The 72089-nt window shown below is 44.5% G+C and overlaps 1 long non-coding RNA gene across 1 annotated transcript; it reads right to left on the minus strand.

Annotated features, from left to right (window-relative positions):
- Window positions 1-12206: 12206 nt before the first annotated feature.
- On the minus strand, window positions 12207-60537 carry LOC141089242 (uncharacterized). Its single transcript, XR_012232221.1, has 5 exons — window positions 58759-60537; window positions 29454-29513; window positions 26300-26435; window positions 13619-13744; window positions 12207-13542 (listed from the first exon to the last, which is right to left on the minus strand). It is a non-coding gene; the product is annotated as an uncharacterized lncRNA (long non-coding RNA).
- Between the last annotated feature and the right edge of the window lie 11552 nt (window positions 60538-72089).

A 72089-nucleotide genomic window follows, 5' to 3' on the forward strand; every position in this document is an offset into this window, starting at 1 on the left:
TCCAAGTCTGATAAGGAAAGGGTGTTCTGGGAACGAGGAAGGTTGTAACGGGAGACAGTACCCGAAGATCCTAAAAAGGAGTGGTTGAGGGAAAGACAGTTGGTCGTCCCCTATCAGTTCAGAACTGAGTTGTTGCGGATTGCCCATGAGATTCCACTTGCTGGACACTTGGGGATCAGCAAAACAAAGGCCCGGCTGTCTCAACACTTCTATTGGCCCAAGATGGGGACAGATGTAACACACTACTGCCGCTCCTGTGCCACCTGTCAAAAAGTGGGTAAGGCGGGGCCTGCCCTTAAGGCTCCCCTTATTCCTTTGCCGGTGATAGAGGAGCCTTTCCAGAGAATCGCGGTGGACATTGTAGGCCCGCTGTCCGTCCCCAGCAGCTCCGCAAAGCGATACATTCTCACCGTGGTAGACTACGCTACCCGGTACCCAGAGGCAGTAGCTCTGTCTTCAACCAGGGCAGATAAGGTGGCTGACGCACTGGTGACCATCTTTTCAAGGGTAGGATTTCCCAGGGAGATGCTTACCGATCAAGGGCCCCAATTCATGTCTCGCCTAATGGAGGCTCTCTGTGAGAAAATGCAGGTGACGCACCTGGTATTGAGTCCGTATCACCCACAGACTAATGGTTTGTGTGAACGCTTCAACGGTACCCTCAAACAGATGCTCCGCATACTGGTTGAGACCCAAGGGCGCGACTGGGAGCGGTACCTCCCACACCTGCTGTTCGCTTACAGAGAAGTTCCGCAGGCCTCGACCGGGTTCTCCCCCTTTGAGCTCCTGTATGGCAGGCGAGTCCGGGGACCCCTTGGGTTGATAAGAGAATCCTGGGAAGATGAGCCAAACCCCACAGAAGTGTCCATCATGGATTATGTCATGCGCTTCCGTGACAAGATGCAGACCTTGACGCAGTTGGTGCATGACAACATGACGCAGGCTCAGGCTGACCAGAAGCGCTGGTACGACCAGAACGCCCGGGAGCGGACCTTCCAGGTGGGTCAAAAGGTGTGGGTGCTGGTCCCCGTACCAACGGATAAGCTTCAGGCAGCCTGGAAAGGCCTGTACGTCGTCCACCAACAGCTCAACCCGGTCACCTACGTGGTCACGCTTGACCATGCTCGGGGTGGGCGCAAGGCCTTTCACGTCAACATGCTGAAGGCGCACTACGAACGTGAAGCTTGCGTCCTACCGGTCTGCAATCTGCCAGAGGATGGGGAGGAAGATCCCCTCCTGGACATGCTGGCCCAGGCCAAGGCCTATGGGTCCATTGAGGACATGGAGATAAGTGGTTCGCTAACCGTATCCCAGCGGTTGCAGTTGATGGCCACCCTGGAACCCTTCCGGGACGTGTTCACCAACAAACCGGGGAGGACGGAGTTAGCGGTTCATGAGGTGGACACCGGGAATCACGCCCCATTACGGCGAACACCTTATCGGATCTCTGAAACAGTGCAACAAGTCATGCGCCAAGAGATCGATGAGATGTTAAGGCTGGGGGTGATTCGACGGTCAAAAAGCGCGTGGGCTTCACCTGTAGTCCTCGTGCCTAAAAAGGATCGAACCACCCGGTTCTGCGTGGACTACAGGGGGCTCAACGCCATCACAACCTCTGATGCCCACCCGATGCCGCGCATTGAGGAGCTGCTCGAGCGGTTGGCAGATGCCAACTACATATCCATCATGGATTTGAGTCGGGGATACTGGCAGATTCCCCTGAGCCCTGAGGCGCAGGAGAAATCTGCCTTTATCACCCCCTTTGGACTGTATGATTCCACGGTCATGCCCTTCGGCATGAAAAATGCCCCTGCCACTTTCCAGCGGATGGTCAACCACCTGCTTCGGGGACTGGAGGAGTACGCGGTAGCGTACTTAGACGATATTGCTGTCTTCAGTTCCACCTGGGAGGAACACCTTCAGCACCTCCAGGAGGTGCTCAAGCGTCTTCACCAGGCAGGCCTGACCATCAAGCCGGGGAAGTGCCAGATGGGCATGAGCGTGGTCCACTACCTGGGGCACCGGGTAGGCGGGGGTTTCATGAGTCCGGAGCCAGAAAAGGTGGACGCAATCGTGTCCTGGCCCACCCCCAGGACCAAGAAGCAGGTGAAGTCCTTCTTGGGCACTGCAGGGTACTATAGGTGGTTCGTACAGGACTATAGCGCCCTTGCGAAACCCTTGACTGACCTCACCAAGCAGAGGCTACCCCAAACAGTCAACTGGACAGATGACTGTGAAGCGGCTTTCCAAGCTTTGAAAGCAGCCCTGTGCAACTCTCCAGTGTTGAGAGCAGTCGACAGCAGTCGCCCGTTTCTGGTACAGACCAACGCCAGCGAGTTTGGCCTCGGTGCTGTGCTTAGTCAGGTCGACTCGGGGGACCAAGAGCACCCCGTGTTGTACCTGAGCCAGAAACTTTTGCCGAGGGAAGTGGCATACTCGACCATCGAGAAGGAGTGTCTGGCCATGGTGTGGGCACTGCAACGTTTGCAGCCCTACCTGTACGGGCGTGCCTTCACGGTGGTAACCGACCACAACCCTCTGAGCTGGTTGCACACAGTGTCCGGAACCAATGGAAGGTTGCTCTGCTGGAGCCTTGCCCTTCAACAGTACGACTTTACTGTAAAACACAGGAAGGGCAGTGAAAACGGCAATGCCGATGGGTTGTCCCGCCGGGGCGAACCCGCTGAGGTGCGCATGGCCGATTACCGAGAGGTAATGCCTCCTTAGCGCCCTCTTAAGGGGGGAGGTGTGATATACAATGTCTGTGAGGTACGGGGTTTTGCCTACAAAAATATGATGTTTTCTGTTGTAACTTTCCAGAAAGATCCAGCACTATAGGACAATCCAAGCTGCTGGCTCTGCAGCTTCACCCCTCCTCCCTTCACACACACAGAGCAGTGTCACCCCCCTCCTTTGCAGCCTGTGTTCACACTAGGAATAGGAGGCCCCTGCTGTTACACCATTTGGCTTCTCTCAGCCTCAACTGAAAGGAAAAAAGTGCGGGAAAAAACTCTTTGTTTGAAATCAGGAGTTAGAAGTAAACCTTTAAGAGCCTGCCCTGCGAAAGCCCTATAACATAGAGATATAATAACCATATCTCTGTGATCCGAGCGGTCCCAGCTCCGCTACAGTGTCACTTCCGAAGTCCTAACATGTCGAGAACCTGAGATATGATTTGCGCCCAAATGGACGGTCATATCGCATAGATGTTTGATGTTTTCTTGATGGGCTCATTACGCTGGGAAACATGATACCACTGATGAGTCCATACCAGCTTCTCCCATAAAGTTATAGCTAATGTAAGTTTTGTAGCCAAAACATAACTTGGATGAGAGAGGTGGGATCAACCCAGAATGCATCTCTCCGTGATGTCACAAAGCAAAGCCTATAAGGCATTCCCTTGGCAAAACCAGCTCAGAAGAGCTCCAATCCTCGTGCTGACCAGAACTCCAGATGAGTGGAGATGTGTGGCTCCGCCTTCTTTCTCCGCCGCATGGTTTTGCCTAACGAGTCATGAACAACCGTGAGTGTACCTCTGTTTTTAATCCCTTTATTTTATATCTGTACTGTACATAATTAATGTCTCCATTTTATAGCAACTTTCATCTGTAATCACTGTCCTCTTTCGGAAAATAAATGATTTAAATATTTAGCCTGTCTCCATGCTCTAAGAATCGAACTATACGCCTTTGATAGATAATCGCTACTAATTCAAGGGGTTTGCCACGGACCCTCTTAATTTAACACTGTGAATTAAGTAACCGTGACTGGTGGCAGCACGTTGTGTACGGCTATTGCGGCTTGCTGGCAGTACAGAAGGGTCTTATATTGCTGAATGAGGGGCTGCGGCCACAGCATTGATAATTCCCTTACTGCAGAAGCCTAATTGCCGGTTCACAACAGGCAGCCCGTCCGGTGACTAATTATCCTAGGTGCAGTTCCCTGACTGACCTGAGGGTAAGGGGGGCGCCGGAGAGCTGCGAGTTCCAAAGTGGAACTGAGAAAGTAGGATATACATAAATCCCCGCAGTACTTGGAAGATTGATAGCAGTGGTGGGGCATCCAAATTAAACTCCCCCTGTGGCAAATTGTAGAGCGAGATTAGCTTGCTGGATATTTTTGGTCACATGGTGCCAGTGGTGGGATAACTAAGATAAGCCCCACTGCGCCTGTGATAGCCGTGTGCCGGCATTGTGTCACGTCCCTCCGTCCGCTGATAGACCGGTGTCAGTGGTGGGATTGTGACATAGTGGTGACACAGGGTCCGCTGTCCGTCGCGTTTTGGTGGCAGCGGGACCCCCGTCAGTCGCCTCCGTATTTGGACGAATGGCGGTGGGCCGTTCCTCACAGCATGCTCCTAATGGGTGCCGAAGTGGAGGCTACAGGCATCCAAGTCTGCCCCCTCCCTCTCCCTCCTTTTTTGGCCGTTTGGGGAATCTCTTCCTCAGAGCTGCTCCCACCAGATTCCTGTACCTCACGCCATGATGGGTCAAGGACCTCATCATCTACACTACCCTCTTCAAATGACTGCTTCTCCTGGGTTGTCTCGACAGGACAGTACGCACCAGAAAGTGGCACCTGAGTCTCATCATCAGATGAGTACTGAGGTGTGCTGACCATAGGCACTGGCCCACCCGCCTCTTCAGATTCAGAGAGACAAAGCTGTTGCGCATCACTGCATACTACATTTTCTTCAAATTCTCGAATGCTGCTTGGCTGGCCCCCTCTTTCCAAGCCTACAGATTCAGAGAATAGAAGTAGAGATGGCTTCTGTCCAGGGCTCTCTTACTGCCTGGGCAATTTGGCAGGTGGTGAATAGACGGATGGGTGCTCTTCAGTGCTCTGGACCTGAGAGGATCTGGAACTAATTGAAGTCGATGCGATAGCTGCCATCCATCCGACAACGGCTTCAATTTATTCCTCCCGCAGTAGTGGGGTACGGCGAGCTCCTACAAAGCTGCGCATAAAGGACTGTTCCCTGGTAAAACTGGGGGATGCTGAGTCACTGGTGCCCGCAGCAGGCATAGAATCCCCATGTCCTCTCCCTGCTGAAACTCCATGCCCACGTGCCTTACTCCCTGCCTTGTTCATCTTGGTAGACTGATAAAGATAGGCAGAAAAGTACTAAGGGCTTAGTGTGCTTATTCCTGAACAGCTGCTAACAGGTATAAGAACCACTAATTTTATAAAGTGTGTGGACTAGACTTTAATATGAGCTAATGTGGCCTATACAACTGTAAAGTGGAGTGTTTGCTGAACTTTATTAACTTTTTTTTTTCTCACAAAAAGACACTGGATGTGCCCAAAGCTGTAAAACCGATAGTATCACAAACTTTTTGTAGCTATTACAATGCAGGAAGGTAACCTACAATGCAATAGATGAGGCTTCAAAAAATAGGCTAATGCTAATCTGGCTGAGGCTGCAGGGCACAAGCCAGCAGAAAGGCTCCTCTATCTACTCCTATATAGTGTTTGCAAATATTCTAGCTGGATACGGATGGAACCACACTAATAGGAGAAATCTGGAAAAATGAGCAGCACTAATGCAAAAAAGGACAATGTATGAGGCAGTGACGTAGCTGAGCGGACTGCAACCGGAGGTGGCTGCAGAACACACTACAGCGTGAGCTGCACTCACACACAGAGACCTCGCAGACAGCCATGAACAGCGCTGCAAAGCAAAAGAATGCTTCTCACACAGCGGTTGCTAAAGTACCCTGGGTAAAGCACAATAAAGCAAATCGCTAGCTCAAACTGTCCCTCAGAGTCAGAACAGCAGCGTCCTGTCCCTAAGTAAATTCACAGCAGAGTGAACCCAAAATGGCGGCGGCGGCTTTTATAGTGCATCATGACATCATTTCAGCAGCCAATCATAGCCATGCCATTAGTTAACATGCCTAACATGCATAACAGGATATGCCCAGTGCCCACACTTCTTAGGATTCCTCATTGCCTGAATAAAATCAAACTGGCTCATTGCATTATGGGAACTTCCGATTCCGGTATTCGATATTCTAAAAGTATCGGAACTCCGATACAAAGAATATCGGCCGATACCCGATATTGCAGTATCGGAATGCTCAACACTACACATGACATTCTGGACTCTATTGTCACATACACAAACCAATATATAGACATTATAAAGGACAAGTTCATCTGCAACAGAATCATCAAGGCCACAGATTAAATAGAACTGCATGCTTTTTTTGGATTGTTATACCTTGCAAGAGCTTATAGGGCAAATCGACAAAGTTTGGAGGAACTTTGGGGTAAAGATGGTGATGGAATTGAAAAATTTGGCCTTGTTATGTCTCTAAAAAGATTCAAGGTTCTAATTAGTTTCCTTCGGTTTTTAACGACAGAACTACCCGAACCAAACGTAAAACATATGACCGACTTGCTCCAATTCGCGATTTATTCCAAAAATTTGTGGAAAACTGTAAGAAAAGCTATTGCCCTGGGGTGAATCTCACTATTGATAAAATGCTGCCTGGTTTTCGTGGTAGATGTGCATTTCGTCAATACATTCCATCAAAGCCTTGCAAATATGGAATAAAAATTTATGCCCTTGTTGATGCCAGTAAGACCTACACATACAACCTTGAAATCTATGCAGGAAAACAACCAGAAGGTCCATACTGTGTCAGCAACAAACCCAGTGATGTTGTAAAAAGAATAGCTGAGCCCTTATTTGGATCGGGTCGCAATATAACAGCTGACAATTGGTTTTCAAATTGTGATCTGATTGATTATCTGAAAATGCAGAAGCTTTCATGTGTCAGAACTGTAAGAAAAAATAAAAAGAATTGCCTACATAGTTTGTAAGTGTGAAAGGGAGAAAACAGTACAGCAGTTTGTTTGCATTCCATGATGAAAAGGTTTTGGTTTCCTATGTACCACGCGAAAAAAAAATGTACTTCTTCTCTCAACACTTCATAATGATGGTGCCGTCGATCCTGGGTCTGAGGCACAAAAAAAGGAGATAATTACATTTTATAATGCAACCAAAGGGGGTGTTGATACAGCTGATTAGATGTGCTCAACTTTCAGCGTCAGCAGAAACACCAAGCGCTGGCCAATGGTCAGATTTTTCACAATGTTGAATTTGGGTGGTATGAATTCACAAGTCATTTACCTTGAAAACCAGCTTGAACCACTCCGTAGACGAGTCTATCTGAAAAAATTGGCCCATGAACTAGTGCTTGGAGAGCTACGCTGGAGAAGTATGAAAACTATCTGTATCCCCTCTCGCCTTCAAGTTCAGCTCAAAAGATTCCGCCCAGAAGATGATAGTGAAAATCCACCACCTGCATCACCTCCCAAAAGAAGGAGATGCACCACCTGCACCACGGAAAGCGGAAACAGAAGGCTTTCTAATTATGAATGTCACAATGTCATAATGCAATCTGCCTGACACATGCAAAAATGATGTGTAATTCTTGCTGTTTGCTCTGCAAATGTGTTTTTTCTGGGGAAATTTCAGGATCTAATTCTGAATGAATACGTGTGCAATATTACTTTATGTACCTAAAAATTAAATTTGTTTCCCTAAATTTTCTTTATAGAGTTATTTGTCAGCGTCAAACTGGGGCTATTTGGTGGGAGTTTTGAAATGTTTGTATTTCAGAGTTATTACTTTTATGTTAAGTAAATGGTCTTTTTTGCACCTGATTATGTGTGGTCTCTTTTATTACATCTCTATGAAGGTCACTGATCACTTTTAGAGCACTGAAATTGCAAAAATTAGATGATATAGGTATTTTTCTAGCCTGCGCCTGACAGGCACATTATTCCCTAACTCAGTAGTAAAGATATTGTTCCAGATGGAGGGTTCACTAGAAATCCTGCAATGAGGATCCCATCATGGGGAATGTGAAAAGTAAACCATAATAAAGGTGGTAGCCACAGTCTGAATACCTGTAAAATGACATCTATCATGCCTCAAAAACTATTATGCTGCATGTATCGTAGCTAGCTCTAATAATTCACCAATTCACCGTTTTTTTGGTTCTAGAAACCACCACTATATACAGTAGCTGTGCTGTGCAGGAATCATTTCTTAAACCCACTCTCTACTACTACTGGAAAAAGTGATGAGTTTATATAAAGAGAAAGATACTATAAATAAGGAGAAATTAAAAGCTATACACAATATAACATCAAAACCGACCCTTAAATAACTTTAATAATATTTGGACATAGTAATTGAAATAAACCTATAGCAGAAAAAATGTACGAATGCATTATGAATAACCCTGCCATGCCATTGTTGATTGTTTTAATGCACTTGATGACATTTTCTGTTAACCGCTCTAACTGGGTCAAAATCATCAAGGAAAACATCTTGCTTGATTACTTCACTCTTAAGGTACCATCACACATAGCGACTCACCAGCGATTCCGACAATGATATCAACATGTCAGGATCGCTGGTGAGTCGCTATGTGATCGCTGGTGAGCTGTCAAACAGACAGCTTCATCAGCGATCAGCACCAGTGACGCCGAGCGCCCGGCGCCGCCATGTACTTTAGTTACCAGCGCGCTGATGCAGGGAGCTGGTAACTAAGGTACACAGAGGGTTTCTAAGGGACGTGTGTCACTTAGAAACCCAATGTGTACCTTAGTTACCAGCTCCCTGCATCAGCACGCTGGTAACTAAGGTACACAGAGGGTTTCTAGGCACTGCACGGTGCTTAGAAACCCTGCGTTTACCTTAGTTACCAGCTGATCGCTGGTCTCCCGCCTGTCACACGCAGTGGGAGACCAGCGATCAAAGAAATATCCAGGGCTTTCCAAGAGCGATCAGCGATACCAGCAGGGGGGCCGGTCGCTGACCGCTGTCACACACAGCGATCTTGCTGGTGAGATCGCTGTTGCGTCACAGAACTTGTGACTCAGCAGTGATCTCGCTAGCGAGATCTCTATGTGTGACGGGGCCCCCACTGACTCAAGGGCACACAGCTTAGGTATACTGTTCTTCAGTTTAATGCACTACTTTATCCAAAAAAATATTCAGGATTGAGAGTGCTCAGTAGTTGATACCTTTTAATGGCTAACTGAAAAGATGGTAACAAATTGCAAGCTTTCGAGACTACTCAGGTCTCTTCATCAGGCTAGACTAATACAAAATCTGAAGTAACATATTTATGCACAATACAGCCTAGAAAAAATGCAATAGATAAGACAAGTGACGTGAAGCAGAACTATCAATATGGGAGAGGGAGAAACATAAATATAAACATTGGACCAGTTCATAGATAAGGAGTCTGGATGTTTTATGGTCCTCCGATTGGGGTCTAGTTCTGTGTTGTGATGCCCCGCAAGGTTTTAAAAGGAAATTCCTTAATTGATGTAAAAAGACATAAATCCATGCGACACATTCATTCCAGCACTGAGAGTGTCAAAGTTCGTCATAAATTTGTACTTTATCCAGAAGACGACCTTAAAACAAACAAGAGTTGGTCAATATAAACAGTAAAATTTCGTGCCTCAGCCTTCTCAAGTCACATGAACAAAAGAGAGGGTCCTTGAAGTGACAGATTGTGTTGAATGGCAGGTTATTTTTTTTTCTCTTTTCTCTTTCCTCCCCTCCAGACGCTGTTCCTAGCTCGGAGCAGCCAATTGCAATTTATTTATTTTTTGTCAGGACTCCCGGGTATTACTGCTGCAAGGAGAGCTGCACACAGCAGCAAGGGAGCTGAGTAAAGCGCTGGGTAACTAACCAGGTACCAACCAGGACCTGTACCATGTGACAGAGTAGGAGAAGGTCAGGGGAGGAGCAAGACGCCGTGGTGCAAAGGAGATGATAAACACAGGAGAGTAGTCAAACAAGTTAAGATCAGAACCTGGAGATCACAAGGTACCAATGGGTTGAGACAGGGGATTGCCAGAAGGGAAGCCAGAGGTCAAAAAGCCAGAATAAGTGGTGCGGTACAATAAGGACAAACTGTAATGGAGTAACAATAGCCAAGCCAGGTCAGAACTGAAGAAGACAATAGTACCAAAATGTGAGACAGAGAGCAGAGTGAGCGGACAGACCAGGTCATACATGGGAGGCAATCAAGCAATGCAGTAAACACGCACACCAGGGGGTCAGACACACAGTCAGAACAACAGTAAAGCTGACAGGGAATCCTAGTCTGGAGTGAGTATAAATACCCCTCCCAAAAGGGAGGCCAGTAAATTTAACCCTGAGAGAACAGGACATTAGCCATGTCCTAACCATGACAGTACCACTCTCTTAACGGGGGGCCACTGGACCCCCAGGCATCTCAGGGTATCTGGAAGAAAAAGCCCACACCTGTCGATCAGCGTCCACACAACTGGCTGGAACCCATGACCGATCCTCAATGGAATATCCCTTCAGTGGATGGAGCAGCACGGTGGCTCAGTGGTGAGTCCTGGGTTCGAATCCCACCAAGGACAACATCTGCAAGGAGTTTGTATGTTCTCCCCGTGTTTGCGTGGGTTTCCTCCGGGCACTCTGGTTTCCTCCCACACTCTAAAGACATACTGATAGGGAATCTAGATTGTGAGCCCCATCAGTGACAGTGATGAAAAATGTGTGCAAACTGTAAAGCGCTGCGGAATATGTTAGCGCTATATAAAAATAAAGATTATAAAAAAAAATAAAGATTATATTATTAGGGTACCGTTACACTTAGCAATGCACCAGCGATCTCGACAGGTGGTGGTCGCTACTTACCTGTCGCTAATTGGTCACACAGGCAGATCTCACCAGCGACATCGCAGGGGTCGGGGGTCGCTACTTACCTGTCAGACGCGGCGATCCTGACGTCCACGCATCGCTCGTCGGCGCCACAGGAAGCCCAGCAGGAAGCTGACGATGAGAAACAGCCCAGGCCGTTCTCACGCGACCAGCGATGAGCAGCGGTGATATTGCTAGCGATATTGCTATGTGTAACGGGGGCTTTAGGTACTGATTTCGGCACACCAACTGTGAATCAATGATGCACCCTACCTCTTCCTCTATTAGATGAGGAATCCTGTATACACAGTATCTTTATACACAGCATGATCCGTATATAGCAGAGTGAGAAGTGATATCATGTAACATGTAAGTATAGAGCACATTTGGATGGAGCCTTTACACAGATACCACATATATAGTGAAAGCAACCTGGTTGCATTGAATCTGTAACACACAAAATGATCAGCATATCGCAAAGATGAGGTCACATACAGGTCACAAGACTCCATAAATGGGAAGGGGAGAAAAAATAATGAGCACAGCAAGGCCAGTATCCTCATCAAACAAACACCATCCCCCAACTCTTCCCTCTCACCCTTATCTCCAGCACACAGAACTAATGGCAGACAATGTATGTGTCCATGCTCTGTCCTCTCATACATATATCATCCCCCAACTGCTCTCCTCTCAGCAGTGTCCAGTAAACCCAGCTCCACCATGTTAATGGCAGACCCTGTAGACCTGTAGCAGCCACACTAGTGAACATGGTGGCCACATGAATCTCAGAGGTATCACTAATCCCATATATGATGTAGGAGCTGATACTACACGGATGAATGTGCTCCTAAAATCATATTTAATGTGAGGTGATGACCCCAGTACTACACTTCCTTACCCTGCAGACATGGCAGATACATGAATTCTGAGGTAATATTGATCCCATACATGATGTAAGAGCAGAACCTTCATGATGTCTAAAGTGAATGTGCTCCTAACATCTGTAATGTGAAGTGATGACCCCATGAGTGGCTACATGAATTTCTGAGGTAATATTAATCCCATACATAATGTAGGAGCTAGCTATAATGTGGCGTGATAAACCCCCAGTATTATACTTCCCTGTCTGATGTCTTCTCCATTTCATATGGTGAAAGAAAGAGGTAGAAAGACAATTTACCTCCTCTATATAAACCCCCCTCACAGAGAGAGACCAGCCCCCACCATCCTCACAAAAGAGACAGAGTTACCTCACCTAAATAAGCCCCACCCTCCTCACAGTGGCACACCAGGCACAAACTCTTGCTTAAAATCTACTCCGCTATACACACAAAACTGCAGGAGTTAAAAGATCCGCCCATCCCAAAAGTCATGCCCTCCTGCACCTATTGCTCCGGTGGTTTCTCTTCTGGCACATTGGTTCCACAGAGTGTAAATGCAGAGTAGAGCAGGCTGACAATCGAAGTACTGGTTAGTGAACATAGCACGCTCAGTATATACAATAAAAGAAACTTTTATTTTCTCTCTGCAGCCACAGATCCACTAAGCACAGGATTTAAACACTATAGACCTGCTAACTACTCCTATATCTGCAGGTAAATAGCACTTATGAATGTTGGAGGTTTCCTTTAAGTGAAGGCTCATACATATGTTCAGAAAATCTTAGCACCTGATTCATCAAAGTGTTTACATCAGAAAACTGGCATTAAAAACTTTGAAAAATTTCAATATTTTTATGCATCGAGTGGGTGGGGTTGGGGAGGAGCCAGGTTGAAACAGGGCGTGGTTACTTTTACTGTCAATTTCTTCAAAAATGGTGGCTCTTCATAGGCCAAAAATGTTTCTCCAGTCCAAGAATTAAGTAGCATGTCTAGCAAGGAGAACAGAGGCAAACGCCACTACTAAGATGTGCCAAAATCATTAAAAGGCATGGGCTTTTTAATTAATTTGGTGCTTCTTATTCTTGCACATCCCTTATTAAGATTGGAGAATGAGAAGCCAGTATTAATGAATTGGGGTTTTAATGCCTAGAGGCCATACAGCTTTTTAGAGAGAAATGGCTCAGTACAGAATAATAACTCTAGGAGAGAATAACTCCACGAAAAAATGATCCGAATGCGTCACACTGTTCAGGAATATAGATTCAAGCATAAAACATTTGTTGGGAATTTGATAGAAAAAGCTTGTACACGTCCATATGCAATGGAAACTCTCAGGACGTGGCCATGTAGTCTTATAAATACAAGTTTATGCATCATGTATGGGCCAAATCAATATGACGTGTGGAGAAAAAGGTAGAATGTTTAAGCCAAAAAGAGCAAGGTAGAGCTGCCATGTGCAATACGTTAGCAGTGCCATTCCCCACAGTTAGGAAAGTACCCCACATTCTGCCCTTGGCATGACCAAAGCATTCACAAGATTTCAAAGGCAATACACAAAACATCCAGACAGAAATTATGTCTTGTCTTCTTCTTAGTTTCTGTACATGTCCTCAGCCCATCTGTTACACTGTGACTGTCTAGCACAATGATATGTCCCAGATTCTTCAGGTCTCACCCCAGTGAGTTTACAATAAACTTCTCCCTTATTTGTGTCTCTTGATAGAGTCATATGTCCCTGGACAGACTGGCCATAATATTTGCTATTCTCATGACATAATGCCCCCAACCACTCCAGTCCTTTCCCTTCAGGTTGTCTGATCCAGTGAACACAATACATGTTAGTGCTGTCAGTGAGGGCAGCACCGGTCACTTTACATGTCAAGTCCAGAGTCTCTGATGGTCTCACAACCCCAGGACCTGTCTCCACCATTGTGATTTGTGATGTGACACCTGCAAAATAATAAAAAGTTAATGAGATTTTTTAGTACTGACAAACAAATATATTTTTTTCTGCAATGAGACCCACTTTGTAGAGACAGCACAGCACTGAGAATCCACAGGAAAGTCTTCATGTCTGGTCTGAGGACTTGCAGAGATACTTGCTCAGGATGTGTGCTGATGCTCTTCGTGGACATATCCTGGATTTTGCTCTCTATTTAGATTCAAAGTCATTTGCATACATTTACATATTTATTATTATTATGGTATATTTAAGTAACTGTAAGAATTTCCCTTATTGTGACATGTTATTATTTGTGTGTCATATACATAGAGGGGAATGGGGTGTTGAATACCTCTTTCACATTTTAATCTTTGCAATCAACAGCAAAAGGAGCTGAGCTGGTTTTGTTGGCATTTAATCTACTGGGAAATATAGAAAGAATATGAAATAGAAAAGAAAAATTGACAGCCCAAATTTCATTGAAATACATTATTTAGCAAATTGCTATTGTGGTGTTGCTTTTATGCAATCGATAATCATGATTCTATTTTTAAAAAAAGTCTGAAAACACGGGTGCATGAACAACAGACATAAGTTGTCTTTCAAATACAGTGGCTTGCGAAAGTATTCACCCCAACGGCATTTTTTTATTTTGCTACCTCATGATTTGGAGTTTCACTGTTTATTTTTTTTAGGGTTGCCTACAGCAGTGAACATGTCTATAACTATTCACCTTCCTCAAGTCAGTACTTTGTAGAGCTCCCTTTTACTGCAATTAAAGCTGCAAGTCGCTATGTTTAAGTCTCTATGAGCTTTCTACATCTTGCCACTGGGATTTTTGCCCATTCCTCAAGGCAAAACGGCTCCAGCTCCTTCAAGTTAGATAGTTTCTTTTGTTGAACAATAATCTTCAAGTCTGACCACATATTCTCAATTGAATTAAGGTCTGTTGTTTGACTAGGCCACTTTAAAACATTTACACGTTTCCCCATAAAGCACTCCAATGTTGCTTTAGCAGTATGCTTTGTGTCATTGTCTTATTGGAAGGTGAGCTTCCATCCCAGTCTCAAAGCACTGACTGACAAACAGGTTTTGCTCAAAAATATCCCTGTATTTTGCATCATCCATCTTCTCTTAACTTGGACCATTTTCCCTGCCTGGTTGACAAAAAACATCCCCAGAGCATAATGCTGCCACCACCATGTTTCACTGTTGGGATAGTGTTCTTCGGGTGATGAGCTGTATTGGTTTGGCGCCAGACATAGTGTTTACCTTGATGGTCAATAAGTTCAGTTTTGGTCTCATCTGACAACAGCACCATCCTCCATACATTTGTGGAGTCTTCCACATGTATTTTGGCAAGCACAAAATAAGCCTTACAATTTGTGTGTGTAAGTAAAGAGTTTTTTTCTGCCAATTTTTCCATAAAGGCAATCTATATTGAGTGTTTTTTGTGGTCGTTTGGACAAATGCATCATTTGCTGCTTGGGAACGCTGTAGCTCCTACAAGGTTACCATTGGTCTCTTTGCTACCTCTTTGATTAATGCCCACTTTGCCCAGGCTAAGAGTTTTGGTGGGTGTCCCTCTCTTGGCACGTTTGTTATTGTTCCATGTTCTTTCCATTTGATGATGAATGATTTGATGGTGATTCGGGTGATCATCAGAGACAGGGATTTTTTTTTTACAACCCAAACCCTGATTTGTACTTCTAAATCACTTTGTCCCTGACATGTTTGGAGATCACCTTGGTATTTACGGCACTTTTTGGTTAGTAATGGCTCTTATTTAATAATGTTGCAGCCTCTGGGACCTCTCAGTAAAGTTGTATATATACTGATGGACCATGTGACACTTACAGTGCACACAGTTGGACTTCCTTTCACTAAGCATGTGACTTATGAAGGTAATTGCTTGTGTAAGCAGGTAGCTAAATGCAACGCCGGAGGTACAAGGAAGAAAGAACAATTTACTTATTTTATTAACAATATGAAATTGAAACAGATGCTGAAAATGGCAAATCACAAAAGGACAATATTTACAAAATATTTGACAAGCAATAATATAACAGAGGTATATGGATTGGTATGCAACAAGAAACACAGGGATCAGCTCCGTCTTCACAATCCAACCTAGTTCTAGTGGGTAGTGATGAGTGAGCATGCTCGTCACTACTCGGTGCTCACCCGAGTATTTCCGTGGCTCCTCAGTGGGAGCTCAGGTCCCTGCCCTGCATGTTTGGTGCTCTTTACAGAGCCAATGAACATGCAGGGATTGTCTGCCACACACTGTAATGCTCAAAGAATCCGATGGCTAGCACTCAACTTAAATTGGTATAATGGTGTTAGTGAAAGGAGCCTATGGCCCCGTAAACAGTAGTTCATGAAATCACTGCACACGAACAAGTTGAAAAATATGCTTCAAGTGATGGTTTATTTATAGTGATTGGTGAAGCGACAGGCAAATGGCGTTTTGGCCAGTTAATAGCCTTGATCACATAGTCGCTAGAAAAACAGAAATATATAGTGATGTATTTTTTAAAAAAAAGTAAATTGTAGTTATGTACAAATAATATTTATAATATATACATATGTAGAGAGCGGCTTGAGAGCATGTCCAAGATGTTATTTGAATAACAGTACATAGATGCCTAAGGATAATAATCAAATTCATATAGAGGCATTTCAGAAGAAGGAAAAGTCAAAAGAGGAGGACATTAGAATGGTATACTGAGATGTTAGTTCAAAGTAACTATGAGCTAGCCCACCCCTTTTAATGTAACATCATAGGTCAGAAACAGTTATGTCCCTGTACTGTGGTATTTGAGGTAGATCATACAATACGATATATCCTGTTGGGGATAATAGAAAAATGTTAACCAAGGTCAGACTGTATGACAATATCTATATATAGTTGATTACGGTTTATCAAGGTTACTAGTGCCGGATGGAAAGAAAATCTTTCATATTGCCTGTGTGTATCGATAGAGGTACAAAACCAGGTAACATTGTTCCAAGTGCAGGAAGGATAGAGAGGTAGAATAGAGGTAATTAGGAAAAAGTATATCACATATATCATTCTGATTGGTATATTTCAATCTGAATGTTTATGGACATACCCCAATGATATAGGTTGGTCTTGTGTGGAGTGAAGCAATCTGAGTTTTGGGTCCTATATTGGAACTGGAATATAATTAAAATAGATAAAGAAGCAGCCTTTGATGGTAATCAGTGTGCATAAAATGATATATGGTAATTACCACACATGAAGGGATACACGCAGGGATCTGTTCCCAGATGCCAACTGGAATTGGTCCCACATGGTCAGTTTTGGTGTGGAGCAGTTGCGCTGTGGAGACCAAGAATGTAGCACAAATAAGTGGTATTATAGTGCCTTTCGAAAGTATTCGGCCCCCTGGAACTTTTCAACCTTTTCCCACAAATTATGCTTCAAACAAAAAGATACCAAATGTAAATTTTTGGTGAAGAATCAACAACAAGTGGGACACAATTGTGAAGTTGAATGAAATTTATTGGTTATTTTACATTTTTTTGGGAAATTCAAAGACTGAAAAGTGGGGCGTGCAATATTATTCGTCCCTTTAACTTAATACTTTGTTGCACCACCTTTTGCTGCGATTAGAGCTGCAAGACGCTTGGGGTATTTCTCTATCAGTTTTATACATTGAGAGACTGAAATTCTTGCCCATTCTTCCTTGGCAAACAGCTTGAGCTCAGTGAGGTTTGATGGAGATCATTTGTGAACAGCAGTTTTCAGCTCTTTCCACAGATTCTTGATTGGATTCAGGTCTGGACTTTGACTTGGCCATTCTAACACCTGGATTCGTTTATTTGTGAACCATTCCATTGTAGATTTTGCTTTATGTTTGGGATCATTGTCCTGTTGGAAGACAAATCTCTGTCCTAGTCTCAGGTCTTTTGCAGACTCCAACAGGTTTTCTTCAAGAATGGTCCTGTATTTGACTCCATCCATCTTCCAATCAATTTTAACCATCTTCCCTGTCCCTGCTGAAGAAAAGCAGGCCCAAACCATGATGCAGCCACCACCATATTTGACAGTGGGATGGTGTGTTCAGGGTGATGAGCTGTCTTGCCTTTACGCCAAACATATCGTTTGGCATTGTTGCCAAAAAGTTTGATTTTGATTTCATCTGACCAGAGCACCTTCTTCCACATGTTTGGTGTGTCTCCAAGGTGGCTTGTTACAAACTTTAAACAACACTTTTTATGGATATTTTTGAGAAATAGCTTTCTTCTTGCCACTCTTCCATAAAGGCCAGATTTGTGCAGTGTACGACTGATTGTTGTCCTATGGACAGACTGTCCCACCTCAGCTGTAGATCTCTGCAGTTCATCCAGAGTGATCATGGGTCTCTTGGCTGCATCTCTGATCAGTCTTCTCCTTGTTTGAGGCAAAGTTTAGAGGGACGGCTGGGTCTTGGTAGATTTGCAGTGGTATGATACTTCTTCCACTCCAGTATGATCTCTTGCACAGTGCTCCTTGGGATGTTTAAAGTTTTGGAAATCATTTTATATCCAAATACGGCTTAAGGCTATATGCCCACGTAGCATTTTAAAACGCTCACTAAAAAGCCGGACTCCTTCCCAGAAATCGCGCGTTTTTTTCCGCGCGATTTCACCGCAATTTTACCGAGATTATGATCGCGATTTTGCCGCGATTTTCACGTGCGATATTCAAGCACTTTCCAAGCGATTTGAAGCATCGCTTGGAAAGTGATTGACAGGTTGGTCACACTCATCAAACATAGTGTTTGACAAGTGTGACCAGGTTTTTACTATTGAGGCCGCCTATGCGGCATCAATAGTAAAAGATAGAATGTTAAAATGCTAAAAAAATAAAAAAATCAGGGTATATTTACCTTCCGGCATCCCACGCTGCCATCCCGGGCCTCAGCGTTCCCAGTAATGCCTTGCGAGACCTGTGATGACGTAGTCTCGCGTTGCTATAGCGATCTCGTGAGACCACTAGAGTCACGCAAGACTGCATCATTACAGGACCTTGACGCAAGGCATTACTGGGAACGCTAGGCCGGGAATGCAGCGCGGGACATCGGAAGGTAAATATACCCCGATTTTTTATTTTGTTATTCTTTTTTTTACAAGGGTATGGTACCCAGGGCCTGGAGGACAGTCTCCTCTCCTCCACACCGTGGGTACCAACCGCACATGAGACGCTTAACTTCCCGCATGGTGGGCATAGCCACATGCGGGAAGTAAGCGATTCTCATGCATTCCTATGGGTGCGGAATCGCGGCAATTCTTTGCGATTCTGCACAAAAGTATGAGCATGCTGCAATTTTTTCCGCGATGCGATTCCACCGCGGAAAAAAGCGCAGCATTAGCACAGCATGTGCAGAATGCCATAGGAATGCATGGGGGCGTTCTGTACACGATTTTTAAACGTTTTCGCAGCGTTTTCGTGCCGAAAATTGCGGCAAAAACGCTTAAAAATCGCTACGTGGGCACACAGCCTTAAACTTCTCCAGAACAGCATCACAGACCTGCCTGTTGTGTTCCTTGGTCTTCATGATGCTCTCTGTGCTTCAGACAGAACCCTGAGTCTATGACAGAGCAGGTGCATTTATACGGAGACTTGATTACACACAGGTGGATTATATTTATCATCATTAGTCATTTAGGACAACATTGGATCATTCAGAGATCCACAATGAAATTCTGGAGTGAGTTTGCTGCACTGAAGGTAAAGGGGCCGAATAATATTACATGCCCCACTTTTCAGTTTTTGAATTTCCAGAAAAATTTAAAATAACCAATAAATTTCGTTCAACTTCACAATTGTGTTCCACTTGTTATTGATTCTTCACCAAAAATTTACATTTGGTATCTTTGTGTTTGAAGTATGATATGTGGGAAAAGGTTGAAAAGTCCCAGGGGGACGAATACTTTCGCAAGGCACTGTAAATATATAGAGACACTGTGTGTACTTATCTTGTGTGAGGAAATTCACATCCGTTGGTGGAACAGTGGTAGATGCTGACACTACAGTGTCTTAGCGTGGAGTAGCGCTGAGTCACGATCAGCGCTCCTAACATAGAGTGCTGGTGGATCACGTGAGTGGGGGTGACTTTTCTTTCTTCTGAAATGCCTCTATATCAGGGGTGAGAAATTACCGTATATACTCGCGTATAGGCCGAGATTTTCAGCCCATTTTTTGGTCTGAAAGTCCCCCTCTCGGCTTATATGCAAGTGATATAGCCAGGGGGTAGGTGGGGGAGGGGGAGCGGGGGTGTGACATCATACTAACCCACTCCTGGCGCGGTCTCTGCAGCACCCCTACTTGTCCCATGGTCTCCTTTCCTTCCTACAGTGGTCACATGGTACCGCTCATTAAAGTCATGAATATGCGCATATTTATGACTTAATGAGTGGTACCATGTGACCGCTGAAGGAAGGAAGGGAGACCTTGGGAGAAAGGGCTGCAGAGACACGCCAGGGGAAGGTAAGTATATGCTATATTCACCTGTCCTTGTCCAATGCTGCTCGCCGGGTCCCTCTGTCAGTGACATTCAGACAGCATAGGGCATGATGATGTAGTCAGTGCGCGCCCTCTGCCTGAACAGTCACTGACAGAGGGACCCGGCGGGCAGACAGCAGCGAGCAGTGTTGGAACCGGGACAGGTGAATATCTCAGGTGCCGGGTCCTGAGCCAGCGGCGACACCTGTCCCTCATAGCGCGCCGGGGTCTCCGCTTGCTCAGCACACCAGCACCTGGCCCCCAGAAACAAGAGGTGAGTATGTCTTTTTTTTAATACCTGCAGTAGTGATAGCAGCAATATATGGGGGCATAATCTATTGGGCATCTTATGGGGGCAGCATATGGGGGCATATTCAATGGAGCATCTTATGGGGGCAGCATATGAGGGCATATTCAATAGAGCAACTTATGGGGGAACCATATGGGGCATATTCAGTGGAGCATCTTATGGGGGCAGCATATGGGGGCATATTCAGTGGAGCATCTTATGGGGGCAGCATATGGGGGAATATTCAGTGGAGCATCTTATGGGAGCAGCATATGGGGGCATATTCAATGGAGCATCTTATGGGGGCATATTCAGTGGAGCATCTTTTGGGAGCAGCATATGGAAGCATATTCAATAGAGCATCTTATGGGGGCATATTTAATGGAGCATCTTATGGGGGCAGCATATGGGGGCATATTCAATGGAGCATCTTATGGAGCAGCTTATGGGGCATAATCTATGGAACGTCTTATGGAGCCATAACCTTTATGGAGCAGCATATGGGGAATATTATTCTATGGACCATCATATGGGGCCATTATTAATCTTTATGGAGCATTATATGTGGCAAATTTTGTATGGAGCATCTTATAGGGCCATCATGAACTGTATGGAGCATTATATGGGGCTACTGATTCAATATGGATTTTCAAAAACATTTAACCTACTGATGTCTCAAATAATTTTACTTTTATTGGTATCTATTTTTATTTTTGAAATTTACCAGTAGCTGCTGCATTTTCCACCCTAGGCTTATACGCAAGTCAATAAGTTTTCCCCATTTTTTGTGGCAAAATTAAGGGGGTCAGCTTATACACGGGTCGGCTTATACACGAGTATATACAGTAGTTTTCCCAAGGGGTCACATGAGAAACTGGCACTGCTGTGAAGGGCCAAACCAATCAGCTGAACTTAAAGAGGCAGTCCAAAACTAAAGGTGAATTTCATATTAAATGTATATCTATTCAGTGTAATAATATAATCTTGTTTTCTAATATACTTCAGTGAAAAATTCCCTAATGAACCCTCTACATTCTGACTTCCTGTCTTTTTTTTTAACGTCCCATGACATTTTGTTTGAGATTCACCAGTGCAAGCTGTGATACTCAAATGAGCTGTCATCAGGGGCAGACGCTGTGTACACTTCCACAGCCTCTGCGCCCTCTCTGAAATTAGGCGCCAAAGGTGATGTCTGTTTTGGAGGCTCAGCTAGTCCTGCTCACCTGATAATGTGTCGGTTGTAAAATGTGATGTATAATCAGTATGAGGTTCTTATGCTATATTCCTTTGAATGCACAGTGACAGTGTGCTCCCTTGCTGGCTCTAAGGAGAAGAGATGACCCGGCAGGGACCAGTCCAGTCTCTGAAACAGATGACGCTTCATTTTAAGGTGGGGAAAGCAGCTGTGGCAGTGACAGCATCCTCTGCCCCTGATGATGGCCTCTGTGAGTACCCCAAAATGCACTGGGATTCTCTAGCAAAATGTCATTGGAAGTTTAAAAAAAAAAACACACAAGCAGACAGGAAGTTAGAGTAGAGAGGGAAAGGTAGAAATTTCTTAACTGAAATATATTAGAAAAGTGATTAGATTATGAATTAAATTTAGTATGAAAGTCACCTTTGGTTTCGGATCAACCTTAATTCTGTGTAATATTAATTTTGTCACTTTATAAAAAGCAGTTGCTTATGTGATGAAGTTTACATGAGCGTATAAAAAAAATCATTATTTTCATCTAAAAAAAAGACGATTTTCCACCTGTATTGTCATCCATATGGCATCCATTTTTAGACATCAGAAGTGAATAAAATTTTAAAGTAGAAATAGTGTCCTGTGTTAGTAATGGAAATGTATCGTAAAAATCGGATGCTATACGGATGATTCATATGGCATCCAATTTTTTTATTTTTCACGCCCATAGACTTCAACAGGCGAGTCTGATCCGAAATACAGAAGAGACCCGTGGGTGTTGTGACATTTCTCACACAGACAGTTTCAAGCTGTAATGTAAATAGCTCAATTCCATAACATTGCTCCTAGTGCTCTGTGTGAGGTCGGGTTTATTTATTTTTTCATAGACAGCACTTGGACAAATATTACAGTTGTGTGAACATAGCCTGATAATACTTGTTGCAATAAAGCTTATCGGAACACGTAATAGCAGTTGATCAAGCAATAAATTGGGAACATTGGAAAAAAGTTATTCGCCCACCTCTATTCCACATGCAGAGATTCAAATCACATATGGGCAGGAGCTGACAGAAGGGGTTGGGAATCCTTATTGCAGTCTATGGAGTGAATGTGATAAGCCATAGATCACAGGGGGAAGTACTATGGGGGACTTAACCCTTACCTGTCCTGCACAGGAAATACAACAGTACAAGCTGGGAGCGAAGAGGGAGGTAAGGGTTAACGCTCACATACAAAGGTGAGGTCTCCAGCCCTCTGGCTGTGATTGTCAGCAGGCCACACAGGAACACTCAGGGGCTGGATGTGGCCCACGGGCCACAGTTTACCCAGGCCTGCTCTATATGAATGTGATTATTATCCTTAGACATCTATGTACAGTTATTCAAATAACATCTTGGACATTCTCTCAAGCCACACTATACATATACACAGTATATATTGTAAATATTGAATGTACATATCTACAGTTAGTTTTCTTGAAAAAATACCTCACTGTATATATTTCTATTTTTTCTAGCGACTATGTGATCAAGGCTATTAACTGGCCGAAACATCATTTGCCTGTCGCTTCACCAATTGCTATGAATAAACCCTCACTTGAAGCATATTTTTCAACTTGTACATGTGCAGTGATTTCATGAACCATACACTGGAATGCCGCAGCCATGTTGGTTGTGGCATTACAGTGATTGTCATCAGGGCTTGGACTGGCCCACAGGAGAATCCTCTGGTAGGCCCTTGCGAAGGACTATGCTTAAACTTGATTCACAATTTGCACAAAAAGGAATAATCTAATCATTTATTAAAAAAGCTAGCTAAGTCAAAATTACATAGAAAGAAAAGTAAAATTTATGGTTATTTTTGCATGTAACTGAACAGTGGGCCCCAAGAAAAAATGTTACTGGTGGGCCTTTGCCAACCAGTCCGACACTGGGTCTATATCAGGCCTGGCGCCTCCCTCCTCGTCACAGTCAGCTGTGTAGGGAGAGTAGCTGCTGAGCTAGGGAGAGATTTGTTTGCTTCGTAGTTAGTGTGGGTATACCATATATTATACACATATCCATCTCAACTAACAGTCCTTCTGAGGACTAATAGCTGCATAGATATCAGTGCTAGGCAGGCAGGCAGTGTATGTGGAGACTACAGTGCATACAGCAATAGGGTCCATTCCAGTTCTGTCTGCTGCTGCTGCTTATCACAGGTATTTATAGACATAGCCCCAGGTATCAGGGGCCAGGAATAATTTTTATTTGGATCTTAATCCTGATGATTATATGCTTTAAAATCAATCCAGAGAACACAGTTTTTCTGCTCCATTTGCTTGTTGGCACTGCAGAATACAGCCAGATCCTTTCCATATTACATCTGTAAAATAACAGCTACAGTGCCTTGCGAAAGTATTCGACCCCCTGGAATTTTCAACCTTTTCCCACATATCATGCTTCAAACATAAAGATAACAAATGTAAATTTTTGGTGAATAATCAACAACAAGTGAAACACAATTGTGAGGTTGAATGAAATTTATTGTTTTTTTTTTAATTTTTGTGAAAATTCAAAAACTGAAAAGTGGGGCGTGCAATATTATTTGGCCCCTTTACTTTCAGTGCAGCAAACTCACTCCAGAAGTTCATTGTGGATCTCTGAAGGATCCAAAGTTGTCCTAAATGACTAATGATGATAAATATAATCCACCTGTGTGTAATCAAGTCTCCGTATAAATGCACCTGCTCTGTCATAGTCTCAGGGTTCTTTTTGATGCACATCATGAAGACCAAGGAACACAACAGGCAGGTCTGTGATACTGTTGTGGAGAAGTTTAAAGCCGGATTTGGAAACAAAATGATTTCCAAAACTTTCAACATCCCAAGGAGCACTGTGCAAGCCAACATATTGAGATGGAAGGAGTATCATACCACTGCAAATCTACCAAAACCCGGCCATCCCTCTAAACTGTCATCTCAAACAAGGAGAAGACTGATCAGAGACGCAGCCAAGAGGCCCATGATCACTCTGGATGAACTGCAGAGATCTACAGCTGAGGTGGGACAGTCTGTCCATAGGACAACAATCAGTCGTACACTGCACAAATCTGGCCTTTATGGAAGAGTGGCAAGAAGAAAGCCATTTCTCAAAGATATCCATAAAAAGTGTCATTTAAAGTTTGCAACAAGCCACCTGGGAGACACACCAAACATATGGAAGAAGGTGCTCTGGTCAGATGAAACCAAAATCAAACTTTTTGGCAACAATGCCAAACGATATGTTTGGTGTAAAGGCAACACAGCTCATCACCCTGAACATACCATCCCCACTGTCAAACATGGTAGTGGCAGAATCATGGTTTGGGCCTGCTTTATTTCAGCAGAGACAGGGAAGATGGTTAAAATTGATGGGAAGATGGATGGAGCCAAATACAGGACCTTTCTTGAAGAAAACCTGTTGGAGTCTGCAAAAGACCAGAGACTGGGACGGAGATTTCTCTTCCAACAAGACATTGATCCCAAACATAAAGCAAAATCTATATTGGAATGGTTCACAAATAAACGTATCTAGGTGTTAGAATGGCCAAGTCAAAGTCCAGACCTGAATCCAATCGAGAATCTGTGGAAAGAGCTGAAAACTGCTGTTCACAAACGATCTCATCAAACCTCACTGAGTTCGAGCTGTTTGCCAAGGAATAATGGGCAAGAATTTCAGTCTCTCGATGTACAAAACTGATAGAGACATACCCCAGGTGACTTGCAGCTGTAATCGCAGCAAAAGGTGGTGCAACAAAGTATTAAGTTAAAGGCGCCGAATAATATTGCACACCCCACTTTCAGTTTTTGAATTTCCACCAACATTTAAAATAACTAATAAACTTCACAATTGTGCCCCACTTGCTGTTGGTTCTTCATCAAAAATTTACATTTGGTATCTTTATGTTTGAAGCATGATATGTGGGAAAAGGTTGAAAAGTTCCAGGGGGCTGAATACTTTCGCAAAGCACTGTATTTTAAACTGGGGTTTGTCCACCACATGGATCACATATCAGTGCGGTCAAAATTGTGCCATTTCAGGCCTCAATTTAAATTTTGTTGCAATGTCTTAGGCAACTTATTAACACCAGTTTGGTGAAAAAAAATAGTTACCTACAGGCCAGATATTTTAGACTGGGGTTTGTCCGCCACACGGATTGCATATCAGTGCGGTCAAAATGTTACTATTTCAGGTCTCAATTTAAATTTTGTTGCAATGTCTTCGGCAACTTATTGACACCAGTTTGATGAAATAAAAATACAGGCCAGATATTTTAAACTGGGGTTTCTTCATCACACGAATCACATATCAGTGCACTCAAAATTGTGCCATTTCAGGCCTCCATTTAAATTTTGTTGCAGTGTCTTAGCTAAGTTATTGACACGAGTTTGCTGGAAAAGAAATGTAGGCCAGATATTATAAACTGGGGTTTCCCCGTCACATTAATCACATATCAGTGCAATCAAAATTGTGCCATTTCAGGCCTCCATTTAAATTTTGTTGCAATGTCTTAGGCAAGTTATTGACACCAGTTTGTTGAAAAAAGTTACCTATAGGCCAGATATATTACACTGGGGTTTGTCCGCCACACATATCGCATATCAGTGGGGTCAAAATGGTGCCATTTCAGCCCTCAATTTAAATTTTACTGCAGTGTCTTAGGCAAGTTCATACGAATACTGCTGATGATATCAGCACAAATATAGCGTCTTATCCGAGGCAAATGGGATAAAAATAATTAGATTGTACTCACCAGATGGAGCTATTATTATAGCATATAGGCTAATCCGCTGCAGCAGATCCATGGGTCAGCAAGTGACCATGCTGTAGATGAATGAACAATTTCAATTTTGTTACAGTGTCTTAGGTAAGTTCTTGACACCAGTTTGCTGAAAAAAAAAATAGTTACCTACAGGTCAGATATTTTACACTGGGGTATTCCCTCACATGGATTATTATTTTTATTATTTATTATTATTGTAGCGCCATTTATTCCATGGCGCTTTACATCTGAGGAGGGGTATACATAATAAATAATCTTAGACAACACAAGTCAAAACTGGTACAGGATGAGAGGACCCTGCCCGCGAGCACTCACAATCTACAAGGGATGGGTGAGGATACAGTAAGCGAGGGTAGAGCTGGTAGTGCAGCTTTTTGGTGAATCGGTGATTACTGCAGGTTGTAGGCTTGTCAGAAGAGGTAGGTCTTCAGGTTCTTTTTGAAGGTTTCCATGGTAGGCAAGAGTCTGATATGTTGTGTTAGAGAGTTCCATAGTAGGGGGGATGCACTGGAGAAATCTTGTATGCGATTGTTTGAAGAAGAGATAAGAGGGGAGTAGAGGGGAGTAGAGAAGGAGATCATGTGAGGATCGGAGGTTGAGTGCAGGTAAGTACCGGGAGATGAGGTCACAGATGTATGAAGGACCTAGGTTGTGGATGGCTTTGTTTGTCATGGTTAGGGTTTTGAAATGGAGTCTTTGGGTAATGGGGAGCCAGTGCAGGGACTGACAGAGGGGAGAGGCTGGTGAATAGTGGGGGGACAGGTGGACTAGTCGGACAGAAGAGTTTAGAATAGATTGGAGGGGTGCGATAGTGTTAGAGGGGAGGCCACAGAGCAGGAGTTTGCAGTAGTCAAGGCGGGAAATGATGCAGGTATGAACTAGGGTTTTTGCAGATCCTTGGTTGAGGAATGTACAAATCCGTGAAATATTTTTGAGTTGAAGTCGGCAGGAAGTGGAAAGGGCTTGTATATGTGTCAAGGATAACCCCGAGGCAGCGAGCTTGTGGGACTGAAGAGAGTGGGCAGCCATTTACTTTAATGGATAAGTCCATTGAGGGGAGGGTCGCGTGAGATGGAGAAAGATGATGAATTCTGTTTTGTCCATATTAAGTTTTAGAAATCTAGCGGAGAAGAAAGATGAAGAGCAGGGGTCTTAGGACTGAACCTTGCGGGACTCGGACAGATAGGGGGCGAGGTGATGAGATGGTGTGCGAGTGGGAGACACTGAATGTCTGGTTTGTTAGGTATGACGCAATCCAAGATAGGGCCAAGTCTGTGATACTAAGAGATGAGAGGATCTGTAGTAATAGGAAATGGTCCACTTTGTCAGAGGCAGAGGACAGGTCCAGTAGGAGGAGGACAGAGTAGTGTCTCTTGGCCTTGGCAGTTAATAGGTCATTGGTGACCTTAGTTAGGGCAGTTTTAGTGGAGTGGTGTGGCCGGAAGCCAGATTGTAAGTGGTCAAGGAGGGAGCAAGAAGAGAGGTGGGAGGAAAGTTCAAGATGGACGTGTTGTTCCAGTAGTTTTGAGGCATAGGGGAGAAGTGATATAGGGCGATCGCTAGATACAGAGGAAGGGTCAAGAGAGGGCTTTTTGAGGAAAGGTGTGACTGAGGCATGTTTACAGCTTAAGGGGAAAACACCAGTTGTTAGTGATAGGTTGAAGAGATGGGTTAGGGTTAGGATGAAGACTGTGGTGAGGTTTGGGATGAAGTGCGATGGGATCGGGTCAAGTGTACAGATGGTGAGATGTGATCTCGAGACTAGAGTGTAGAGTCAATCTTTTGAAATGGTGGAGAAGTTGGTTTTGGAGGAGGAGGGCAGGGCAGTTAGGAGGAAGGGCTCTGGGGATTGTCGACCAGAACTGTGTCTGATGTTATCAATCTTCTGCTAGAAAAATGAGGCAAAGTCTTCAGCTGAGATGAGTGAGAAAGAAGGAAGTGCTGGGGGGGAGGAGAGAATTGAAGGAGTTTAATAACTGTTTAGGATTGTGAGACAGGTAGGATATGAAAGATGAGAAGTAGGTTTGTTTTGCTGCAGCGAGTCTGGCCTTGAAAGTAGTGTGGGACTGTTTGACTGCAATGAAGTTCTCGTTGGAGTGGGATCTTTTCCATCTCCGCTCAGCAGCCCTGGAAGCTCGCCTCAATACTTTGGTTAGGCTGGTGTGCCAGGGCTGTCTGTTGATTTTGTGAGCTTTGGTATGTGTGATCTGATTCCAAAGCTACAGCTATTTTGGTGTTATATAGATTGGCAGGGAACTTATATCTGTAAGAGGGAGGAGGGATTCAGACAGTGAGTGTAGATCGAGGTGTTTAAGATTTCTGCGAAGGTGTGCAAGTTTTTGGGGTGGGAATTGTGGACCTGGAGAGGAGAGGGAAGAGAATGTAAGTAGGTTGTTGTCAGAAAAAGGAAGAAGTGAGTTAGAGAGGCTAGATACTGAGCAGAGGCGGGTGAAGATGAGGTCCAATGTGTGGCTATCTTTGTGAGTGGCTGCAGAAGACCATTGAGCGAGGCCGAAGGAGGAAGTGAGGGATAGACGTTTAGTGGCAGCTGAGCTGGAAGTGTCAATGGGGATGTGCGAATTACAAAGTAGTGCTCGTGGCCGCCATCTTTGTTAAGGTCTAATACCAATATCATCCTGCGGCTGCGCACTGATCCTTCTCAATTTGCGGTCACTTCATATAATGTTGGCAGACATATTTCTTATAGATCACAGAAAAATCTATACATCTTCACCATATCATATCAGTACAAAGACCATTTTATATTGTTTCTTATTGGATATTAGTAAACGCCATGAAAATGTATCACCTTTACGATGGCTCTCCGAATAAGTCCCCAATCCAGGAGATCCATCAGATGCCACTGGTACTCATGATGAACATAAGAACCCTTCCAGGTCAATACGTCAGTCATTGTAACCATTGAAGAGAAACTGGGTTTATTAAACATTTTATAGATATGTATTTATATATTATCCCACCATATTACTGCATATGAAAAGAATTATATATAGTAACCTTAATGTTAAGTGTACTATTGGCTAGCTGATATTAACTAAGAATTGTTTTATTTAATTTGTGACATAAAAAAATTATAAAGACAAATAATAAAAGATTGTCCTACAACAATAGGTTAATTGGATGAGTCCATTTCATCTGTGTTTCTCTTGAAAAAATTAGTGATCTGTGAAAACACAATAAGAAAAATTATGTTCTTAAATTGCATTTTAAACAGAATAAAAATCTCAGAGATTAATAATCCCCATTAGAGTTGAGCGACTTTTGGTTTTTTAGGGTCGCGTTTCGTTTCGTGAAACCCGACTTTTCCAAAAGTCGGGTCGAGCAAGATCGTCCGATTATAGGGAAAAGTCGGGGTCGTCCCGAAACACGAAACCCAATGTAAGTCAATGGGGAATAAAAGTCGGCAGTGAGAGGAGGACAGGAAACACACCTACAGTGCCCATTTGAATGCCAAAAGCATCAATTCTTCTTTCTTAAGCTTGTCAACCTTAATTAACTTCATAATACAAGTTACGCACTGAAAAATGGGGGTTATTTGGCTAAAGTTGTGGGGGGGAGGGCTGGCTGCAGGTTTTCATGTGCCCTGGGCGAAAGAGCGCCCCTTTAACACATACCACAACTCATCATGCTCCGATACGGCAGAGAAATAGCGGTATAGTACAATGAAAAATACCTCACTTTTTACATCTCATGACGAGGCCCATCTATTTCTCCATACAGAATCATTGGTCCCATATAATGTTTGAAACAGTATATGATGAGCTCCACATAATGCTACAGTATATGTTGGTCCCCATGGATGAAGCTCCACTGTCTTATGGGCCCAAATAATGCTCCAAACATAATGGGCCAAATTTCTAATGCTCTAGTGTATAATGGGCCCTGTAAATGATGCTCCAGTGTCTGATGTCCACCTTTGGAATGTTCCAGTGTATGGTGGGCCCCATCTATCATTCTCCAGAGTATAGTGCTCCCCAAAAATTGCTGTCCCAACATTGAAAACAATCAAATAAGTCTCCTCGCTAGGGAATCCCTGTACTTGTCTGGACAGGTGCATTAGCTGGCTTAACAGCTCGCCAGCCATTCTCACGCCCAGTATGGATTACACTTGATTGCACAAAGGTTAGAAAGGGTACCGTATCCCTGGATAACATGTATGGATAGCGTACACATTCAAAATATATGTCTATACAGCATGAGGCAGGCTCAGACGGTGTTAGGCCCAGTATGGATTGCACGTGATTGCACAAAGGTTAGAAAGGGTACCGTATCCCCGGATAACATGTATGGATAGCATACACATTCAAAATATATGTCTCAGGAGGCAGGCTCAGACGGTGTTCGGCCCAGTATGGATTGCACGTGATTGCACAAAGGTTAGAAAGGGTACCGTATCCCCGGATAACATGTATGGATAGCGTACACATTCAAAATATATGTCTCAGGAGGCAGGCTCAGACGGTGTTAGGCCCAGTATGGATTGCACGTGATTGCACAAAGGTTAGAAAGGGTACCGTATCCCTGGATAACATGTATGGATAGCGTACACATTCAAAATATATGTCTATACAGCATGAGGCAGGCTCAGACGGTGTTAGGCCCAGTATGGATTGCACGTGATTGCACAAAGGTTAGAAAGGGTACCGTATCCCTGGATAACATGTATGGATAGCGTACACATTCAAAATATATGTCTATACAGCATGAGGCAGGCTCAGACGATGTTAGGCCCAGTATGGATTGCACGTGATTGCACAAAGGTTAGAAAGGGTACTGTATCCCTGGATAACATGTATGGATAGCGTACACATTCAAAATATATGTCTATACAGCATGAGGCAGGCTCAGACGGTGTTAGGCCCAGTATGGATTGCACGTGATTGCACAAAGGTTAGAAAGGGTACCATATCCCTGGATAACATGTATGGATAGCGTACACATTCAAAATATATGTCTATACAGCATGAGGCAGGCTCAGACGGTGTTAGGCCCAGTATGGATTGCACGTGATTGCACAAAGGTTAGAAAGGGTACCGTATCCCCGGATAACATGTATGGATAGCGTACACATTCAAAATATATGTCTATACAGCATGAGGCAGGCTCAGACGGTGTTAGAATCATAGAATCATAGAATCGTAGAGTTGGAAGGGACCTCCTGGGCCATCTGGTCCAACCCCCTGCTCAAAGCAGGATTCGCTAAATCATCCCAGTCAGATGTCTGTCCAGCCTCTGTTTGAAGACTTCCATTGAAGGAGAACTCACCACTTCTCATGGCAGCCTGTTCCACTCATTGATCACTCTAACTGTCAAAAAGTTTTTTCTAATATCTAATCTGTGTCTCCTCCCATTCAGTTTCATCCCATTGCTTCTAGTCTTTCCTTGTGCAAATGAGAATAAAGTTGATCCTTCTACAATGTGACAGCCCTTTAGATATTTGTAGACAGCAATTAAGTCTCCTCTCAGTCTTCTCTTTTGCAAACTAAACATTCCCAAATCCTGCAACCTTTCCTCATAAGACAGGGTTTGCAGACCGGTCACCATTCTGGTCGCTCTTTTCTGAACTTGCTCCAGTTTGTTGATGTCTTTTTTAAAATGTGGTGCCCAAAACTGGACACAATATTCCAGATGAGGTCTGACCAAAGAGGAGTAGAGGGAAATAATGACTTCACGTGATCTAGACTGTATGCTTCTGTTAATACATCCTAGAACTGCATTTGCCTTTTTTGCTGCTGCATCACACTGTTGACTCATATTCAGTCTGTGATCTATTAGTATACCCAAGTCTTTTTCACATGTGCTGTCACTTAGCCCTATTCCTCCCATTCTATATATGCTTTTTTCATTTTTATTGCCCAGATGTAGTACTTTGCATTTCTCCCTGTTAAAAACCATTCTGTTAGTTACTGCCCACTTCTCCAGTTTATTTAAATCTTTTTGAATCCTCTCTCTCTCTTCTCTAGTATTAGCTATCCCTCCTAGCTTTGTGTCATCAGCAAATTTAATCAGTTTACCCTCAATTCCTTCATCTAAATCGTTGATAAAGATGTTGAACAATACAGGGCCCAGGACAGAGCCCTGTGGTACCCCACTTGAGACATTCTTCCAACTGGATGTGCAGCCATTAACGACCACTCTTTGGGTCCGATCACTAAGCCAGCTATGAATCCACCTAACAGTTGCCTTGTCCATTCCATACTTAGTCATTTTTTCAATAAGGATTGTATGAGAGACTTTGTCAAATGCTTTGCTGAAGTCAAGATATACTATATCTACAGCATTTCCTTGATCCACCCAATCAGTGATACCGTCATAGAAGGAAATTAAGTTAGTCTGACATGACTTATTAGTTACAAACCCATGCTGACTCTGTTTGATCACTTCATTCTTATCCAGGTATTGACTTACATGTTGTTTAATAATTTGTTCAAAGATCTTTCCTGGTATAGAAGTCAGACTCACCGGCCTATAGTTACCTGGGTCCACCTTCTTCCCCTTTTTGAAGATAGGAACAACATTTGCTCTTCTCCAGTCTTCTGGCACTTCTCCTGTTCTCCAAGAATTTTCAAAGATTATGGAGAGTGGTTCAGAAATTTCTTCTGCTATCTCCTTCAGTACTCTGGGGTGTAATTCATCTGGACCTGGAGACTTGAATTCATTTAGGTTAGCTAAGTGTTTCCTCACTATCTTTCTGTTTATAGATATCCTGGATTCTTCTATTCCCTTAATAGGACAGTGAATAACAGTTGGTGTTACATTTCCTTTCTGAGAGAAAACCGATGCAAAATAGGAATTTAAAAGTTCAGCCTTCTCAACATCCTGTCTTACCATTTCATCATTTTCATCCTGTAAAAATCCTATAGCATCTTTGACTTTTCTTTTACTTTTGACATATCCCCAAAATCCTTTATTATTGCTTTTGACATCTCTTGCAAGCCTCAATTCATTTTCAGCTTTAGCTAATCTGATTTGTGCCCTGCAGATTCTGCAGACAGCATTATATTCTTCTTTAGATATGCCTCCCTCTTTCCATTTTATAAACATTTTTTTCTTCCTTTTTAGCATGTGCTTAAGTTCTGTGTTCACCCATCCTGGTTTCCTTAAATGCTTCCTATTCTTCCCTCTTTTCGGAATTGTTAACAACTGTGCTTTGAGAATTTCATTTTTCAAGATTTCCCATCCTTCCTGGACATTTTTGTCTTTAAGGATATCCAGCCATTGGATCCCTCCAATTATCTTTCTGAATCCCTTAAAATCTGCCTTTCTGAAATCTAACCTTGACGTCTGAGTCTTCACAGGTCTTCCGCCTCTAGTTATCCAAAATTCTAAAATAGCATGGTCGCTACCTCCTAGAGTTCCAGCCACTTTTACCTCCTCAACCATTTCCTCCCTGTTTATAAGGATTAGATCCAAGGTAGCAGTTCCCCTTGTTTTCTCCCCTACCTTTTGGAAGATAAAGTTGTCAGCAAGAGAGGATAAGAATTTCCTTGACCTGTTAGTTTTGCCTGAGAGAGATTCCCAACAAATGTCTGGATAGTTGAAATCTCCCATGACAACTATGTCATATTTTTTGGAGAACTTGGCCATTTGATGCATAAAGAGTTCATCCATATCTTCAGCTTGCACAGGCGGCCTGTAGTAAATGCCTACAATGGTGTCCTTTCCATTGTTCTGTCCTTGTATTCTTACCCAAACAGTTTCCACAGAACTCCCAGTCTCTGAAGCTTCAATCTCTGTGCAGATATATGCGTTTCTAACATACAATGCAACACCCCCTCCTCGTTTATCAAGTCTGTTTCTTGCAAATAAGTTGTATCCTTCTAGTCTTGTATTCCAATCATGTGTATCGTCCCACCAAGTTTCAGTGATTCCAATGACATCATATTTCTATGATGTAGGCCCAGTATGGATTGCACGTGATTGCACAAAGGTTAGAAAGGGTACCGTATCACCGGATAACATGTATGGATAGCGTACACATTCAAAATATATGTCTCAGGAGGCAGGCTCAGACGGTGTTAGGCCCAGTATGGATTGCACGTGATTGCACAAAGGTTAGAAAGGGTACCGTATCCCTGGATAACATGTATGGATAGCGTACACATTCAAAATATATGTCTCAGGAGGCAGGCTCAGACGGTGTTAGGCCCAGTATGGATTGCACGTGATTGCACAAAGGTTAGAAAGGGTACCGTATCCCTGGATAACATGTATGGATAGCGTACACATTCAAAATATATGTCTATACAGCAGGAGGCAGGCTCAGACGGTGTCAGGCACAGTATGGATTTGACGGCCCAGATTACACAGCGGAGGAGCAGGGAGAGGTAAAGATTGCAAATGCTGGGGCCCTGCCCAAGCAAGGGGGGCCCACTCGTGGGCATCGGTACTGGCACTGGGCCCCTCATAGTACAGCGGTGTGTCTGACGGCGGGTGTGCACCACCACCGTCAGAGACACTTGATTGCACTATGAGGGACCCTGTGCCAGTGCCCGCACCCAAGAGTCGGCTTACCCACCTGTCCAGGACAACGGCACTCACACGGTGTCGTGCGGTAGGTGGTGACCCCGGCCATGGGGGGGAGGCAGCACAGTTAGGGAGTTTTAGAAAGTGGCATATGTTGATGTTGGACATTCAGCTGATGCAAAAGGCGAAATAGGTGAAGTACCAGGAAGAGGTGGACCAAAGCAAGCCATTTTTCTGTCACCCTATGTTTCATCAGGGGAAGGTGGGACAAAATCCTTGGAAACCCATGCGTGGTTCATTTTAATGAAGGTTAGATCATCCACATTTTGGGTTGACAGACGGGTCCTTTTTTCTGTCAGGATTGATCCAGCTGCTCTTTCCGATAGCACACTTGCAGCTGCGCAAGCGAGCTCCTGTAAGGCATATTGGGCCAATTCAGGCCAGGTGTCCAGTTTAGCGGCCCAACAGTCAAAGGGGAATGACCTGTGTGGGAGAACATCAATATGGGAGGAAAAGTAGTTTGTAACCATAGTTGACAACTGCTGTCTCCTGTCACTTTCCATCGATGCAGTATTACCAGTTGTGTGAGCGGTATTTGAAAAATCAGTCCACAACATTGTCATGAAACCCCTGTCTCCAACACCACTTCTGCTGTGTGCACCACGAACACCTCTGCCAAGCTGCCCCCGGCCCGTACGGCTCGTGTGAGAACCATGACCGCTGCTGTGTGCTGGGAATGCCTCAAGCAACCGATTTACCAGAGTTGCTTGTTTATTAGCCAATATTAGGTCAAGGTTCTCCTGTGGCATGATGTTTTGTAATTTGCCTTTATAGCGTGGATCCAGGATGCTGGCCAACCAGTAGTCGTCATCGTTCATCATTTTGGCAATGCGGGGGTCCCTTTTTAGGATCCGCAAGGCATAATCTGACATGTGGGCCAATGTTCCCGGTGTCAATGATGCACTGCGAGTGCTGGGTGGAGGAGCACTTTCTGGCAAATCCACATCCCTCCAGTCACGCACAAACCATGTACCAGACCTTGCCACGCCAACACTTTCACTTGCCCCACGAGATGCATCCTCCTCCACTAAGTAATCATCCCCATCATCATCCTCCTCCTCCTCTTCTTCCTCCACCTCGTCCAGGAGAGGTCCCTGAGCAGACAATGGCTGAATGTCATCAAGGATTCCCTCCTCCTCTTCCTCCTCATCAACATTGGCTGCAGACGCCTGCTCCTTAAGGTGCGTCAAAGTTTGCCTGAGCAGATGCATAAGTGGGATGCTCATGCTTAGGATGGCGTCGTCTGCGCTTACCAGCCGTGTGCATTCCTCAAAACACTGAAGGACTTTACAAAGGTCTTTCAGCTTCGACCACTGCACACCTGTCAACTCCATGTCTGCTCTCAAAGTGCCTGGCCGTGTATCCTCCCACAAATGCATTATGGCCTGCCTCTGCTCGCACAGCCGCTCCACCATGTGCAGGGTGGAGTTCCACCTTGTTGCCATGTCGATAATGAGGCGGTGGTTGGGAAGGTGGAGCAATCGCTGCAGCTTCTGCATACGAACGGAGTGTACAGGCGACCGGCGGATGTGCGCGCACAGTCTTCGCACCTTATGGAGCAGGGCTGTTAACTCCGGATAATTTTTGAGGAAGCACTGCACCACCAGGTTCAAGGTGTGAGCCAAGCAAGGTATGTGGCTGAGTTTTGAAAGGGCTATGGCTGCCACAAAATTACAGCCGTTATCACTAACTACCTTGCCTGCCTCAAGATGTACACTGCCCAGCCATGACTCAGTTTGTCGCTTCAAGTACTCGGCCAGCACCTCGGCGGTGTGTCTGTCGCCCAAACACATCATCTGCAACACAGCCTGCTGACGCTTTCCACTAGCTGCTCGATAGGGGGACACATCGTGTGCAACAGTGGCAGCTGCAGATGGAGTGCTCGTACGACTGCGCGCTGTGGACGAGCTTTCGCTTCTGGAGGAGGAGGAGGGTCGAACGCCTACAGCCAACTGTTTCCTATACCGTGGGCTAGGCAGCACTGTCCCACCACCGCTGTCCCCTGTGGACCCTGCATCCACCACATTAACCCAGTGCGCAGTGATGGACACGTAACGGCCCTGGCCATGCCGACTGGACCATGCATCAGTTGTGAGGTGCACCTTTCCGCTCACTGACTGCTTGAGTGCATGGACAATGCGGTCTTTCACATGATGGTGGAGGGCTGGGATGGCTTTGCGAGAGAAGAAGTGGCGACTGGGTAGGTCATAGCGTGGTACTGCATAGGCCATGAGTTCGCGGAAAGCTGTGCTTTCCACCAACCGAAAGGGCATCATCTCAAACGAGATTAGTTTGGCAATGTGGGCGTTCAAACCCAGTGTACGCGGATGAGAGACTGAGTACTTTCTTGACCTACTCGTAGTGTCTGGGAGGGTGAGCTGGACTTGAGAGCTGCATATGGTGGAAGTAGCGGTGGACAGGGCGGACTGAGAGAGGGTTGATGATGGTGATGGAGTTGGTGTTCTTTCTGATGGCCTAGAATCAGTCTTTCGTTGATATAACAGTGGGATTCCCTGACTGCTGTGGTCTTGCAACGACACCTCAACATTTGCTGCTGTGCTAACCGGTGGGCTTACAGTGGGGGAAACAATGTAGCGTTGCTGACTACCTTCGTTGTGATCAGTTGCACATGTGGCACTTGAGGTTTGGTGTTGTGTCCACGCTTGCAAGTGCATGCTGGTTAAATGTCTAAGCATGCAACTGGTATTCAAATTTTTCAGATTTTTCCCTCGGCTAAAGGTCTTTGCGCACTTCTTACAGATAACCTTGGCCTGATCATGAGGATTTTGGTCAAAAAAGTGCCACACTGCACTCTTACTACTTTGGCAGACATTTTGCGGCCTAGCACGCTGTGATCTTTTGACCCTCTGGACAAGCTGTCCAGCAACTCTTTTGATGTTTGGAACCTGTCTTTGGAGTGCTCCGGGCCAGATAACAGCTGTTGCGATGTCGATGTCTGCTGTGGATGCTCCTCATCTGAGCTATTGGAAGCAGCACCCTCTTCCCCCAATGGATGCCAATCTGGGTCAACAACTGGGTCATCCATCACCTCCTCTTCTATGTCATGTGCACCTTCCTCTGTGTCACCGTGTATGGTGGTATAGTGTGTGGGAAGGGGCACCTGAGTCTCATCAGGGTCAGAATCTGGCTCTGTACACTGCGAGGACAATGTAGTGCTCTGAGTGAATGTACCAGCAGAATCATCCATCAGCGGCTGTGCATCAGTGCACTCCATGTCAGATTCATCTTGGCCTGGGTAATTCACCATTTCACTTGATAATCCAGGCATGGTATGTGAAAACAGCTCCATGGAGTAATCAGTAGTATGGCCTGCGTCATCCTTCAATCTTGGTTGGGGTGAAGGACACAAGGAAAGGTGTGGTTCATGAACATGAGCCTCCAATGACGACTCAGTGCTTTTACTAAATACAACTGAAGAAGAGGAGGCGATAGAGCTGGAGGCTGAGTCAGCAATGTAAGACAAAACTTTTTCCTGATGCTCTGGCTTTAAAAGCGGTTTGCCAACTCCTAGAAAACTAAGCGTTCGAGGCCTTATGTAGCCAGACGATGACGCAGGGTCAGCACCTCCTGCATTCGGTCCTATTTTGCTCTTGCCACTACCATCAGATCCACCACCAACACCATCATTACCAGCTGCCAACCCCCGCCCAATTCCACGGCCTCTTCCACCAGCCTTCCTCATTTTTGGTAGAAATGTAGACAAATTCCAACAAACTATATAGTAATGTAAAACAAGGTACAAGGTGTCTATAGGACAGGGGAGATTTTGAATTTCCGCAGACACTTGTGGACACTGGACACTTTTGGATTGTGTGAGGCCCATTGATATCTGAGCGCTATGTGACAGGCTCGATGGCACAGCTGTGACAAAAGTGACTAGAGGATAAGGGAGATTTTGAATCTCTGCACACACTTTTGGACACTGGACACTTTTGGATTGTGTGAGGCCCACTGATATCTGAGCGCTATGTGACAGGCTCGATGGCACAGCTGTAACAAAAGTGACTAGAGGATAAGGGAGATTTTGAATCTCTGCACACACTTTTGGACACTGGACACTTTTGGATTGTGTGAGGCCCACTGATATCTGAGTGCTATGTGACAGGCTCGATGGCACAGCTGTGACAAAAGTGACTAGAGGATAAGGGAGATTTTGAATCTCTGCACACACTTTTGGACACTGGACACTTTTGGATTGTGTGAGGCCCACTGATATCTGAGCGCTATGTGACAGGCTCGATGGCACAGCTGTGACAAAAGTGACTAGAGGATAAGGGAGATTTTGAATCTCTGCACACACTTTTGGACACTGGACACTTTTGGATTGTGTGAGGCCCACTGATATCTGAGCGCTATGTGACAGGCTCAATGGCACAGCTGTGACAAAAGTGACTAGAGGATAAGGGAGATTTTGAATCTCTGCACACACTTTTGGACACTGGACACTTTTGGATTGTGTGAGGCCCACTGATATCTGAGCGCTATGTGACAGGCTCGATGGCACAGCTGTGAGAAAAGTGACTAGAGGATAAGGGAGATTTTGAATCTCTGCACACACTTTTGGACACTGGACACTTTTGGATTGTGTGAGGCCCACTGATATCTGAGCGCTATGTGACAGGCTCGATGGCACAGCTGTGACAAAAGTGACTAGAGGATAAGGGAGATTTTGAATTTCTGCACACACTTGTGGACAGTGGACACTTTTGGATTGTGTGAGGCCCAATGAATATCTGAGCGCTATGTGACAGGCTCGATGGCACAGCTGTGACAAAAGTGACTAGAGGATAAGGGAGATTTTGAATCTCTGCACACACTTTTGGACACTGGACACTTTTGGATTGTGTGAGGGCCACTGATATCTGAGCGCTATGTGACAGGCTCGATGGCACAGCTGTGACAAAAGTGACTAGAGAATAAGGGAGATTTTGAATCTCTGCACACACTTTTGGACACTGGACACTTTTGGATTGTGTGAGGCCCACTGATATCTGAGCGCTATGTGACAGGCTCGATGGCACAGCTGTGACAAAAGTGACTAGAGGATAAGGGAGATTTTGAATCTCTGCACACACTTTTGGACACTGGACACTTTTGGATTGTGTGAGGCCCAATGAATATCTGAGCGCTATGTGACAGGCTCGATGGCACAGCTGTGACAAAAGTGACTAGAGGATAAGGGAGATTTTGAATCTCTGCACACACTTTTGGACACTGGACACTTTTGGATTGTGTGAGGCCCAATGAATATCTGAGCGCTATGTGACAGGCTCGATGGCACAGCTGTGACAAAAGTGACTAGAGGATAAGGGAGATTGGATTGCTTTTAAAAAAGCAGTTTGCGGAGCAGTGGGTAAACAGCAATGCAGGAATGTCAGGAAGCCTTAGAAGGCAGTCCAACAACCAACACCACTGATACACCACTATATAGCCTCCCCTTGCACTGCACACACAGTGACTGGTGTGTTGTGCAGGCCAAATTGCTAGCAGCAGAAGCAGTTTTTTTTTCTTCTCAGCAGGACAAAAAAAAAAATTGGGATTGCTTTTAAAAAAGCAGTTTGCGGAGCAGTGGGTAAACAGCAATGCAGGAATGTCAGGAAGCCTTAGAAGGCAGCCCAACAACCAACACCACTGATACACCACTATATAGCCTCCCCTTGCACTGCACACACAGTGACTGGTGTGTTGTGCAGGCCAAATCGCTAGCAGCAGAAGCAGTTTTTTTGTCTTCTTCCCTGCCTAACGCTCTCCCTACAGAATCAGCAGCAACCTCTCCCTATACTAAGATCGGCAGAAGTAAGATGGCGGTCGGCGTGCACGCCCTTTTATACCCCCTATGACGCCCACCAAAGCAAGCCAATCACTTGCATGCCCTTCTGAAAGATGGTGGTGACCCGTGCCTATGTCATCACGTTGCCCACAGTGTCCGTGGATCCTGATTGGCTGAAAAAGAGCGCAAAACAAACTTTTGAAACGCGACTTTGGCGCGTAAGTCTCCGACCTCGTGGCCGACCTCATCCTAGGGTCGGGTTTCGTTTCATGAAACCCGACTTTGCCAAAAGTCGGCGACTTTTGAATTTTTTTCGACCCGTTTCGCTCAACTCTAATCCCCATTAATACTATTATACAATAGAATTAATTTTAAACTCTACAATCAGACCCGCTGGCTTTTATGCATTGAGTCTATAAATCCACTCTAGTTCTTTTCTTTTTAAATGCTGAATTCTATCCCCTCCTCTCCTTTGCAGTAGAACAGCATCTGTTATTCTAAATCTGACTTGTTTTTTTATACGGCCAATCTCTGCTAAATGCTTAGAGACCGGGAGGGCTAGTCTCTTTTTCCTTATGATATGTCGATGATGGTTAACTCGTGTTTTAAAGTCCCAAGTTGTTTCACCGATTTACCATAAGGAACAAGGGCGCTGCAAACTATATGTTACATACTCAGAATTGCATGTGAGATAACGCTCTATATTATAATTTATGTTTGTTGTAGGATGAACAAATATGGATCCTTTTAACTTCGATGGGAAATTCTCACATGATAACACCGGATAACACCCTTTTCTCTGTGTTTCCATTAGCTATGTTTGAGTGTTCTTTTTAAAGAACCAAAATCTGAATGCACAAGTCAGTCCTGTATAATTTTCTTTCTTTCTGTAAGAGAATAGAGGGTTTTGTTTTATAAATTCAAAAACATTAGGCACACAGTTATGTCGCGTACTCCAATTTTTTTTATTATATTGTCTATACTTCTGCTTTCATCTGTTTTCCTCTGTATATGCCGTCACCATCGGCACGCTATCCATGTAATTTGTTATGCTTTTTTTCTTAGTGAAGACATCATTGTTGATTTTGATGCCTTGCTTTTTGTGACTATTAATTCTTTAGGATAGCCTCTCTCCTCAAATTTTTTAACCAACGCATTTAGAATATGGTCAGGATTCTCATCCTCAGTCGATATTCTTTGCACTCTGATAAATTGACTAAATGGAATAGATTTAATAGCTTTTATTGGATGATGACTGTTGCACATCAATATGTCATTACTATCTGTTGGATTAACAAACAAACAGTGTAGTGATTAGTGTTGAGCGATACCTTCCAATATCGTGAAATATCGGATTGGATCGGACCGATACCCAAAAAGTATCTGATATCGCCGTTTCCGATACAGGAAACCAAAGCAAGTCAATGGGACAGAAATATCGGAATTAAAATAAACCCTTTCTTTCCTTGTAGGTTAATTCTACATGAAGAGAAACAACTAAGAATAATGTAGAATGTATTGGGGGAGGTGGAGGAGACATTAAAGGCATAGAGGTTTAGCCCAATCAAATGGAATAGCAGGAATACATTTTTTTCTTTAAGACGTTTGGAGTTACAAAGATATTGACTATGTTAACCTTTGTTATATTTTGTCAGATATGTATGTTTCACTACTTCCATGCTCTTCACCTTCTTTTTTTACTCTCCCACACTTTCTCCTTCATGATCCTCAGCAGCAGCAGCGTTTTCATCAACTTCTTCTTTACCTTATTCATCTTCTTCTTCTTCACCTTCTTCCAATTATTCTTTTTTTTACATTCTTCATATTCTTCTTATTCAGCTATTATTCTTCTTCATATTCTACTTCATCTTCCTATTCTTCTTCTTCATCATATTCTTATTTGTGACAGGCATTCCTGTAGTTGTTATCTATAAAAGTTTGAAGATTACACCTTCCGTTCTGCCTGTCACAAAAGATTTACAACAGGATTTGTCCGCATTCAGTTTGGCCTGCAGCAGCAGGCATTTTCCAGGGGCACCACGAGGAGGAACAGACTCACCCCCATACACTGCTTAGTCTTCTTCTGCTTATAATTTAGATAATATCTTTTGCTCTGATTTTTAGTCTTATGCTTAATGTTCTTCTGCTTTTTGTTCTGCTTCTTGGTCTTCTGTCTCTTGTTGTTCTGTATCTTGGTGGTTGTCTTCATGTTCTTTGTCCTCATCTTCTTCAGGGTCATCTTTTTAGTCTTCTTTGGGGTGGTCTTCAGGGTCGTCGTCAGGGAGATCCAGAGTGATTACAAAAACCATTTCAAAAAGCTTGAACTTGGAAATGTAGCAGAAGGTACAAGAAGGCTGAGGAACTGTTGAGAACCAGCTGACGGTACTGGAATCCAGATGGGTAGCAGAAAGAACAAGAGCCAATGGCACTACCGAGGACCAGCTGACGGTACTGGAACCTGGTTACTAAGCAGGAGGTACCTGTGCTAGAAAGCACTACCAAGGACCAGAAGACGTTGCTGGAACTCGGATACCGAGATGGAGGCACCTAAGCCAAAGGCACTGCCGAGGACCAGCTGATGGTGCTGCAACCCGGAGGAGCAGCAGAAGGAACAAGAGCCAAAGGCACTACCGAGGACCAGCTGACGGTACTGGAACCTGGTTACTAAGCAGGAGGTACCTGTGCTAGAAAGCACTACCAAGGACCATCAGACGTTGCTGGAACTCGGATACGGAGATGGAGGCACCTAAGCCAAAGGCACTGCCGAGAACCAGCTGATGGTGCTGGAACCCGGAGGGGCAGCAGAAGGAACAAGAGCCAATGGCACTACCGAGGACCAGCTGACGGTACTGGAACATGTTTACTAAGCAGGAAGTATCTGTGCTAGGAAGCACTACCAAGGACCAGCAGGCGTTGCTGGACCTCGGATACCGAGATGGAGGTACCTAAGCCAAAGGCACTGCCGAGAACCAGCTGATGGTGCTGGAACCCGGAGGGGCAGCAGAAGGAACAAGAGCCAATGGCATTGCCGAGAACCAGCTGACTGTGCTGGAACCCGGAAGGGCAGCAGAAGGAACAAGAGCCAATGGCACTACCAAGGACCAGCTGATGGTACTGGAACCCGGTTACTAAGCAGGAGGTACCTGTGCTAGAAAGCACTATTAAGGACCAGCAGATGCTGCTGGAACTCGGATACCGAGATGGAGGCACCTAAGCCAAACACACTGCCGAGAACCAGCTGGCGGTGCTGGAACCCGGAGGGGCAGCAGAAGGAACAAGAGCCAATGGCACTACTGAGGACCAGCTGATGGTACTGGAACACGGTTACTAAGCAGGAGGTACCTGTGCTAGAAAGCACTACCAAGGACCTGCAGACGTTGCTGGACCTCGGATACCGAGATGGAGGTACCTAAGCCAAAGGCACTGCCGAGAACAAGCTGACGGTGCTGTAACCCGGGGGGCAGCAGAAGGAACAAAAGCCAATGGCACTGCCGAGAATCAGCTGACGGTGCTGGAACCCGGAACCCGGAGGGGCAGCAGAAGGTTCTCCTGAAAAACAACGTTGCAAGGCCGCCAGCCGGCCGCAGTTACCAAAACCCACTGTCCTACAGGGGGGTTCTTGTCCTATTGGTACTACGGAGCCTTTATTGCCAGATCCCGCAGCCCACATAGGAAGCATCTAAACTGCAGGCACCATAGAGTCGGCTAACCCGACCGCAACACGACAGGACAACGTATTGGTGCCAAAGTGATTTTGACACTACCCGGAAACAGCTGGTGTGCTGGAACCAGGCTGGGCAGGAGGGAGTACCTGTGCCAAAGACACTTCTGAGCAGCAACTGGAGGTGTTGGAGCCCAGGGATTACAGTAGAAACAGAGTGTAGCCAGAGGCCTAATTTGAGCAAGTTTAAAATATGGTGTAGTGTGAATGTGGGCAGAGCAGGCGAAATTGCCGGACATGCAGCAGGGGATCAGCTGACGTTACTGAACCCCAATAACACTGGAGCATATGTTGACTGTGTAGACAGCACTTCTGAGCAGCAACTGGCGGTGTTGGTGCACATGGTTAATCATGGTGTAGGCTGAGGCCTATTTGGAGCAAGTTTAATATCTGATGTTGTGATAAATGTGGAGGGAGCAGGAGATATTGCCGTACACACAGCAGGGGAGCAGCTAATGTTACTGAACCCTACTAACACAGGAGATAGTGTTTTTCTCTCTGCAGACGGCACTTCTGAGCAGCAACTGGCGGTGTTGGAGCCCAGGGTCAATCATGGTGTAGGCTGAGGCCTATTAGGAGCAAGTTTTAAATCAGTTCTGTGAATGTGGAGGGAGCAGTAGATATTGCCGGACACACAGCAGGGGAGCAGCTGGCGTTACTGAACCCCACTAACACAGGAGCTAGTGTTTTTCTCTGTGCAGACGGCACTTCTGAGCAACAACTGGCGGTGTTGGAGCCCAGGGTCAATCATGGTGTAGGCTGAGGCCTATAAGGAGCAAGTTTTAAATCAGTTGTTGTGTGAATGTGGAGGGAGCAGGAGATATTGCCGGACACACAGCAGGGGAGCAGCTGGCGTTACTGAACCCCACTAACACAGGAGCTAGTGTTTTTCTCTGTGCAGACGGCACTTCTAAGCAGCAACTGGCGATGTTGGAGCCCAGGGTCAATTATAGAGTAGGCTGAGGCCTAATTGGAGCAAGTTTAATATCTGATGTTGGGATGAATGTGGAGGGAGCAGGAGATATTGCCGGAAACACAGCAGGGGAGCAGCTGGCGTTACTGAACCCCACTAACACAGGAGCTAGTGTTTTTCTCTGTGCAGACGGCACTTCTGAGCAGCAACTGGCGGTGTTGGAGCCCAGGGTCAATCATGGTGTAGGCTGAGGCCTATATGGAGCAAGTTTTAAATCAGTTGTTGTGTGAATGTGGAGGGAGCAGGAGATATTACCGGACACACAGCAGGGGAGCAGCTGGCGTTACTGAACCCCACTAACAGGAGCTAGTATTTTTCTCTGTGCAGATGGCACTTCTAAGCAGCAACTGACGATGTTGGAGCCCAGGGTCAATCATGGAGTAGACTGAGGCCTAATTGGAGCATGTTTAATATCTGATGTTGGGATGAATGTGGAGGGAGCAGGAGATATTGCCGGACACACAGCAGGGGAGCAGCTGAGGTTACTGAACCCCACTAACACAGGAGCTAGTGTTTTTCTCTGTGCAGACGGCACTTCTGAGCAGCAACTGGCGATGTTGGAGCCCAGGGTCAATCAAGGTGTAGGCTGAGGCCTATTTGGAGCAAGTTTTAAATCAGTTGTTGTGTGAATGTGGAGGAAGCAGGATATATTGCCGGACACACAGCAGGGGAGCAGCTGGCGTTACTGAACCCCACTAACACAGGAGCTAGTGTTTTTCTCTGTGCAGACAGCACTTCTGAGCAGCAACTGGCGGTATTGGAGCCCAGGGATTACAGTTCAGGTCATAGAAACATGAACACAGCAGGAGACCTGGATACTTTTGCCAACCAATTATTTAATCTGGAAGAGGACTGGCAAATTCCAGCGAGATTCAGGCCTTGTTTATTTTCAGAAAAGTAAGCCGGTCAACGTTATTGGAGGATAGTCGCGTGCGACGGTCTGTTAGTACACCACCTGCGGCACTAAAGACGCGTTCCGATAATACACTAGCAGCAGGGCAAGCCAGCACCTCCAATGCATACTGGCTAAGCCCTGGCCATGTATCCAGCTTAGAGACCCAAAACTTGAAGGGGGAAGAGCCATCTGGGAGTACACTGAGAGGGCAAGGCATGTAGTCTGTCACCATTTGATGAAAGCGTTGCCTATGGCTGACTGGAGTCATCTGTGATGGTGTAGACATTTGTGGCGGGCACACAAAATTTTGCCACATTTGGGCCATACTGGTCTTGCATTGTGCTGAGGCGCTGCCTCTGCTCCCTTTTTGTGCAGAGCTTCCGCCACTGCCTCGACGCACAGAGCTGCTTTGTAAAGCACTAGCAGCACTGCTCTCGGGTGTAATGGAGAACATGATGGAATGCACCAATGTGTCTTGATACTCACGCATTTTACGCTCCCGGTTCAACGGTGTTATGAGGCTTTGTAAGTTGTCTCGGTAGCGAGGATCTAGGAAGGTGTACACCCATTAATCAGCCGTGTTGAGAATGTGGGCTATGCGGTGGTCGCTTCTCAGGCACTGCAGCATGAAATCAACCATGTGCTGCAGACTCCCAACTGCCCAAGAAATGCGGTCCCCTGCTTGAGGTGTCATCTCTGCCTACTCTGCATCACCCCACCCTCGCTGTACATACTGACTACTAGAGCATTGTGTACCTCCCTCCTCTGGAGAGATGTCTTCCTCCTCCATTGACTCCTCCTCATCCTCCTCACAAAGTGTCCCCTGCCTAGGCCTTTGTGAGGAACCACGTTGCGCAGACTGTCCAGAAGCAGATGGCATTTGTGACTCCTCATCCTCCACCTCTTCCAAAACCTCCTCCCTTAGTGCTTGCAGTGTTTTTTGAAGCAGGCAGATAAGGGGGACAGTCATGCTGACTAGTGCATCATCTGCACTCGCCATCTGCATGGAATCATCGAAGGCACGCAAAACTAGGCAGATGTCCTTCATAGAGGCCCACTCAGTGGTGCTGAAGTGTGACCGACGCACAGTGCGACTTGTTTGCGCCTGATGCAGCTGGTACTCCATTACTGCTGCCTGCTGCTCACACAACCGCTCCAACATATGTAACGTTGAATTCCACCTGGTGGGTAGGTGACATATGATGCGATGTTCCGGAAGGCGGAATTGGCGGTGCAGAGCTGCAATGCGCGATCTTGCCATAATGGAATGCCGCAAGAGAGCGCACTCTATGCGGACCTTGTGGAGCAGTGCATCAAGATCTGGATAGTCCCTCAAAAAACTCTGCACGACCAAGTTGAGCACATGTGCCAGACATAGGATGTGAGTGAGGTTGCCTAGGCCCAGAGCTGCCACCAGATTTCAGCCATTGTCACGCACTACCAAGCCTGGCTGGAGATACGCTGGCACAAACCACACATCGCTCTCCTGCTTGATGGCATTCCAGAGCTCCTGCGCTGTGTGGCTTCGATTCCCCAAAGAAATTAATTTCAATACGGCCTGTTGACGTTTGGCCACGGCTGTGCTTATATCGGTCGTAACAGTTAAGCGTTCACAGGTCCATGTGGAGGTAGACCGTGACGACTCCTGCAGCGCTGATTCTGAGGAACTGGAGTATGAGGAGGAGTCAATGTGTACTGACTGGATTCCTGCAATCCTTGGAATTGGAAGAACATGTACAGCGCCACTCTCAAGATCTGTACCCGGCTCCATAACATTTACCCAATGGGCAGTGAGGGAAAGGTATCGTCCCTGTCCATGGTTACTGGTCCACGCATCGGTGGTCAGGTGGACCTTACTACTGACGGCGTTTAGTAGCGCATGTTTAATTTTTCCCTCCACATGCTTTTGCAGGGCAGGGACGGCTTGCCTGCTGAAATAAAAGAGGCTGGGCACATTGCATTGTGGGACTGCCAAAGCCATGAAGCTACAGAAGGTGTCGGTCTCCACCAGCCTGAATGAGAGCATTTCAAGGGCCAGTAGTTTTGCAATGCCAGCATTCAGAGCCTGTGCTCGGGGATGGTTTGCTGAGTATGGCCGCCTTTTCTTCCATGCCTGTGCTACCGATGGCTGTAGAGTGGCCTGGGAGTATGAGGATGACAGGGAACATGGTGCTGTGGGTGGAATTACACTGGGTCTCTGTACAACAGTGCCAGAGGTTCTTCCTTGGCGATCCTGTGAGGAAGCCGAACCAGCTGTGTGTGAGCTGGAGGAAGAGGCTACAACACGAGCTGAAGAAGTGGTAGGTGGTGCTGTAGGTTGGCCTGCGTCTTCAGTGTGTCTTTGTTACTCCACCACGTGCTTGGTCGCACATGCTTCCACATATTTGTGGTATTGAGGTTGCTGAAACTTTTCCCTCTTTTGACTTTCTGATTACACAGCTTGCATTAGACAAAGCAAATGTCATCTGCAACTGTGTCAAAAAAGGACCACGCACTGCAAGTTCTGGGAGCGCCCGTTTTGGCTTTTGGAAGAGGAATGCTCCTAATGGGTGCCGAAGTGGAGGCTACAGGCAACCAAGTCTGCCCCTTCCCTCTCCCTCCTGTCTTGGCCGTTTGGGGAATCTCTTCCTCAGAGCTGCTCCCACCACCTTCCTGTTCCTCACGCCATGATGGGTCAAGGACCTCATCATCTACACTACCCTCTTCAAACACCTGCTTCTCCTGGGTAGTCTCGCCAGCACAGTACGCACCAGAAAGTGGCACCTGAGTCTCATCATCAGATGCGTACTGAGGTGTGCTGACAATAGGCACTGGCCCACCCGCCTCTTCAGATTCAGAGAGACAAAGCTGTTGTGCATCACTGCATACTCCCTCTTCTTCACATTCTAAAATGCTGCTTGGCTGGCCCCCTCTTTCCAAGCCAAGAGATTCAGAGAACAGAAGCAGAGAATGAGATGGCTCCTGTCCAGGTCTCTCTGACTGCCTGGGCAATTTGGCAGGTGGTGAAGAGACAGATAGTTGCTCTTCAGTGCTCTGGACCTGAGAGGATGTGGAAGTAATTGAAGTCGATGCATTAGCTGCCATCCATCCGACAACGGCTTCAATTTGTTCCTCCCACAGCAGTGGGGTACGGCGAGCTCCTACAAAGCTGCGCATAAAGGACAGTTCCCTGTTAAAACTGGGGGATGCTGAGTCACTGGTGCCCGCAGCAGGCACAGAATCCCCATGTCCTCTTCCTGCTGAAACTCCACGCCCACGACCACGTGCCTTACTCCCTGCCTTCTTCATCTTGGTAGACTGATAAAAATAGGTAGAAAAGTACTAAGGGCTTATTGTGCTTATTCCTGAACAGCTGCTAACAGGTATAAGAAACACTAATTTTATAAAGTGTGTGGACTACACTTTAATATGAGCTAATGTGGCCTACACAACTGTAAAGTGGAGTGTTTGGTCAACTTTATTTACGTGTTTTTTTTAAAAAAAAACAAAAAGGATGTGACCAAAGATGTAAAAGCGACAGTATCACAAACTTTTTGGAGCTATTACAATGCAGGAAGATAACCTACAATGCAATAGATGAGGCTCCAAAAAATAGGCTAATACTAATCTGGCTGGGGCTGCAGGGCACAAGCCAGCAAAAAGGCTCCTCTATCTACTCCTATATAGTGTTTGCAACCAATCTAGCTGGATACGGATGGAAGCACACTAATAGGAGAAATTCAGGAAAAATAAGCAGCACTACACCAAAAAAGGACAATGTATGAGGCAGTGACGCACGCTGAGCGGACTACAACCAGAGGTGGTGCAGAACACACTACAGTGTGAGCTGCACTCACACACAGAGACCTCACAGACAGCCGTGAACACTACAGTGCAGAGAACTGTGCACTAACACTCAAAGGCTGCAGAAAGGCTCCGCTATCTACTCCTATATAGTGTTTGCAACCAATGTAGATGGATACGGATGGATACACACTAATAGGAGAAATCAGTAAAAATGAGCAGCTATAAAAAAAAATATATATGTATGAGGTAGTGACGCACGCTGAGCGGCCTACAACCAGAGGTGGCTGCAGAACACACTACACCGTGAGCTGCACTCACACACACAGACCTTGCAGACAGCTGTGAACAGCGTTGCAAGGCAAAAGAAAGCTTCACACAGGGGTTGCTACAGTAGCCTGGGTAAAGCACTATATAGCAAATCGCTATCTCTAACTGTCCCTCAGAGTCAGAAGAGCAGCGTACTGTCCCTAACTGAATTCACAGCAGAGTGAACCCAAAACGGCGGCGGCTTTTATAGTGCATCATGACATCATTTCAGCAGCCAATCACAGCCATGCTATTAGTTAACATGCCTACATGCCTAACAGGATGTGCCCACACTTCTTATGATTCCTCATTGGCTGAATCAAATCAAACTGGCTCATTGCATTATGGGAACTTCCGATTCCGGTATTCGATATGCTAAAAGTATCGGAACTCAGTATCGGAATTCCGATACCGCGAATATCGGCCGATACCAGATATTTGCAGCATCGGAATGCTCAACACTAGTAGTGATCAATGTACCATCACTCTGTTTCACCATTACATCCAGGAATTGTACATTCATAGTAGAGGAAACTAAAGTAAATTTGTTGGTAGGATCCACCTCATTCATAAATTTATGAAAATCTTCAAGTTGGTTCTGTGTTTCTGTCCACAGGAGGAAGACGTTATCTATGTAACTCCCACCAAATAAAAACATGCTGAAAGAGGTGAAACACAAAGATAAAGTCCTTCTCCAGGGTACCCATGGCAATATTTACATATGTAGGTGCCAAATTAGCACTCTTGGCAGTTCCGCATTGTTATAGACAATGATCCCCGGATAGAAAATAATTTTGCATCAAGGTGATGTTCAAATGATCAATAATTAACTGTTTACCTCCCATAGAGATATTCTATGCTAATAACGTTTTTGCTAATGCTCTCATTCCTCTATTTTGATCTATCGATGTATATAATGCAGTTGCATCAAAGGAAGCCAGTATCACTTCCTCTTCCAACTATATATCCTGGATCCAAAATGTATTGTTCCTCCTTGCTGAAAGTGACATGTTAAGCATGCCTCTCACACAGCCAAACCAGATCTCATACTTTGCACTGCTGAGAGGCAGTAACCCAAAACACAGTGTCTGCAAATTGAGATTGTGGTTTGGCTTTTATCCTGTCAAGTAACAAGGCTCGTTAAAGGGTCGACATTGACTTTTAGGATTACTACTTCCAATAGGTGGCATTAGAGTTCTTGTCCTCTTCTTCGCTGAAGAAACAATTTGCAACTGTATATCCTGTAATTTATTTAAGAAGTCTATGGAATCCTGTACAAAGGAAATTGCTTGTTTCGCAATAGGGTTCAAGATTTTATCTAAAAACCCATGAACCCATCCTATTGAAAACAGAATCCACCTCTGATACTACAGGCCTCCCTGGGGGATTTATTAATGACTTGTGAATTTTTGGCATAATATATAGAACTGGAGTAGTGATGGGCGAGCACTGAAATGCCCGGGTGCTCGTTGCTCGGGTCAAGCAAACTGGAATGCTCGGGTGCTCGACCCGAGCAACGAGCCCAATGAAAGTCTATAGGAACCCGAGCATTTTTGCCAGGGGGGTCTTTTTAGGGTCTAAAAAGGTCTGAAATCGATGGAAACTGTGCTGAAATGACAAGGGAACATCATGGGGAAGACCCCTGGTAGCAGTCTGACTCCCAGGTCACTGCTGTGAACAATGCTGCCAGAGTCTTACGCCCCTTTTTCGGGCACACAATAAAACATGCAAAAACAAAATTGATTTTCCTGGAAACTATGTTACGGAACATCCTTTCCAGGGTAATGATTTGTATGTAAGTCAAAACAAATAACCCAAAACAAAAATGTTCCACCACTACTTGGGCTATGTTTAAACGTAGCATTTTTGATGCATTTCTCAAATATAGCATTGCGTTCAATGAAGACAAATGCATTCTCTGGGAAATGTCTTTTTAACATTTTACAATCTTAGCTGGCCATGTGGTGTGTGACACATCATCAGACAAATCGTGTTTAATTTATGGAGGGAGTATTAAAGGAGGAGGGACATCAGTTGGACTTTAATGTTCTTAAAGGGACAGCAGTTGATCCTCACTATTCTTAGAGAGCCCTCAGCAGTGGGTCCCCTTTTTTACTGCCTATGCATTGAATGCAAGGATTGCCCCTAATTTGCACGCACCCCAATAACTCAATGAGCAGACGTCCTGGATGGCCACATGAAACCAAAGTTCCAATTTTTATTAATTTGCTACTCCCATACTGTTAGCCTATGCACTAAATGCAAGGCCTGCCCTGCCCCAAAGTTTCATGCACCCCAATAACCCTTTGAACAAATGTATTGGAGTTCCACATGAAACCAAGGTTCCCATTTTTATTAATTTGCTACTTCCATAATGTTAGCCTATGCACTGAATGCAAGGCCTACACTGCACCCAAAGTTACACGTACCACAATAACCCTTTGAAGCAACGTACTGGATGGCCACATGAAACCAAAGTTCCAATTTTTCTTAATTAGCTACTCCCATAATATTAGTCTACGCATTGAACTCAAGGCCTGCCCTGCCCCAAAGTTACACACACCCCAATAACCCTTTGGTTTCATATGACCATTCAGTATGTTGGTTCAAAGTTCCCATTTTTCTTAATTAGCAACTCACATAATGTTAGCCTCTGCATTGAATGCATATCTCTGTCAAACACTTCATCTATCTGTGGGCTAAAATTGTACCATTTCAGGCCTACATTGCTTTGTGCTACCCTAGTTAGTGACACTATTTTGCTGTAAAAAAATACATTCCACATATTTTACAGTGTGGTATCTTTGTAGCATGACTCATCTATCTGTGGGCTAAAAATTGTGGCATTTCAGGCCTACATTGAACTGTTTTTGCTGTGAGCTACCCTAGTTAGTGACACGATTTTGCTTTAAAAAATTAAAAACACAGGCCACATATTTTACAGTGTGGTATCTCTGTCACATGCCTCTTCTATCTGTGGGCTAAAAATTGTGGCATTTAATGCCTACATTGAACTGTTTTTGCTGTTTGCTACTGTGGTTTGCCACAAAGTGGTCATTTCTATAGGATACCATATATTTAGTTTTTTTTTCATATAAATGCAGTGATTTTTTTATGTGGACTGTGCATTTTAAATACATTATGAGACCTGCTGACAGGCAGCACAAAAAGGGTTAGGCCGGGTTCACATTTTGTTTTAGCAGTCCATTAGACAGACTGTGTTACACCGCGGCATAATGCCGTGTAACATACTCCGTTAACGCTGCCATTGCCCTCCATTGTCGGGCGCATTGTGACGCATGCTGTACAGCGGCATGCGTTCGCGATGTGCCGTCATTCAGTGACGGAGTCTCGGATGTGGGCTGCAGCATCTGAGGCTCCGTCATCGCTAGCGCAGATGGAGCATCTGCGCTAGCGGTATAGCATAACGCATATCGCGTTATGCTATAGCGTTAACACAACCCATCAATGCTATGCGTTGAACAGGCTGTGATACGCAATGTGAACCTGAACGTGGCCTTAATCTTCTCCCCAGTTTAATCAGGTGACCCAGCTCTGTTTTAATATGCAGAAGGTTCTGGAAAAACGCCTCAGGACAGTCAGCCAATGACTTCAGCTCTACCGTCACATAGAAGGGAGAGCAGCCAAGTCCTGGGGGAGCGTTTTAAATTTGAAGTAGCAGTTGGTGGATGGACATCTTGAGAAGAGGAAGCAATTTTGTAGGTGAAGGAATTACCTACTTTCTCCCTGCTCGGTTTGCTTAAAAAGGGAACTGGCACGAAAAGGGGAGTTAATAGTCTTCATATGAGGAAGACTACCATTGCACCTCTAGGAGGAAGAATTATTTCAGGGCAGAAACAGAGCACAGTACTGAAGAAGAGATAATCAAATGTAATAAAACCAGAGGTTATTAAGTTCTGCCTGTCTGCAGGTACACAGCAATTATCAGCCGTGAGTGTAATCCTGTACCTCAGTTTACTGCTGTTTGTAAATAATAATTTGCCCAACTACCTTCAGTAAAAAGACTTTTGTTTCACATTCTTATGGCTACTTCATTTACTCGGGCTCAAATGCACCTACTACCACCATTATCATCTTCTGCCTAGAGGCAGTTACTGCGCAGATAGAAAGTCTGAGGAGCAGAGGGTGAAAACTTTGGCGGTGTTGTACTCTGTCAGTGGATTACGAAGGCGAAAGCTTCTAAATTAAATCATGACTGAAAGAACCAGAGCAAGAGCACGTGGAACAGCATGGGGCCAGGACTTGCAACCACCCAAACCTGGTGTTCCTGGGCTGGATTCTGACAAGCCATCACCTACTACTGAACTTGTTGGATGAGGACGTCAGAAAGGATCCCCTGCAGTTGCCAGACCAGAAGCTAGAGGTTTTGAAATTTCGGCTGGATTTCAAGATGTGTCAATTGGAGACCGTGGTGGTCGTAGACGTGACTTCCATGATAAGGGTGTTTCAACTAGACAATCTATCCAACATGTCATAGAATCAAAATCTGGTTTTTCTGCCAACTCTATTCAGCTGTGCACAAACTATGTCAAATTGATAGCTCGACCCCAGTGGGTTTTGTACCAGTATCATGTTGACTACAGTTCACAGATGGAATCTAGATTCCTGAGGTCAGCTCTACTTTACCAGCATGATGAAATAATAGGAAATGGACGTGGTTTTGATGGAGCTGTTCTTTTCTTGCCAAAGAAACTAAATAAGATCAATTAGGTGGTTAGCCGCTCACTCAATGGAGAAATAGTAAAAATTACCATTACTTTGACAAATGAGTTACTACCAACTTCACCAACCTGCTTTCACTTTTACAACACTATATTCCAAAGGCTTCAGAATATAATGAATATGAAGCAAATAGGTCTGAATTAGTATCACCCAAATGATGTTACAGATGTCAGAACACACAACTAGTGATGAGCGAGCACTTAAATGTTCAGGTGCTCGTTGCTCGGGTCGAGCAAATTGGAATTCTCAGGTACTCAAACCGAGCAACAAGCCCAATGTAAGTCAATGGAAACCCGAGCTTTTTTGCCATGACCCCCCCGGAGGTATTTCTAGGGTATCAAAACATTGAAAATCTATGGGAACAGTGCGCAAACAACATGGGAACATCATGGTGAAGGCCCCTTTAAGCATTTCTGACTCCTAGGTCACTGCTGTGACCAATGTTGTCAGCGTGTGACGCCACTTTTACAGGCTCACAGTAAAACACGCAAAAACAAAATGGATTTTACAGGGAAATATGTTAAGGGATATCCTTTCCAGGGTAATAATTTATATGTAAGGCAAAAGAAATAACCCGCCCAAAAAAATGCTCCTCCACCACTTTAGCTATGTTCACACGTAGCTTTTTTGATGCATTTTTCAACTTTACCATTGCTTTCAACCAATACAAATACATTTACTCGGAAATGTCATTGTAGCATTTAACAATTAGCTGGCCATGTGGTGTGTGACACATCATTAGACACATCTCGTTTCATTTATGAAAGAGTGACTTGTAAAGTCACAAAGCCAATTTTTATAGGGCCATCAGTTGGCTTTACTATTCTTAAGGGGCCATTATTAAACAGTGGGCCTCCTATACTGTTATTGCCTAAGCACTGAGTGGCTGGGCAGCCAAAAATTAGGACGCACCCCAATACCCCTTTCACGAGACGTACAGGAGGGCCTCCTGAAAAAATCTTCCAATTATAAGAAAGTGGGTCTCCCGTAGTGTTTGCCTATGCTTTGAATGCAAGGGCTGCCTTGCCCCAAAGCTACACGCACCCCAATAACCCTTGGAACAGATGTCCTGGATGGCCACAGGAAACCAAAGTTCCTGTTATTTTTCCATTTGGTACTGACATACTGTTTGCTCATGCATTGAATGCAAGGCCTGCCCTTCACCAAAGTTACATGCACCCCAATAAGCCTTTGAATCCACACACTGGATGGCCACAGGAAAACCAAGTTCACATCATTCATTTGGTTCTGCCATACTGTTAGCCTATGCAATGAATGCAAGTCCTGCCCTGCCACATACTCACATGCACCCCAATAAGCCTTTGAACCCACGTACTGGATGGCTACAGGAAAACTAAGTTCAAAATATTCATTTGGCTCTGCCAAACTGTTAGGCTATGCATTGAATGTAAGGCCTGCCCTGCACCAAAGTTACACGCACCCCAATAAGCCTTTGAACCCACATACTGGATGGCCACAGGAAAACAAAGTTCACATTATTCATTTGGTACTCCCATACTGTTTATTTATGCATTGAATGCAAAGCTTCCCTGCACCAAAGTTACATGCACCCCAATTAGCCTTTGAAGCCACGTACTGGATGGCCACATGCAACAGTAGTTCCAGTATTCACTTGATACTCCCATTCTGTTTGCTTAAGCAATAAATGCAAGTCCTGCCCTGCACCAAAGTTACATGCATCCCAATAACCCTTGGAATAGATGTAGAGGTGGGCCTCCTGAAAACAATATTCCCATTATTAGGAAGTGGGTCCCATAGTATTTGCCTATGCATTGAATGCAAGGCCTGCCAAAAATTAGGAGGCACTTCAATGCCCTTTGAAAGAGACATGGAGGAAGGGCTTACAAACATTTCCCCCGTGGGGTACAGATTTTTTTTTATTTTTTTACAGGCATCATAAACACCCTTTCAAAAAACTAGAGTGGCTGTAGCATCACGGAATACATTCACCCTGTTGTTCTAGTGGTGGTGTCAGAGGAGATGTGGAGGAAGTCCTCCTATGAATCTTTTCCCAATTTAAAAGAGTGGGTTTCCTATACTTGGCATGCCATACACTAAGTGTATGAGCTGACAAACATTTCAGGAAGCGTATACCCATGTGAAGAGAAGAGAAGCACAGGGTCTGATGGGGTGCAGAGTGATGAGAAAAAAATGAACTTTTTTGAATTTACCAAATGACTGCAATGAAACAAAAAATGAACAATTTAAAGAAGTTTGAATACTTTCCGTACCACTGTATAACCTATTTTTTCCATTACGCATTTGTATTATCCTTTTTCCAAGTATATATATTTCAATTTTTATAATCCTCCATATATTTGTTCCATTTGTAGCAGAAGAACTCCTGGGTAGTGTTGAGCTTTCCGATACCGCAAGTATCGGGTATCGGACGATATTTGCCGTATCGGAATTCCGATACCGAGTACCGATACTTTTTTCGTATCGGATACCGGAATCGGAAGTCCAAAATGCAATGAGCCACAAAAGTGGCTCTGATTGGCTGCCGAAATGACGTCATCATGATGCGCTGTCTGTGCGCATCATGATGCGCCGTCAGTTCGGGCCTTCGGGGGGGCTGTGCCGACTGTCCGGGGGTCTGTACCGGCCTGCCGGTGGTCTGTGCAGGCTCCGGTGGTCTGTGCCGGCCTGCCGGGGGGCTGTTCCGGCCTGCCGGTGGTCTGTGCAGGCTCCGGTGGTCTGTGCCGGCCTGCTGGGGGTCTGTGCCGGCCTGCCGGTGGTCTGTGCAGGCTCCGGTGGTCTGTGCCGGCCTGCCGGGGGGCTGTGCCGGCCTGCCGGTGGTCTGTGCAGGCTCCGGGGGTCTGTGCAGGCATCGTCCGATGGGACTACAAGTCCCATCGGGCGATGCCTGCTACCATGACAGTGATTGACACATTAGCCAATGATGGGACAGTAGTAGGCCCATCATCCGGCTAATGTGTTGAATGTAAAAAAAAAAAAAAAATTACATGCTACATACATGCTACATACATACAACATGCATACTACATATATACTACATGCATACTACATACATGCTACATACTACATGCATGCTACATAGATGCTACATACTACATACATGCTACATACATACTACATATATACTACATGCATGCAACATACATACTACATATATACTACATGCATGCAACATACATACTACATATATACTACATGCATGCAACATGCATACAACATATATACTACATGCATGCAACATGCATAATACATATATACTACATGTAACATACATGCTACATATATACTACATGCAACATACATACTACATACATGCTACATACTACATGCATGCTACATACATGCTACATACTACATACATGCTACATACATACTACATATATACTACATGCATGCAACATACATACTACATATATAGAAAAAAGAGGGGGAGAAGCCAGCGCTGCTTGTGGTCAGAACGTAATACAAGAAGTGTGAAAACACACATAGGTTTCAATCTGTATTCAAAAATGAGACATTTAGCAAAAAATTGATCAATTGTTTGAACTACCCCGCCACGTCAAGGCAGTCTCGTATGGGGAGTCCTACTCTACGTTTTTTATATTCGCTGTGCCATTACGGCCTCCTAAATGTATAAAAGCAAGACCTCATTACATGCACACTGTACCTCAAGCATTTCAGAATCGCTCCTATGGCACCAGAGAGGACAAGCGCAGATAAAGATTAGCCAGGTCCATGCAGACATTTCAGGTCCAACCTCCACACTGCCTGTCCAGCACCACATGATAAAGGACGATCCAGGCCCAGATACAGGTGCGTAATCAAATAAAGCCTAGGGCAGGGCAGGGCTGCCGTTTAATGTGAACAGCAGCCTAGATCAATCACTGAGAAAACAGAAAGAATGGCGTACATGACCCAGCGCGCACGGCTACAGTGGTGGTCAGCCACAAAACCAATATCAAGAAAAAAGAGGGGGAGAAGCCAGCGCTGCTTGTGGTCAGAACGTAATACAAGAAGTGTGAAAACACACATAGGTTTCAATCTGTATTCAAAAATGAGACATTTAGCAAAAAATTGATCAATTGTTTGAGCTACCCCGCCACGTCAAGGCAGTCTCGTATGGGGAGTCCTACTCTACGTTTTTTATATTCGCTGTGCCATTACGGCCTCCTAAATGTATAAAAGCAAGACCTCATTACATGCACACTGTACCTCAAGCATTTCAGAATCGCTCCTATGGCACCAGAGAGGACAAGCGCAGATAAAGATTAGCCAGGTCCATGCAGACATTTCAGGTCCAACCTCCACACTGCCTGTCCAGCACCACATGATAAAGGACGATCCAGGCCCAGATACAGGTGCGTAATCAAATAAAGCCTAGGGCAGGGCAGGGCTGCCGTTTAATGTGAACAGCAGCCTAGATCAATCACTGAGAAAACAGAAAGAATGGCGTACATGACCCAGCGCGCACGGCTACAGTGGTGGTCAGCCACAAAACCAATATCAAGAAAAAAGAGGGGGAGAAGCCAGCGCTGCTTGTGGTCAGAACGTAATACAAGAAGTGTGAAAACACACATAGGTTTCAATCTGTATTCAAAAATGAGACATTTAGCAAAAAATTGATCAATTGTTTGAGCTACCCCGCCACGTCAAGGCAGTCTCGTATGGGGAGTCCTACTCTACGTTTTTTATATTCGCTGTGCCATTACGGCCTCCTAAATGTATAAAAGCAAGACCTCATTACATGCACACTGTACCTCAAGCATTTCAGAATCGCTCCTATGGCACCAGAGAGGACAAGCGCAGATAAAGATTAGCCAGGTCCATGCAGACATTTCAGGTCCAACCTCCACACTGCCTGTCCAGCACCACATGATAAAGGACGATCCAGGCCCAGATACAGGTGCGTAATCAAATAAAGCCTAGGGCAGGGCAGGGCTGCCGTTTAATGTGAACAGCAGCCTAGATCAATCACTGAGAAAACAGAAAGAATGGCGTACATGACCCAGCGCGCACGGCTACAGTGGTGGTCAGCCACAAAACCAATATCAAGAAAAAAGAGGGGGAGAAGCCAGCGCTGCTTGTGGTCAGAACGTAATACAAGAAGTGTGAAAACACACATAGGTTTCAATCTGTATTCAAAAATGAGACATTTAGCAAAAAATTGATCAATTGTTTGAGCTACCCCGCCACGTCAAGGCAGTCTCGTATGGGGAGTCCTACTCTACGTTTTTTATATTCGCTGTGCCATTACGGCCTCCTAAATGTATAAAAGCAAGACCTCATTACATGCACACTGTACCTCAAGCATTTCAGAATCGCTCCTATGGCACCAGAGAGGACAAGCGCAGATAAAGATTAGCCAGGTCCATGCAGACATTTCAGGTCCAACCTCCACACTGCCTGTCCAGCACCACATGATAAAGGACGATCCAGGCCCAGATACAGGTGCGTAATCAAATAAAGCCTAGGGCAGGGCAGGGCTGCCGTTTAATGTGAACAGCAGCCTAGATCAATCACTGAGAAAACAGAAAGAATGGCGTACATGACCCAGCGCGCACGGCTACAGTGGTGGTCAGCCACAAAACCAATATCAAGAAAAAAGAGGGGGAGAAGCGCTGCTAGTGGTCAGAACGTAATACTACATATATACTACATGCATGCAACATACATACTACATATATACTACATGCATGCAACATGCATAATACATATATACTACATGTAACATACATGCTACATATATACTACATGCAACATGCATACTACATACATGCTACATACTACATGCATGCTACATACATGCTACATACTACATACATGCTACATACATACTACATATATGCTACATGCATGCAACATACATACTACATATATACTACATGCATGCAACATACATACTACATATATACTACATGCATGCAACATGCATACTACATATATACTACATGTAACATACATACTACATATATACTACATGCAACATGCATACTACATACATGCTACATACTACATGCATGCTACATACATGCTACATACTACATACATGCTACATACATACTACATATATACTACATGCATGCAACATACATACTACATATATACTACATGCATGCAACATACATACTACATATATACTACAAGTATGTAGCATGTATGTAGCATGCATGTAGTATGTAGCATGTATGTAGTATGCATGTTGCATGTAGTATATATGTAGTATGTATGTTACATGTAGTATATATGTAGTATGCATGTTGCATGTATGTAGCATGTATGTAGCATGTAATTTTTTTTTTTTTTTTACATTCAACACATTAGCCGGATGATGGGACTACCACTGTCCCATTATTGGCTAATGTGTCAATCACTGTCATGGTAGCAGGCATCGCCCGATGGGACTTGTACCCCCGAAGCCTGCACAGACCACCGGCAGGCTGGCACAGCCCCCCGGAGCCTGCACAGACCACCGGCAGGCTGGCACAGCCCCCCGGAGCCTGCACAGCCCCCCGGCAGGCCGGCACAGACCACCGGAGCCTGCACAGACCACCGGCAGGCCGTCACAGCCCCCCGGCAGGCCGGCACAGACCACCGGAGCCTGCACAGACCCCCTGGCAGGCCGGCACAGCCCCCCGAAAGGCCCGTACAGACCCCAGAGAGGCTGTACAAGGCAAAAATAGGGTTTTTCTTATTCCGATACCGGAAGTCCCATAGACTTGAATGGGACTTCCGGTATCGGAATCGGCGATACCGATACTTTTTTTTAAGATCGGCCGATCCATTCCGACCCGATATTTTCAAGTATCGGCTGGTATCGCTCAACTCTACTCCTGGGACGTGTTCGCTCTCTCTTGCCATATGAAGCTTATTTAAATAATCTATCTATCTACATCTCTCTCACTCTCTTTCTCGTCCACATGTCCAGTCGATGAGTCGACTCCTGAATTTACTTCCATTGTGCTCAAGCAGATCTGAACGTATTACCTTCTTAATTCGACTAATGAGCAGATTACTACTTGATCACCACTAAAGGACAGAATTATAGTAAAGAACAAAGTGATGGCAATGAAGATTTTGAAATTGAAGATGTTTCAGGGATTTGAGGTGAATGATTTGGCACCAACTTTGTTAGTATCAAAAAAGGCAAAACGGCATGAGAATGGAGCAAAGGTATCCCACTTTCAATCCAGAGAAAGTGCATTTCTGCAATACCTTAAAAGTAATAGTTGTACAGCAACAATATATATCTTTGTACCGTGTTAGCCAGTAGATAGAAGAATATTCAATTCTAAATATTCTTCTAGTTTATTTGTATAATGTTTTCTTTCGTGATTTTTTTTTTTTTTTTTACATAGTTGGGAGAAACTATGGGAGAACATATAAACTCCTTGCATATGTTGTCCTTGTTTGGATTTGAACCCTGGACTCCAGCACTGCAAAGCTGTAGTGTTAACTACTGCGCCACCATGCCACCCATAACATACATATAAATTTTATTTCTATAGTGCCCACATATTCCGCAGCACTTTACATTTCAGAGGGGGTTTACTTAAGTAATCGGAAATTCCAATCTATAACTATATTAAATGAATGTACAGGGGCACAAATATATTATCTGGTCAATATTGGAGTTTAAGTCACATTTTGTCACATTCTTTTAGTGAAGAATACATTTATAGTATACATAAAGTGTCTTAAATGGAGTGAGCTCTTAATCAGTTTCTGTACACGCCCTCAATAAGGCTACTTTCACATTTCCGTTTTTAAGCATCAGGCGCAATACGGCGAAAAATAGAAACACCGGATCCGGCGCCGGTTGCCACCGGATCCGGCTTTTTTCCCATAGACTAGCATTATCGCCGCATTGCACCTGATAGCCATGCGGCGTGTCCGGCTTTTGCCGGATACAGCAAAAAATGCCTGTCCGGCATCTGCAAAAAACTTTCCCTTTCCGGCGGGCTGCGGCTTCTACCGGATCATGTTTGACAACTTTTCGCCGCAGCCCGCCAGATTTGAAAAACTGAAATGTGAAAGTAGCCTAAGTCTGTTACACTGTAAGAATCTCGCACAATAATATGTCGCAGATTCTTCAGGTTTGACTCCAATGAGTTTAAGAAACTTTTCCTTTATTTGTGTCTTTGTTAACATTATATGTCCCTGGACAGACTGGACATAATCTATGTGATTTTTGTAACATGTCCTTCACAATCACTCCATTCATTTTCCTTCAAAAACTAAAAACATTATGAGTCTCAGGAAAAAGTGACACAAGATTTACTTTTTTAATTTCTGAATTTTTTTCATCACTTAAATAAAAAAACTTATACATATTTGACACCTGCATAATTGTGGAGAATCATATTACTAGGTCAGTTTTCCAGTACACTATGTACTAGAAAGAATGGTGTCATTAACAATTAGTCAAAAAACAAGCTGTGATATATGGGGATGGAAAAATAAAAAAATGAAAAAGTTATGCAGAAAGGGGAGGAAAAACAAAAAGGAAAATAGCCCAGTAATGAAATGGTTAAAACCTTGCTTAGGAAAGATGGATGGACAAGGGTGCTGAGACCTATGTACTGTATACTACAAAACAGAAAAAAATAGGGCCGGCACAACTTTAATATTAAATGACTGTACAGATCCATAAATATGCACTCTGGCCAGTACTGGAGTTTATGCCATATTCTTATTATATTCTTGTAGTGAAAAATGCATTTCTGCATATACTGTCTAGTAATGAGCCCTTTATCAGTTTCTGTGCATCTTTTCAGTCCATCTGTTACACTGTGACTCTCTAGCACAATAATGTGTCCCAGATTCTTCAGGTCTCACTCCAGTGAGTTTACAATAAACTTCTCCTTTATTTGTGTCTCTTGTTAGAGTCATACGTCCCTGGACAGATTGGGCATAATATTTGTCATTATTGTAACATATTCTTCCCAACCACTCCAGTCCTTTCCCTTCAGGCTGTCTAATCCAGTGAACACAATTCATGTTGGTGCTGTCAGTGAGGGAGGCACCGGTCACTTTACAGGTCAGGTCCAGAGTCTCTGATGGTCTCACAATCCCAGGACCAGACTCCACCATAGAGATTTGTGATGTGATACCTGCAAAATAATAAAAAATATTAACTGACAATTCTTACAATTTCAGAAAGAAACTGTAACACTGACAAACAATAATATTTTTCTGAAATGAAACCCACATTGTGAGGAAAACACTGCACAGAGTAACCACAGCAGGGTCTTCATCTCTGGTCTGAGGTTCTGCAGAGACACTTAGTTTTGGATGGGTCTACTGATCCTCTCAGGGTGCTGAAGTCTGGAGCCTGCTATTTAGATTGAAGTTAATGGTATAAATTTACATAATTATTATACTGGCAAATGTTAGGAAATCATTGAGAATTTCTCTCCTTTTGATGTATTGTCATCTACAGTACTTCTTGGGTTATACACAGGGGAATGGTGTGTTCTAAATCCATCAATTCCCTTCACATCTCATCTTGGCAGTAAACACTAAAGGGATGTCATAACAATAGTATTTATACAGCTTCAATTGTTGAAATAGATATTTTGAACTTTTGTATTTTAGACAATTCTAATTATTAATAAAATCATAATATTGTATCTGACAAACTGAGGCATGGCCCTAAATTTCATAAATTTCATGCTTCTATTTATGTGTTTGTCCTATAGTCTGATGTGTCCTATTGTCAATATAAGAACCATAAGCTGAAGCAGTAAAACATTTGAGCTTCCAGATTATCATTAAATATCACAGAAACTGTTTATCCTAGCTTCTATGGATATACGTGTTCAACTTGTCGCACAAATAATTTCCAGTTGAAAAAAATCAATAACAATCGATAATCAATATCAATAATCAATTTTGGTTACTATGAACCTTTTTCTACTTTTTCTAGCCATGCTTAGGGTGTACAAACAGGTATATATAGGTGTGTTACAACTACACTAGATAGCATTCACAAATTAAGTATAAAAATAGCATACAAATTTAATAAAAATATTCTAACAGTAAATATTCATTTGACTCATTATTTTAAAGTGACAGCGCTATAAGGTGCAAGTAATATAATAAAAAATACATGATACAGCAGTTCAAATATACTTGATTTACATATAATTGATTCATGTGATATACATCTTGTGAAAGAGCTCACCCAGCTGTATATTGTTATAGTATGTTCCTTAAGTGTCTGCATGTGTCATTATCAGGGAGCCAGGTTAGACTGCCCGCGCACGTGCGCATTACAAAGTAGTGCTCGTGGCCGCCATCTTTGTTAAGGTCTAATATCAATATCATCCTGCGGCTGCGCACTGATCCTTCTCCATTTGCGGTCACTTTGTATAACGTTGGCAGACATATTCCATATGGATCGCAGAGAAATCTCTACATCTTCACCATATCATATCAGGACAAAGACCATTTCATATTGATTCTTATTGGGCATTTGTAAAAGGCCATGAAAATGTATCACCTTTACGATGGCTCTCCGAATAAGTCCCCAATCCAGGAGATCCATCAGATGCCACTAGTACTCATGATGAACATAAGAACCCTTCCAGGTCAATACGTCAGTCATTGTGACCATTGAGTTAAAGCTGGGTTTATTAAACATTTTATAGTAACCTTAATGTTAAGTGCACTATTGGCTAGCTGTTATTAAATTAACAATTGTTTTATCTAATTTGTGAGATAAAAACAATCATTGTAATGGTCAACGTGTGACTGGACACAGCGCCTCCAGCAGGGCGAATTTATAATACATGTGACCCTGGATACAGCGCCTCCAGCGGGGCGAATTTAAATAATACCGGAACGTGCAGCCGGATACACCGCCTCCAGCTGGCGAATTTAAAAAGTACACGTAAAACTGGATACCCCGCCTCCAGCTGGCGAATTTAAATAATAAGGGGAAACACAGGAACAATTACAATGGTGGGCCCTGTAATAGGAAATAGGGACGTGGAGACCTCCTAAGCTCCCCTGAGGAAGCGTCACTGCACTCCTTACGTTCCCTATACAGGCTCCGCACCTGTCGCCGCACGCGAACCTTATGCCCTGACTCGCCCTGAACCTAGTCCCTCGCTAGGGCATTGGCCGCTGCGGAAACTAATCCCACCACTGCACTAGATCACACATAAGGAAAGTCACAAACAGGGGAAATAGAAAACTTAGCTCTCTCTGTGCAAATGCTCCAGCACAGAGCCCAGCAACCGACTGCAGCCTTCCTCCTGAATAGCTGCCACCAAGTTCAGTAAGCGCTCTCCAGCTCCTTCCACCACCAAGGTTGGTTGCAAATGAACAACTATCACCAACAATGATTGAATACCCTGAGACTCATTTATAGAGCCTCACACCTGATTTATCATTACAATTAAACCTACCACTAAGGTGCGATACCACTCCCCACCACCGGGCAACTTAGAATGAAAGACACCACGTGTGATAATTCCAATGGCCACCGGGGGCAATCACGTCACACATTGCACTTGACAAAGTAAAAAAAATTCACTTTGTCCAATTTAAAACTGTCAGATCATGACAGTACCCCCTCCTTAATGAGGGGCCTCTGGACCCTCAAGACCACCCCTCATTAGGGAAACCCCTACAGCGGGGACGGCCAGACCCTGAGTTCACCCCACCATAACCTGAATTTAAATTTATGACAAACACACAGCTGGTATTGGCAATAAAGTTTATTTTGGAGGAATCACTCATCTCCATAGCGCCAACCTGGGGAACGAGTTTATGTATGAGTATCTTTGTTATGAGCTGATTAGGCTCCACAACACTCTTCCACAAGATGTTTTTTTTTTGGTGGCCAGCCCTACATGCTCGTTCACACACAGGTCCGGACCTGAACGTTTATTGCACACATTCGTTATGTCATAAAATTGGCGCACTCATTCTGGACCTGATAACAGAGGCGTCCCCCTGTGTCACCACACTCACACCCCCGAACTACATCATAGGGTACACCACACTCCAACCCTTTCCACCGCGAGGTCTGCCTCTCACAGGGTTAGCTAGCGGCGAGGGCTGAAACTTGCCCCTACTCTCCCGCCGCACCATCGCTGCTCTCACTGGAGAGGAAGGGGTCCCCTGAAGAGAGACGACAGAGGCAGTAGTCCCAAGGCAGCAGCCCTCACACGACTGCCCCCAGCTGACTACTTCCCTTGCTCGCCAATCTATCCCCGGGTTGTGTTTTTTCAGCCAGGGGAAGCATAAAATGATAGGTACTGGCATTCCCTCCAAGACGTAGCATGACAAGGACTCTTCATGATGTCCTATACGCAGACGGATGTTTTCTACGACTTGGGTAAGGCTCCCCTGGCTCAGTGGAACAGAGTTAATGGCCTGGACGCTTATAGGTTGGGCCAGCGTCCTACACTTCAGGCCATGAGTCTGAACAAAACGAGCATCCACCAGACTAACCCCTGCTCCACTGTCCACAAGCACCGGTACCACCTCCGGTACCCCGCCAGCAAACACTTCTGCTGACATAATACCTTGGGAGGGCAAAATGGAGGAAATGTACACTCCCTGGTTGCCTTCCTCCAAACGACCAGGGGTCTGCGGCTTCTGAGATGACACAGATATTTTGCCACGTAATGGGCACGCCTTAAGGAAATGACCAGTCTGCCCACAGAAAAAACATGCCGACACCACTCCCTGAACCCTAGGCAGGCCTTAACACAGCCTAACACCTCCTACTTGCATAGGTTCATCCGGAGACTTGGCACGCCCTGGGCAGGCTCCCATGAAATGGCCCGGCTTCCCACAGGAAAAGCATACCCCCCCACCACGGCGAACCCCAGGCAACCCCCTATTTGTACCAACAACACCGGGCTGCCTGGGTTCCACCAACCGTACCGGGGGGTCCTCCCCCCGGAGAGGACTACAGGGGGCACATTTTGTGTATGTCTTTCCCTAAGGCGTCTATCCACCCAGATGGCGAGGGACATGGCGGCCTCCAGCGACCTGGGGGCGGCGTACTGCACCAGAGTGTCCTGCAATTTTGGAGACAGACCCTGCACAAATTGACTCCTAAGTGCAGGGTCATTCCACTGAGTGTTAGTGGCCCATCTCCTAAACTTGGAGCAGTACTCCTCAGCAACCCGGGCTCCCTGTTTACACCTATGGAGTCGGGATTCCGCCAGAGAGACGCCATCAGGATCCCCATACACAAGCGCCAAAGCCGCAAAAAACTCGTCCACGGACTCTAAAGATGGTGAATCGTCCAGCAGGGAGAAGGCCCAGGACTGGGGATCCCCCTTCAAAAGGGACATAATGATCCCCACCCGTTGCTCTTTGCTCCCTGAAGAACGAGGGCGCAGCCTGAAATATAATTTACAGGCTTGCTGAAATACCAAGAATTGATCTCTCCCTCCAGAAAACCGGTCTGGGAGAGATATCTTGGGTTCTGGCTGAGCCTGTGCCTGAATCAAACCTCCAAAGCCCACCAACAGCTGCAGCTGCTGCACCATCTCACCGCGCAGCCCCCTGATCTCTTCAGTAAAGGTCTGCAGTACCTGGGTAAAGGTTTGCATTAGGTCCATGGCTCAGCAGAAAAATTTTTTTTTATGGCTGGTGATAATGTAATGGTCAACGTGTGACTGGACACAGCGCCTCCAGCAGGGCGAATTTATAATACACATGACCCTGGATACAGCGCCTCCAGCGGGGCGAATTTAAATGATACCAGAACGTGCAGCCGGATACACCGCCTCCAGCTGGCGAATTTAAAAAGTACACGTAAAACTGGATACCCCGCCTCCAGCTGGCGAATTTAAATAATAAGGGGAAACACAGGAACAATTACAGTGGTGGGCCCTGTAATAGGAAATAGGGACGTGAAGACCTCCTAAGCTCCCCTGAGGAAGCGTCCCTGCACTCCTTACGTTCCCTATACAGGCTCCGCACCTGTCGCCGCACGCAAACCTTATGCCCTGACTCGCCCTGAACCTAGTCCCTCGCTAGGGCATTGGCCGCTGCGGAAACTAATCCCACCACTGCACTAGATCACACATAAGGAAAGTCACAAACAGGGGAAATAGAAAACTTAGCTCTCTCTGTGCAAATGCTCCAGCACAGAGCCCAGCAACTGACTGCAGCCTTCCTCCTGAATAGCTGCCACCAAGTTCAGTAAGCGCTCTCCAGCTCCTTCCACCACCAAGGTTGGTTGCAAATGAACAACTATCACCAACAATGATTGAATACCCTGAGACTCATTTATAGAGCCTCACACCTGATTTATAATTACAATTAAACCTACCACTAAGGTGCGATACCACTCCCCACCACCGGGCAACTTAGAATGAAAGACACCACGTGTGATAATTCCTATGGCCACCGGGGGCAATCACGTCACACATTGCACTTGACAAAGTAAAAAAAATTCACTTTGTCCAATTTAAAACTGTCAGATCATGACAATTATAAAGACAAATAATAAAAGATTGTCCTACAACAATAGGTGAATTGGATGAGTACATTTCATCTGTGTTTCTCTTGAAAAAAATAGTGATCTTTGAAAACACAATAAGAAAAATTACATTCTTAAATTGCATTTTAAGCAGAATCAAAATGTCAGAGATTAATAATCCCCATTAATACTATTATGCAATAGAATTAATTTTAAACTCCGCAATCAGACTCGCTGGCTTTTATGAATTGAGTCTATAAATCCACTCTAGTTCTTTTCTTTTTAAAAGGTGAATTCTATCACCTCCTCTCCTTTGCAGTAGAACAGCATCTGCTATTCTAAATCTGACTTGTTTTTCTGTACGGCCAATCTCTGCTAAATGCTTAGCGTCAGGGAGAGCTAGTCTCCTTATGGTATGTCGGTGATGGTTAACTCGTGTTTTAAAGTTCCAAGTTGTTTCACCGATTTACCATAATGAACAAGGGCGCTGCAACACATATATTACATACTCAGAATTGCATGTAAGATAATGCTCTATATTATAACTTGTGTTTGTTGTAGGATGAACAAATGTGGATCCTTTTAACATCGATGGGCAATTCACACATGATAACATCGGATAACACCATTTTCTCTGTGTTCCCGTTAGCTATGTTTGAGTATTTTCTTTAAAGAATCAATATCTGAATGCACAAGGCAGTCCTGTGTAATTGTATTTCTTTCTGTAAGAGAATAGAGGATTTTGTTTTTTTAAATTCCAAAACATTAGGCACACAGTTATGTAGCATACTCCAGTTTTTTTATTATATTGGCTATAATTCTGCTTTCCTCTGTTTTTCTTTGTATATGTCGTCACCATCGGCACGCTATCCATATAATTTGTTAAGTTTTTATTTCTTCTTGAGGACATCATTGGTGATTTTGATTCCTTGCTTTTTATGACTCTAATAATTCTTTAGGATAGCCTCTCTCCTCAAATTTTTTAACCAACGCATTTAGGATATGGTTAGGATTCTCATCTTCATCTAGGAATTGTATATTCATAGTAGAGGACACTAAAGTAAATTTGCTGGTAGGGTCCACCTCATTCAAAAATTTATAAAAATCATCAAGTTAGTTCTGTTCCTATCCACAGGAGCAAATCGTCATCTATGTATCTCCCACCAGATGAAAACATGCTGGAAGTGGTGAAACACAAAGATAAAGTCGTTCTCCAGGGTACCCATAACAATATTTACATTTGCAGGCGCCATATTAGCCCTCCTGGCAGTTTCACATTGTTATAGATAATCATCCCCAGATAGAAAATAATTTTGGATCAAGGTGATGTTCAAATGATCGATGATAAACTGTTTACTTCTCATAGAGATATTCTGTGCTAACAACTTTTTTCCCACTGCTCTCATTCCTCTATTTTTATCTATCGATGTATATAATGCAGTTGCATCAAAGGAAGCCAGTGTCACTTTCTCTATCAACTATGTATCCTAGATCCAAGATGTATCGTTTCTCCTTGCGGAAAGGGATATGTTAAGCTTGCCTCTCACACAGCCAAATCTATTCTGATACTTTGCACTGACGAGAGGCAGTACGCCAAAACATAGTGTCTGCATATTGAGATTCTGGTTTGGCTTTTATCCTAAGTCATGTAACAAGGCTTGTTAAAGGGTTGACATTGACTTTTGGGATTACTACTTCCAATAGGTGGCAGTAGAGTTCTAGTCCTCTTCTTCGCTGAAGAGACAATCTGCAACTGTACATCCTGTAATTTATTTAAGAAGTCTATGGAATCCAGTTCAAAGGAAATTGCTTGTTTCGCAATAGGGTTCAAGATTTTATCTAAAAACCCATGGACCCATCCTATTGAAAACAGAAACCACCTCTGATACTACAGGCCTCCCTGGGGGATTTATTAATGACTTGTGAATTTTTAGCCTGATATATAGAACTGAAGTAGTGATGAGTGAGCACTTGAATGCTTGGGTGCTTGTTGCTCAGGTCGAGCAAATTGGAATGCTCGGGTGCTTGACCCGAGCAACAAGCCCAAGGTAAGTCTATGGGAACTCGAGAATTTTTTCCAGGGGGGTCTTTTTAGGTTCTTAAAATGTCTGAAATCGATAGAAATAGTGCTGAAATGACATGGGAACATCATGAGGAAGACCCCTGGAAGCATTCTGACTCCCAGGTCACTGCTGTGAACAATGCTGCCAGAGTCGTACGCCACTTTTTCAGGCGCACAATAAAACATGCAAAACCGAAACCAAAATTGATTTTCCTGGGAAATATGTCAAGGAGCATCCTTTCCAGGGTAATGAATTGTATGTAAGGCAAAATAAATAGCCCAAAACAAAAATGTTCCACCACCACTTGGGCTATGATTGCACATAGCGTTTTTGATGCGTTTCTCAACTTTAGCATTGCTTTCAACGAAGACAAATGCATTCACTGGGAAATGTAATTTGAACATTTTACAACCTTAGCTGGCCATGTGGTGTCTGACACATCATCAGACACATCCTGTTTCATTTATAAAGGTGGGACTGTTA

Source organism: Dendrobates tinctorius, unplaced genomic scaffold, assembly GCF_039654945.1.
Source record: "Dendrobates tinctorius isolate UK_male_01 unplaced genomic scaffold, ASM3965494v1 ptg000044l, whole genome shotgun sequence".
Lineage (NCBI taxonomy): Eukaryota > Metazoa > Chordata > Amphibia > Anura > Dendrobatidae > Dendrobates > Dendrobates tinctorius.